Below are 72089 nucleotides of genomic sequence, written 5' to 3' on the forward strand. Positions count from 1 at the left end.
CAGACCCCTAGAGTTCAAATCATCCATTACCTATTGTTATTATTGAATTACCCCAAAAAATAAAAGGTAATTTTTAGTTGTTAAACCAAAGTTTGAACAGTGTTTGACTTACAACTTAAAACAGCTAATAGTCTAACTACCCTTATTTTATTTGGGAACGGCTTATGTCTAATGGCCAGTTTTACTGGACATGTTGGAATATCGATACATGTCCAAGATTGGACACATGTCCATATCTCAACGTGTCCATTAGAACTGGCCACTAGACACAAGTGCCACCCACTTTATTTAGATGGCTTAATGAGTCATTTTCACTCTATATGACTAATTTCCTAACCATGAAATTTTTAAATAAAGAAGACATTAATGTTGTTGTTTTTAGAAGTATATGTGGAATTCTTTTTAGGAAATTATCTAACTTTTGAAAACTTAAAAAACTCAAGAAGAGTTAAAAGGGTGAAACTTGGAAAAGATGAATTAATTGTTAAATTGAATAAAACCAATAAATTGAATGAAAATATTAAAAACTAATAGGCCTCTCAAGTGGATATAATTAAAAGCTTGGGTAAGTATCATTTAGAAATTAGGATAAAGGTAAATAAGACACTAATCTTTTCATTACCATTTATATATAATAGAAGATGGAAAATCTTTTTACTTAAGATGTGCATGGATCGGGTTAGATAATTAGGTCTGATTTAAGGTATTTTCAATCCAACCCAAATTCATCATATTGAAAATTTTGAAAATCAGTGGTTGCTCTAAAAAGAAAACCAAATCTACTCTAGCTAGTTGTGACAACAAAATGGACAAATACTTGCAAAATATTTATATACTAAAATTACTTATTTTGGCCACTATAAATAAAGTATTGAAACATCCTAACTTGATAACCATAAGAATTTGGGTTACAAAAAATATAAGATTAATGTTATATCCACAACATTTTTAAAATAATTTCATAATAAATCTTAGATGGTAAGCTGTTACTTATTCTAATTTAAATTTAATACTAATATATTTTTTTATCTACCAATAACAGTTTGTCACATAAGATATATTATGAAAACATTGTAAACATAACATTACTTCAAAAATATAATTATGGCTCTCTAAACATAATCCTTAACCTCAAAAAAAAAAAAAAAAAAAAAAAAGCTCAAATAACGACAATAAAAACAACAAAAATGACTTAAACAAAAACAAAACCAGGTCAAACAACAACAAAAAAACAAAACCAAACCGAAAGCTGGCACATATGCAAATTAAATTTTTGGCAAAGCAGAAATTCGTCAATCGCCATTGATGACGTTATCTTATCAAAACCCAAAAAAAGAAAAAAAGTGACTAATTAAAGCTTAATTTGTTATAAAAAGACTAGACCCGACTCAACCACCTTTTTTTTTTTTTTTTTTGATTGGCTTAACCACTTTTCACTAGTTGATTGATACGTTTTTACAAGAACGATTATAAGCATATATAATATGTTCCTCACGTGCATCACGTGTTTTTGTCTTCTTTAGTATGACATTGACAAGCACCATTCATAAAGTAGGGCTCCTTTGTCAAAATTAAGGGCATGTTTGGGTAAGGATTTTTCATCACTCAATTTTCGTCACTCAATTTTCATCGCTCATCACTCATAATTCATCACTCATCACTCATCACTCATTTTTTCACACTCATTTGGCAACATCACTTTTATTTTCATCACTCAATTTTTTCACACTATTCATGGGTCCCACACCTGTCAGCTAGTACAATTTTTTTTTTTAGTACCCAACTCACCGAAGCTAAAAAAAAAAAAAAAAAAAAAACCGAACAGCCACCCAGGAAAAAGAAAAAGAAAAAGAAAAAAACAAAAAAGAACAATGCCAACCCAAAAAAAAAAAAAAACGAACAGCCAACCCAAGAAAGAAAAGAAAAAAAAAAAAAAAGAAACAACGCCAACCCAAAAAAAAAAAAAAAAAAAAACAGCCAACGTTGGGTTTCAGATTTTTTTAACGAAAAGTGCATCAAATACACGGAGGTGGTCTCAGTCTTTGGCAATCAAAAAAGGTGGGAAAAAAAACAAAGAAACAAACAAGAGGTGGGAAAGTGTGACATATCTGGTATCAGTGAAAGACCTTTTATGGAAATTTTAGCTAGTCATGATTGTTATAAATTCACCAGCACTTGCTATCAAGTATAGATGGGATATTCAACAAAATCAGTAGTTTTCAGTTGTCAAACCAACGCCTAAATGGAACAACGTTTGGTTGGTTACAAGTAACAAACATGCAGTTGATAGTCTCAACTATTCATGTGAAATGACTAATTGTTTTATGAATAAAGATTTCGACCAGATCCAGTTGAAATAAGAATTTTAATTTTATTATCTGGCATTTCAAATTACCATCTACCTTATTTTATTCAAATGACTTAATGAGTCATTTATGCAAATTATGTGACTTTAATATAGGTTATCTTACTAAAAATATGTTAGGTCTAACGGATTAGGTGTTGGCAATCAATAACATTTTTTATTTTCTATTTTTTTTGTTGTTGAAGAAAACTGACAATTTTTTTTTTTAAGGAACCAAAACTAAGTCGGCTTGAATTATAACATAAAGAAGAACCGGTGGAACATTATCTATCCAAACCAAAAAACTTATGACATGTAAAGCATGTCTGGTAAGGTTATGAGTTACAGAATTACCTTCACGCCTAACATGAGAAAAAAAAAATATATATATATATATATATATATATTGCCAAATGTCTCTATATGACACTTAGCATCTTGAAGTAGGTGACCAAAAGAGGACATAGAATTAGCTTCGTCCCGTAAGGATTGGAGTTGATGACTATCACCAAATCACCCTCAATGAACAAAAGCTACAACAAACCATAACCAAAAGCTATAGCGTTTTATGAAAAAAAAGAAAAGGGCAGAAACAAATCGTGTTACACTGAGTAGGATTTGGTAGAGCTGTTATCTAAGGCTAACAAGCAAAAACTGCTGGTCTGGACGATTCTTATCAAATTGCTTAATTACAAAAGAAAACATAACAAGCACATAGTAAGACGGGAAGGATTTTATGTATGTACCCGTTTGTTTTGTCACATTAGTTTGGTTTATTGTGGTATTGGCATTAGTACAAATCATCTTCAAAATTCTGTAGTGGATGAGTTTGCATTCCAATGATCATGGAGCTCTAGTTTAGTCGTTTACGGCCCCTAGGCTACAAAATGCGTGAAATTCACAGTTTCTTTTGAACAAACTTAAGGGTACCAGCTTAACAATTATTAAAAGGTCTTCCAGGACCTGGCCCAAATGTGGGGCTACACCAAACCGTTAGAAAACTTTCATGGGCTTCTTAGAGACCAGTCTCGGTATTGCTGAGGCTACAAAACGTAAGTGGGTTTGTAAGGAATAGTTTCCAAGAGTCATTTGGCATAATATTGTTCTCAGACAAGTTTATCAACCAACTTTTCAAAGTTTCATTTAATTTAAAATTGTACTCTTTTTCTCAAATAAATAAATTAAATTGTACTCAACAAAATTCTACTACCAAAAATAGTAATAATAGTTTACTCTTTATAAAGCTTGATTTACGATTATAAGCATATATAATATGTTCCTCACGTGCATCACGTGTTTTTGTCTTCTTTAGTATGACATTGACAAGCACCATTCATAAAGTAGGGCTCCTTTGTCAAAATTAAGGGCATGTTTGGGTAAGGATTTTTCATCACTCAATTTTCGTCACTCAATTTTCATCGCTCATCACTCATAATTCATCACTCATCACTCATCACTCATTTTTTCACACTCATTTGGCAACATCACTTTTATTTTCATCACTCAATTTTTTCACACTATTCATGGGTCCCACACCTGTCAGCTAGTACAATTTTTTTTTTTAGTACCCAACTCACCGAAGCTAAAAAAAAAAAAAAAAAAAAAACCCGAACAGCCAACCCAGGAAAAGAAAAAGAAAAAGAAAAAAAAAAAAAAAGAACAATGCCAACCCAAAAAAAAAAAAAAATCGAACAGCCAACCCAAGAAAAGAAAGAAAAAGAAAAAAAAAAAGAACAACGCCAACCCAAAAAAAAAAAAAAAAAAAAACAGCCAACGTTGGGTTTCAGATTTTTTTAACGAAAAGTGCATCAAATACACGGAGGTGGTCTCAGTCTTTGGCAATCAAAAAAGGTGGGAAAAAAAACAAAGAAACAAACAAGAGGTGGGAAAGTGTGACATATCTGGTATCAGTGAAAGACCTTTTATGGAAATTTTAGCTAGTCATGATTGTTATAAATTCACCAGCACTTGCTATCAAGTATAGATGGGATATTCAACAAAATCAGTAGTTTTCAGTTGTCAAACCAACGCCTAAATGGAACAACGTTTGGTTGGTTACAAGTAACAAACATGCAGTTGATAGTCTCAACTATTCATGTGAAATGACTAATTGTTTTATGAATAAAGATTTCGACCAGATCCAGTTGAAATAAGAATTTTAATTTTATTATCTGGCATTTCAAATTACCATCTACCTTATTTTATTCAAATGACTTAATGAGTCATTTATGCAAATTATGTGACTTTAATATAGGTTATCTTACTAAAAATATGTTAGGTCTAACGGATTAGGTGTTGGCAATCAATAACATTTTTTATTTTCTATTTTTTTTGTTGTTGAAGAAAACTGACAATTTTTTTTTTTAAGGAACCAAAACTAAGTCGGCTTGAATTATAACATAAAGAAGAACCGGTGGAACATTATCTATCCAAACCAAAAAACTTATGACATGTAAAGCATGTCTGGTAAGGTTATGAGTTACAGAATTACCTTCACGCCTAACATGAGAAAAAAAAAATATATATATATATATATATATATATTGCCAAATGTCTCTATATGACACTTAGCATCTTGAAGTAGGTGACCAAAAGAGGACATAGAATTAGCTTCGTCCCGTAAGGATTGGAGTTGATGACTATCACCAAATCACCCTCAATGAACAAAAGCTACAACAAACCATAACCAAAAGCTATAGCGTTTTATGAAAAAAAAGAAAAGGGCAGAAACAAATCGTGTTACACTGAGTAGGATTTGGTAGAGCTGTTATCTAAGGCTAACAAGCAAAAACTGCTGGTCTGGACGATTCTTATCAAATTGCTTAATTACAAAAGAAAACATAACAAGCACATAGTAAGACGGGAAGGATTTTATGTATGTACCCGTTTGTTTTGTCACATTAGTTTGGTTTATTGTGGTATTGGCATTAGTACAAATCATCTTCAAAATTCTGTAGTGGATGAGTTTGCATTCCAATGATCATGGAGCTCTAGTTTAGTCGTTTACGGCCCCTAGGCTACAAAATGCGTGAAATTCACAGTTTCTTTTGAACAAACTTAAGGGTACCAGCTTAACAATTATTAAAAGGTCTTCCAGGACCTGGCCCAAATGTGGGGCTACACCAAACCGTTAGAAAACTTTCATGGGCTTCTTAGAGACCAGTCTCGGTATTGCTGAGGCTACAAAACGTAAGTGGGTTTGTAAGGAATAGTTTCCAAGAGTCATTTGGCATAATATTGTTCTCAGACAAGTTTATCAACCAACTTTTCAAAGTTTCATTTAATTTAAAATTGTACTCTTTTTCTCAAATAAATAAATTAAATTGTACTCAACAAAATTCTACTACCAAAAATAGTAATAATAGTTTACTCTTTATAAAGCTTGATTTCTTAAATTTTAAGAAATTTAAAATTTTATTTACTAAAATTCTTTTTACGAAAAGTTTCAAATCATATTTAAAAATTTAATATTTATTTTAATCATTATATATATATTACTAACTGTAAAATTAATTTTTTTAGATCAAAAATTTACTTTAGAAAAAACTTTTTTACAATTTAAAGTAACTCACTAATTATTAATATAGTCTCAATTTAATTGTATAATTTAAAATTAAAACGTCCATCGCATACGTACTTTTTTGTGTGTGTGTGTGTGTTGACATCAGTGAAAAAAAATTGGGCCACCTCATATGTTACTCACGCCTAGGAAAAAAAATAACAAAACATGAAAGAAAGACTAAAATAGCTCACTTTTTGAAATTTTAGAGACTAAAATTGATAATTTTAAACATTAAGAACTAATAAGCAATATACACTACCAAAAAAGAAAAACCTAATCTATATCAATGATTTATAAATCGCCGCAATAGGTTCTATAGGTTTGTTATGTCAACGATTTCATAGCAGTGGTTATAGGTGCTGTTGCTGTTTGTTTACTATTGTGGTGGCTTGAAAACCGTTGCTATTGGTTTTTCCTTAAAAATAAAAAATAAAAAACCAATTTTATTTATATTTCTAAACCTCTCTGCTATAGATTATTTATTTTAAATAAAAAAGTCATTTTCTAAAAAAAATATATATTTAGCTTTTGCACCGGTGGTAAATTTATTGTAGTTATTTTTAAAAAATATATAAATATGACTTTATTTTTTGATATATATATATATATATATATTATTTTGTAAAATATTAAATACAATTTAACTATTGCCCTTAAGCTATTCGTTAACAAAATGATTTTTAAAGGAATATCATATTACCTTATTGAGCAGTCCATGAATTTATTAAATAATTGTAATTAAGTTAGAAGCTTACTTTGCAGAAAACAACAAGGCTGGCCTTGGCATTATAATCCGTAACGATGTCGGATTGGTTATGGCTGCTTTGACACAGCAGATTCCACTACCTGCTTCAGTGGAGATGGTGGAAGTGTTAGCAGCGCGCCGAGCTCTTTGGTTTGCTATGGAGTTGGGATTTCATAGATTGGTAGTTGAAGGTGATTCCGAAGTGATTATTAATTCAATCAAGGATGGCAATTTGTCTCATTCAACGTTTGGGCATATCTTGCAAGACATTACTTCTCTTTGTTCTTTATTTAGTTATGTATCTTTTCAGTATATTAAGAGGCAAGGTAATTGTGTAGCTCATAAACTTGCTAGACGAGCTATTACAAATCCCTTGGACGTTTGGATGGAGTCTGTTCCTCTAGACACGAATGATGTTTACAATTTTGATCTCTATTTTATTAATCAATAACAATCCCCATTGATAGGGGCTTCTCAAAAAAAAAAAGTTAGAAGCTTATTGAAAGAGGACGATATAGTTGTTAATTTTGAAATCGTGTAGCAAAAAGAGTCTAGTGGTTGTTCGACTTTGCTTGTGCCCACGAGAAACCCAAACAAAAGAAAAACTATTTCCAAGCCAAATGAAAAGTCTAAAAAATGCAAGCAAAGTGTCATGCACGCATGATAATCTATATATATATATATATATATATATATACATATATATAAAACCGAAGTTTTTGAAACTCTCACAAATTTCCACATCAACACATTATTAAAATATATATATATATATATATGAAAAAAATGTAATAACAATTTTCTAAAACTCGATGCTCTGCCCTTTCCCTTTCACGATGCTCTGCCTCCCAATGCCCTGCCATCTCTTCCCAAAAAAACCCTTTCTCTTCTGATCTCCCTCTATATCACAAGCCCAACACAAACCAAAACAACACATATGAGCACAAACCTAAATCAAAACCAAAATAACTCCCCATCTCCCTCTTTGTCATCTTCCTCATCCCATAATTTTCTTCAAACACAATACACACCCAATACAAACCAAACTCATAAATCACCAAAACCAAAATAATCTCATCTCTCTCTTCGTCATCTTCTTCATTCCATAAATTTCTTATTTGTAAAGGGGAAAAAAAAAAAAAAAAAAAGACAACGTGCAGGGCTGCGCCAAGTTGAAGTAGTAGGATGCCAACACAGGTCGCTAGTCATGGTGTCCACCTTCATCTTCTACTATTGTTTCTTCTTCTTTTTTCTTCTTTTCCTCCTTCTCTTTCTTTTGTCCGTCTCCGGTCACTGTTGTAGTTTCTCTCTTTTTGTTTTTGTACTCTTTTTTATGTTTATAAAGCCTCCACAGGCCTTACATTGGAAAAGTAGAAAGTTTTTAATTTTTGAATAAAAGATGGGCAAAATGTTTTAGCCATTAGTTTTTTTTAGCTTTGAGCCCAACCTGGACTCTTTATTATGTTTACAAAGCCTCCACATGACTTGCATTGGGAAAGTAGAAAGCTTTTAATTTTTGAATAAAAGATGGGCAAAATATTTTAGCCATTACTTTTTTTTTTTTTTTTTTTTTTTTTTATTTATAGCTTTGAGCCCAACGTGATGTGAGATGTGTAATGATGATACTAATTGATTGGCGTGCAACAAATATCAATTATTATAATATAATTACCTATGTTTAAATATTTATATAAATAAATAAGTAATTTTTGGTTAATTAATATTTTCCATTTAGTAATTGAATGTTTAGTATTGCCTATAGGATAAGGAATTTTGAGATTGTAATCCTAACGTGCAACGTTCATTTTTTACGATGAGAGTTAGATACCTATTAGTATTACGTTAGATATTTATTTGCTTCTTAAATATACCAAATATGACTCTCACTCTCACTTTCACAAAACGTAAGGTATCATATTCACAAAACTTCACGTAAGACTTTCTTTATTTGTGAAAAAAATTTCAAATCCATTCCATGAGTATGTCTTAAGGCTGTTTAGCATTGTCATAAGTGTTAGCTTAATAGATTTCTCGTGCATCGCACAAGTTAGCGACTAGTATATAATAAAGACTCCCTCCAATTACAATATAAGCATTAAAAGATTTCATGCAAGGATTACATTAGATTACCAATGTAATCAACGTGCCCTTTATTGTAGCATTACGCATGGTTAGTATATAGCTTAGTTTGGTCTAGCCCATCGGGATTAGCCTAGTATACTCTACTTGTAGTATATTTATATTACTTGTACTTCACACATACTTAGCTTATATAAGGCTCTCTATTGTATAGTGTTATTCACACAATATATATTAATATACAGACTATTCACTCTCTCTCTCTCTCTCTCTCTCTCTCTCTCTCTCTATATATATATATATATATATTCTTAACATGGTATTAGAGCCAATACTTTGACTTTTTGACACCTGTGGTTTTCTCTAGTGTCTTTCTACTACCTTTGCCTACGTCCAGTACCTACTATCAAAAGCAAGTTACCATCGTTAGACCCACAACATCAAAAACTCTCAGATCCAGTCCTTTTGTTCATCACCCTACCAACTTGAATGCATAGATTGATAGATCGCACAATTCCCAAAAAAACTCAACCAGAATAAACTCCATCCGGCATCACATACACTCCCATGTGCCACCTGAAGGTCCAGTCTCACAGTAACACATGCCCATTCGCCTCCAAACACCACCACCCTTCTTTATGCCCTCTCATGCACTAGATACGCCATCACAAACCCCACGTGCATTCATTACCATGCTGCCTCGATAGCCTTAGTGACATCAGCATCCATTGACCGTTGACTTTAATCGCCGCTGTTGACCGAGGTCAAATTTTTTCAACAGGGCCTATCTTGCTTAGTTTTTCGCATAGATTTCAATTTTGGGTTCTGTTTCTTCGTTTAAGGTCCCTAAATCCCTCTTTTTGGTCATTTTCTTCATTATGGCTTAAGAAAACGAATGAGACATTAGATGGTCCTACTACCTATTATGCATGGTCTTAGAATATGATTGTCTTTCTCAAGGGTTGCAAACTTTGACAGTACGTAATTGGTTCAATTCCCAAGCCAATTCCAAAACCTAAGTCCAAAGCTACAACTAATGTCGATGCCTCTAAGACTACTATTGTAGAGGATGATTATGAAGCACGCCTAGAGGAATGGGAAAGTATTCAGAGTAAGATATTGTCTTGGTTTATCAATACCTCTGTACCTTCCATCCATAGTCTTCTTCCTTGTCTTTGTACTACTACGGTTGCTTGGATATTTCTGTCCAATCACTATGATTGCACTAATGACTCAAGTTTAGAGTTCCACATTGAACCAAAGTTTTATCAAATGGGCTAAGAGACAGGTCAGTCTAATTCTGATTATTATTCTCAGACTTCTTCTATGTAGGAACAACTCTTTGCTGTAGATCCTCCATTAGAATATCCTGAGAACATTGCGCTCTTTGCTAAATATCAGGACCGTTGTTGATTTATGCATTTCATGATGGGTCTACATAAGGATTTTGAGCCTACTAGGGCTTCTTTGCTTAGTCAGTCTCCTACTCCTTCTCTTGATGTTGTAGTTAAGGAGCTCATTTCCAAGGAAAATCATTGGCCTACTTATCACATGTCATCCTCTGACCATGTGTTGTCTACACCCTCTTCCGCCCCTCCCCCTGCCCCAACCTCCCATTGCTACAATCATTGCCCTTCCATGATTAACCTCTGGGCATCCCTCCTCTTAGTCTTTAAAAGGTACTTTCTGCTAGTTTTGCTGTGCTAATGGCCATGATATCTCTGTTTGTCGTAAACTACAAAAATTCATGCATGAGTAGAATAAGGCTCATCCTCCTCGGACAACTGGTGGTGTGTGTCCCTTAGATCTCCTATAGGTCCATCTTTGGCTTTCTCACGTACTATAGTTGTTATCAAGGAAGTTGTTCAATAGGTTTTATCCTGAACTTCCATTGCCCTTGCTATCACCTTAGGTAACCATTCTTGGTTTTTTGATATTGCATGTTCTAACTATATAACCCCTGATGAATCACAATTCTCTAATAAGGCACCCTTAGCACATCCTATCTCTATTTATAATTCTGATGGAACTCCAATGCTTGTTAGTCAAAAAGGAACAATATCTACTCCTTGTTTATCCCTTAGTGACACTTTTCATATTCCAAAGTTGTCCTTCAATTTGGTTTCTATTGGTCAACTTTGTGAATTAGGAGTAGATATTCTTTTTACTAATCATGGTGTGGACATGCAAGATCCCCAGATGGGTTAAGTTCTTAGGACAGGCCGTAAGGTTGGACATATGTTTGAGGTTCACGACTTGAAGATTCATTCATAAGTTGTGTTGCTGATGCTACTACCACCCTCTCACCTGATTTATGGCATGCTTGTTTTGGTTATACATATTTATCTTGTCTTTAGTTGTTAGCTTCTCATGGTCGTTTAGGTTCAATTTAGTTTCCAAAATTTGATTGTACTTCTTGTCATTTTGGCAAACAAACAAAGTTTCCCTTTAATAATAATGACTCTTTTTCTTCTGTACCTTTTGATCTTATACATTCTGATATTTGGGGTCTGGCACTAGTTCTCACTAAGGGGGGGATCTCGATATTTTGTCATATTTGTGGATGATTTTTCTTGATATACTTGGATTTATCTACTTTACCATAGGTTTGAACTTCTGTCCATTTACCAAACATTTCATAAAATGATTGAAAAATAGTTCAATTGCACTTTAAGGTCTTTCGATCAGATAGTACTCAAGAATATAATGATAAATCTTTCTTGTCCTTTTTAGATAGCAAAAGTACCCTCCCTCACCGGTCTTGTCATTACACCTTTCAACAAAATGGTCGTGCAGTATGAAAATACCGTCACATTCTTGATGTTGTCTACACCCTTCTCATTTTTGCCTCTATTCCTGAGCCCTTTTAGGTTGAGGTAGCACTCACTGCTGTTTATACCATTACTTGTGTTCCTTCACCGACCACATACAACAGATCACCTTTTAAGCTTCTTTATGGTCAAACCCTTAACTAATCATCTCTTCAGGTTTTTGGTTCTACTTGTTTTGTTTTTCTTCCTCCTCATGAATGAACAAAGCTCCAACCTTGTGTTCACCTTTGTTGCTTCCTTGGCTATGGTGTATCCCCAAAGAATTTTCACTGCTATGACCCCATCACTCATTGCCATTGTGTCTCCCATCATGTTGAGTTTTGGAGATATCGCCCTTTCACGAGTCTTTAGTAGTTTCCTATGTCCTCTTCCTTAGAGTCTCCTATTTTTATTAATCTTTTTCTCCCTCTTTATCTTGAATTTGTGTAGGATTCTTCAACATTGGTTGTCTCTCCAGAGGACTCATTTACGGCTTTGTCCTCAGCACATGACCTGCCTATCTTGGATTCTGTGGCACCACCATCTCCTAAGTCTCTTGTTGGTCCTGACCTTCGTCACTTTACTCAGTTAAGCATTCCTCCTCCTTATCTCATTGATTATCACTACTCTTTTGTTCTTGCCATCCTTTATGAGCCTCACACCTATCGTGAGGCCCATACTGACCCTCTTTGGCAGCAGGCTATGTCCGAAGAACTAGATGCGTTTCATAAAAATCACACTTGGGATATGATTGATTTGCCTCTTGGTTAGTTTGTAAATGGTTGTAGGTGGTTTTACAAGATTAAGACCAAGGATGATGGATCTGTTGAGCGATACAAGGCTTTCCTCATTGCCAAAGACTTTACTTCAGAATATGGTATTGACTATGAGAAAACATTTGCTCCTATTGCTCGTCTTACATTTGCCAGACGTCTCATTGTTGTGGTTGCTATTCGCCATTGGTTTTTTTATCAAATGGATGTGAAGAATGCTTTCCTCAATGGAGACCTCTACGAGAAAGTGTACATGCAACCACCCACCGGCTGTACTCACTCGGGCTGTCAAGTTTGTCGCATTTACCGTGCTCTTTATGGCCTTAAGTAGACTCCTTGGGTTTGGTTTGAAAAGTTTAGCTCAATTATTGCTTAGCAGGGTTTCACTTTGAGTTTTCATGACATTGCTCTCTTTGTTCGAAGAACCGTTGCTAGTAAAACTCATATTCTTCTTTATGTTGATGACATGATTATTACTAGAGATGATTTTGCAAGTATCCATTCTTTTCAGCACTTCCTTAGTCAGCATTTTGAGATGAAAGATTTGGGCACTCTCAGCTATTTTCTTGGACATGAGGTTACCCCATCCTTTGATGGATACTATCTTTCCCAAGCTAAATATGCTTCTAACATTCTCTCTAAAGTTGGTATTATAGACTACAAAACTATTTCCACTACCTTGGAATACAATGCCAAGCTCACACCCTTAGATGGTGAACCTATATCAGATGCTGCTCATTATCATTAGCTGGTTGGCAATTTAATCTATCTCACTGTCACTCGCCCAGATATTTCATATGCCATGGTATGGTTAGTAAGTTCATGGATGCCCTTTATTCTATCCACTATGCTACTATTCTTCGGATTCTCTGATACGTCAAGGGCACACTTTATCGTGGTTTTCAGTACTCCTTTCAGTCTTCTCTCGAGCTCCATGCTTATTCAGATGTGGATTAGGTAGGTGATCCAACTAATTGATGCTTCATTACTGGTTTTTTTTTCCTATTAGGTATTTCTCTTGTCTCATGGTGTAGCAAGAAGCAGGATGTTGTTTCTCGTTCCAGTACCGATGCTGAGTATCGTGCTCTTGCTGACACCACTTGTGAGCTTGTCTAGTTTCGATGGTTCTTGGCTGACATGGATGCTCCATAGCCCATTGCCACTCATTTTTATTGTGATAATTGTAGTGCTATCTATATTGCACATAATGATGTCTTCCATGAATGCACCAAGTACATTGAGATCGATTGCTACATCACTCGCTAGCATCTCAAGAAAGGAAATCTTCAATTATTCTCCATCTCCTCTGCCGACTAACCTGCTGATATCTTCACCAAACTCACCTGCTTAGTAGTCTTCGAGATCTGATATTCAAACTCCAGTTGGCTTATTCCTTCCCACTTCGAGTTTGAGGGGAAATGTTAGTATATAGCTTAGTTTGGTCTATCTCATCAGGTTTAGTCCAGTTTATTGTACTTGTAGTATATTCATATTACTTGTACTTTACATATACTTAACCTATATAAGGTTTTCTATTGTATAATGTTAATCACACAATTAAACTTCTTCATACTAGTAACACTGGTAACAAACTTGGACACACAGATTTATTTGGTAGAAAACTAGAAGCAGGAGAGAGAGAGAGAGAGAGAGAGACAGATTTATTTGGTAGAAAACTAGAAGCAGGAGAGAGAGAGAGAGAGAGAGAGAGAGAGAGAGAGAGAGAGAGAGAGAGAGAGAGAGAGAGAGAGAGAGAGAGAGAGTAGCTAGCACAGATATCTAGTGATGTGCGTTCATAGCTCGATAACCAATGTGGCAGCAGTAAAATCTGCTACACATCTTCATGCGGCCATGACAAACAGGGCATATTACAGGTTCTTTGATCTTTCTTGCATCCTCCAGGATGTCAATGTGGCAGCAAACATTAACAATCTGGCTAAAAAGAATCTCGCTATGGTACTCCAAGAAAGAACTTTCAAATTCAGACAGCAGAGATGATGGATTCCATTGCTCAAACTTCTGCAAGACATTCAAAATTATTGTCCCATGACCTCTGTTCACCAATTTAGACCCACTGTATAGCACAACCCTACTTGCAGTCTTGCAGGAAAGTAACTTAAGGATTGTTGACATCACAGTGGAAGATCCGGTTTTCATATCAGCCTCAGATAGTAAAAAGCTCTTTTATGTTGTTCCAGCTGAGGAAAAAGCTCTCAATGCGGTTCCAGGATTTCCATAGGTTATCCTCCCCTTCACTTCCATTTTTTATGCGAAACAACTCTATGGAATTGATTACTTTCTTTAAGGCAGATGCTTTCTCTTCAAATTGTTTAATCCACTGGGTATCATCTCCTTCGTAGAAGAAAATGTACATCTCCTCATCCATCTGATTGAGCAAGAAATGTCAATGAACGTATTTTATTTGAATGAACGCAATAAAATTCGCTTTTGGCTGCATGCATGAATACGTGTAGGTATATTTTCCCTCTATAACCCAAGAGACCGATCATCCTATCTGCTCTATTTTATCTTGGTATTGTGGTATTGTACATACAGATCATCTTCAAAATTTTGTAGTGGATGAGTTTGCATTCCAATAATTAAGGAGCTCTAGTTCAGTCATGTATGGGTCCTATAGACTACAAAATTTGTGAAATTCATAGTTCCTTTTGATAACTCTAAGACACGGCCAACCTTAGATATTTTGGGGCTTAAGGCGAGAATTAAAATTGGGCCTTTTTATATTTATGTATTAATTAAATTAATATTTATTTAATATTTTTATATTATAATATATTTCATTTAAAATTTATTTTTCTTCCCTTTTGAGATGCAAATTGACTAATTAAAATTTTGTATTCAAGTTTTTCTAACATCTTCTTTTGAAGTTCATTATCAAGATTTGTTGTATTACAAAATTGAACATTATTGTTATCTTGCAATTGTATCATTTCATTATTTTCTAACTCTTTTTGGTGAATTTTTTATTCATTTGTGATATTTTTATCTAAATTTTGTGTTATATTTTGTTTATTCTAATAACAAATTTATCTATTGATCCTTTTTAAGACTCAATTAATTTTTCTTATTTTTTTTTCCTTTTTTTAAGTTTTTCATATTCAGATGCATATTTTTTAGTAGACATTTCTAATCAAACAATATATTTATAAAGACTAAAATAAAAAATAACTTTCAAGTGTAGAGGAAATGAGAAATATAACATGATTTATATAAAAAGTATTGTTGTAGTTTCACCGAATAATAACAAGTTTTTAACAATCTCAACCTGCATAAATAAAGATTTATTCATTATATTACCAATAACTACAATATATATATATATATATATATATAAACACAAGATTAAAATTTATATATATATATATTAAAAAAAAAAAAAAACACAGCCATAACAAAAACAAGCCCAACCTAGCCAAGAAGATGCCTGCTAAAACACACCCACAAAAATAAATCAAATCCAATTACACCTATAACCCCACCCCCCCCCCCCCACAAAAAAAAATCCTGCCAAGACCCACCCACAAAAAACATAAAACAAATCCTATTGCTGTATCTATATTACATCACTTATAACTAAAAAAAAAAAAAAAAAAAAAATGAAGGCCTAGACGCGAAACACCGAAACGTCCTGGCACAGAGCCTAGCCCTCTTTACAAATCTAAAGTAGAAAGACAAGCCTTATTATAAGTTATACCTCAAGCACCCATTTGCAGAATGCCAGAATCAAAACAGCTGCAGCGAAAAAAAAAAAAAAAAAAAGGGCAGTTGGCTTGACAATATTGGACACTCCTCAGAGTTTTCAAATCGCAGATGATTTAGATCGGAGGAATGAAAGCTTGACTACTTGAGCCAAGCAGCCAAACCCAACAATAGTGGAGAGAAAGAATGAGAGAGGCGGAGAGCAAGAGTGGAGAGAAAAAGCAGAGCAAGAATGAGAAAGAGACCCTAAAAATGTTAGGGATTTGAGGTTTTTTCTTTTTTATTTGTTTTGATTATTGATTGTTTTGTGGTTAATTTTTTAGACCGGATATGTAGTTTATCTTGTTGAATTTTGGTTTGTCTAGAGGATATTGATGTTATTTTTGGGACAATTGGTATTATTTAGACCAAAAAATTTTTTGTGCTACCAATGGAGAGAAAGAATGAGAGAGGCGGAGAGCAAGAGTGGAGAGAAAAAGTAAAGCAAGAATGAGAAAGAGACCCTAAAAATGTTAGGGATTTGAGGTTTTTTTTTAAAAATTTTTTTTATTTGTTTTGATTATTGATTGTTTTGTAGTTAATTTCTTAGACCGGATTTGTAGTTTATCTTGTTGAATTTTGGTTTGTCTAGAGGATATTGATGTTATTTTTGGGACAATTGATGTTATTTAGACCAAAAAAATTTTTTCTGCTACCAAAGTTTAACTAATAGAAATTTTGTTTTTTGGTCAAAAGAATGTGCGGAATTTTTCTAGATTCATCTGAAACCAAATTTTTTTTATTCCCAACTACCCCTTCGTTTTTTAAAATTTGGGGGTCTCCCTTCCACTTGGGGACCTTAGGCAATTGCCTAATTGACCTAGTGGAAGGGTTGGCCCTTATTGAAGGCCGAAGGGAATTGGCCTAAGGCCCAAAGTTTATTCATAAAAAAGAAAAAAAAAAAAAATCCCGGTTTGTTTTTTCTTTTTTAAAACGTGGGCTCATAAAGTTTACTCATTAAGCTTACTCATCCCCTCCCACGAAATACAAAGTTTAGTTTCTAAAATTTCAAGAATAAGCTCTTTTGTTCTTCCCTTCATATTTTGTCAATTTGCTTGTATACGTGAATAATGAAAATAAAGTTGGGGAATTGGTTTTGGCTTCAATGACCAAAAGCAGTGTATTTGCATTAATATTTATATAGCTATACATGTAAATCTGTTACACCTGAAAAGATATAGCAACAATTCAAATACAAGAAGATTAAATTTCAGTTGTATCTATTTCTATCTCAATATTCTGCATCAATTCTAGATATTTGGTCTTATCTTGATCTTGAGATGAGGAGATTTGAACTTGGTGCTTATCTTTATCTTTCTCAAAACTAGCATCAATAGGATTAACTTGATCCTATTGATCTGTTATCTAAACAAATAATGGAGCAATGAGATATCATGCTTTTTATTATCATAACATTTCTCTATTATAATAAAACAAAATAGTCACATTTTCCCCAATATCATGCCCAAACTTTATTTCTTTGAAAAACCTTCTACACAAATCAGCATTTTTTTGATAAATCAGAGGACACAAGAGTACCATTTTTCTTTCTTTCGATTTTTAAGGCAAAAAAAAAAAAAAAAAAAGGTTGGTGTGTTTGGGCGTGTGTGAGATGTATGGCAACATCAGTAAAAATCAAGCCACCTCATTGTCATATTAGCTATGTGTCCAAGAAAATTAACGGAACAAAATAAAAGGATAAAAAGAGCCCATTTTGAAATTTAAGGAGAAATTATAAGGTTTTTATAGTGGATCACATCACTTATTTACTATTTAACTAAAAAACTCTTACTTGTTTAAAATTGTTAAGTAAGATATTTTTTTAAACAAAAACTAATTATTGACTCAACAATTTTAAACAAGTGGAAGTTTTTTAATAAAACAGTGGACAAGTGACATAGTCCACTATGAGAGCAGTATAATTTCTCAAATTAAAGATTAAACTCAATCATTTTGAACATAAGAAATTAGGAAAATTATTTAATATTCCGAGAGTATCATAAATGCGTACTCCCTCCTCTCATATAAGTTGTAGGTCCTACCATAAATTTAATTAGTGAGACCCATAATTATGAGAGAAAAGGGAGTACATATTAATGATATTTCGAGAGAACACAATAATAAAATAAAAGATATAAAATAAAATCCTTCTTCTTCTCCTCCTCAAAGAAAACATAAAAGATAAAAAATAGATTCAATATAAATTTCATTGCAACATCAAATTTGTAATTTTCAAAGTGGTAGATTATTGCGAAGAGCAGAAGAACACTTTAATTGGTGTGTCTATTCAAGTTCAAATGGTATAACTCATGTAATAATACTGTAGTGATTTTCTTCTATTATTCCGTTTAACAACTGTCTAGAATTAAGTCATCTTCACCTATAATCATAAACCATATGTTCATATGTTCAATTGTAATGCAAAACATTCAATATTCTCGAGTAAAGATTGGGTCTAGTATTCCTATGTATTATGACTAGACCCATCAAGATTATGACATGTGTGCACTTTTGATCACATGTCATGATCTTAATCTTGATAGACTAGTGCATTGAAGTATTGGACCCAAGTCAAGTCTCATGCTCTCTAGGAACAGTTATCATAATTTTTTGGGTTTAAGGAACTGCATCATCAATGGTATGATAACCAGATTTAGTTAATGGCTACTAATAAAGGTCCATCCAAACCCTTCTTGTTTCTCAACTTATAATTACAACACAAGAAGTTGATTCATTGTAATGGGCCTAATGGGGCTCACAAGACACAGCCAGTAACAAGATTGGATTCATTGAATGGCTCATCATGTAATATTACCAGGATTTTTCAAAGCTCTTTTCAATTATATTTCCAAGGATATTGCACGCAGTATCATCTATTCAAATCCGTTGAACAAAGTTTCGGAAGATTTCAAAGAAAGTTTTTTCCCAACGAATTCACATAGGCTTTTTCAGAACTATAATATTGAAATTTAAAATCTTTACCAAGGGTAGCAACTAATTGCTACCTATTACTAAAATAACTTCGCAATTGCTTAAGTGTTTGTTTGGGAACAACTTATTTAGTTGAAATTAAATATTTTTTGCTGAAAGCATGGTTGATAAAACTGAAAGATAGTTGAAATAGTACAGTGAGATTTATGAATAGTATAAAAAAAATGTATTGAGACTCATAACTAGTAGCAAAAATAAACTGAAAAGTAAAAAAAAAAAAAAAAAACTAACTTTTTAAGTCAATACCAAATGCACTCTAATTATGGTCAACTTTTAATACCTAGATGAACTTGTGGTGATGTTGCATAGTGCATGTGTGTTTGGTTCCAAATTAAAAAAGCCAGCTTATTTTACTATTCAGCTTATTTTTGTTACTATTCATGAGCTTCACTGCACTTTTTGTTATTATTGATAAGTCTCATTATACTATTTCAGCTAACTTTTACATTTTTCTACAACAAGGTTTTCAGAACCAGATCAGATCGGGAGGTTGGACCGTGAAAACCTATTTTTTAAGTCTAAAGAACTGAATTTTTTGTTAATTCCATGAACCCCTAAAACCAGGGTTGGACCGCATGAACAAGTGAGAACCGTGCGGTCCAACCCCTTAGCAATTTATTTATTTATTTTTAAATAAAACAACTTAATACAATTTTATTCTACTTAATTAAATTATCCATCTCTTAGAAGGAATAAAAAAAAAATTATAATTAAAATCCTTCAAAGATATTCAACTTTACTTCAAAAATTAATCATAAATTTTAATGTTTTCATGGTTATTATTTTATTTTATTAACTTTCTTATTTAATTTTTAAATACATGCTTGAAAATCATTAAATTTCCCTCACATATATAGATATATTGTCAATTTTGCTAGTTTTATAAATTTAATATATATATATATTTAGGGTTTAATTATTATTAAATTAATTATGACATTATCATGGTTTAACCGTGGTTCGACCTCAAAAATCTTGAACATTTTCCTTTTACGGTTCAATGAACGGTCCGGGTTTGAAAACCTTGATATACAGTACTTTCAGCAAAAAATATTTAGTTTCAATAAAATAAGCAGATCTCTAGTAGACCCACATAGATACCGCAAGATTGGATCATGAAATTCTTGATGAGATTCAATCACACATATTCTACGATAGGGACAGTAAGGACTCCATTGATAGTTATTTTATAATACTGACAGCAATTTTTATTTCGAAGAAAGACAGCACCTCCAAATTTCATTTGTAACAATAATCCTAGTTGACTCATTCTTTATTACCGAGTTAACACATATTTCATTGCATCGTGTCTACTCAGTGCTCATGCATGAATGCGCATAGGGACGGCCAAACCGCCAAATCCAATGAGTACCAGACCCTACATGAAACATTCGGATATTACCTGAATTGTCTGGGTAAAGAGAATGGGCCGGGTTTCGGTAAAAATCCAAATTTTCAGGTTGGATATGGGTATTACCCGAACCTGTTCCATAAAGATTAAATTTTAAATAAATAAATAAATAAATATATATATATATATATATATATATAAATTTCTGCTAAATTTTTGTTGAAAATGCTATGTATGTTATTTAAAAATACAGCGTTTGGTTGCCATAAATTTTGGCAATGATAGAGTATAGCAGGGAAGGGGAAGTGCTGTTCAGGTTTATAAAAGTGTTCTACCAAGTCCAATTCATTTTATTTAAAAAATAATATATTTGAATATTAAAAATAAAGAAAAAAGAACAATTATACCTTTTATTTAGCCTATCTTAGCCCCTTTAGTCTTTTTACTAGACCGGTTTTTGTGCCTCCTTGTGATCATATCTAAAGAATAAAGCAAAAAGGAAAGAGAAATAGTAGATAAAAACAATCACAGAACAAATATTTGGAATGAATTCTCCACAGTACTAGGAGTGATTGGTTTTACATTCATATTTGTACAAGAAAGTTTACAATAGGAAGGTTTTTGAATACAAGAGTCAATTACAAGTTTAAATCTGTCAGTTTACAACTTTGTGCTTGGTTTTGGGCTGGACTTGAGCTCCTTCAGTGATTTGTAGTGCATTTCTTTTGGCTAGAATAAAGGTAATAAATTCTCATGGTTGGTCGTTGCTTCTTTAGCAGAGACAATCGCCAATTTATTAGTTGCAAATATAATTGTAAGGACTCGATTCGTAACGACCCGTAACAGTGTTGGGTTCGCACGTAAAAAGGCCCAAACAATATCATTTGTAGAGCGTGGGTTTGAAAGGCTAGGCCTTGGTCATCGGATGGAAGGTCTTTTCTTGGTGTTCATACATGGTTAAGTCGTTTTTACCCTAGGAGTCTTTCTCCGGGAGGTGGGCTGGGAGACTCTAGTTTTTGGCCATTTTTCCCAGCCCCTCATATGGATTGCTTACTTTCCCTTTTATACTAGCCTGTGTTCCTTATCCTTCGTCCACGTGTAGGATCGACATTCCAAGACTGATACTTGTCCCATCAGCCCATATCCAGAGTAGTTGGGAGTGGTTGTAAAAGTTAGAGAGTATGGCTCTGTCAGGTGCAGAGTATTGAATGGCAATAAGGGCAGTTTTCCCTAGTCGTTATACTTTCCAGCGTACCCTTTTCTACTGATACAGATATTTTATATTTTTTCCCAAACTGTTTTCTATACTATTTTTGCCCTTTGCCCTTCCTTCCTGTGAGATCTCGGATATGCCGAGGACTGAATCGTTCTCATTTGTGCCCCAAGGCTATTTCATACTTGTATTACCGATCCTGAGCCATTACCCTTCTCGGCTCGGGCCTTAGACCCCAAGGAATAAATGGGCCTGGACTGCAAACTATTGGGCCCCACAATAGCCTCTCAAAATCCTGCGGTCCGACCTCTTGGTTGGAGAGGAGGATTTTGGTAACGCCAACCTTTTTATTATGGCTCGTTTAACTCTGTCTTTCATTAATGCTGGTATCTCTTCGTCTACCCAGGAAACATACCGGACTACGAGACATTCTTATGAATTTATTCACAATGCGTTCCTGCCGTTTGATTACCCGAAACGCGCCTTTAATGACCTCCATTTACGAGACTATTTAAATTCGACGGTTTGTTGACGATGTGGGGAAGTGGAACGAGTACATCCTCGTTTACAGATTTTCTTGGAAATCCAGACAGATTAAATGTCCTCCGTTTTGCCCTTCATATAAGAAGAAAAGCAAGGGGCTATTTCTCTGGTACAGAGACCCTTTTCATCCTTCTGAAATCTGAAACCCTTAGCCTCCTTCAGAGTTTATTTTACTCGCTAGTTACACCTTAAATTGTGATACATTCAAAATAGGGGTAAGTAATGAAAGAACCATACCCCTCCCAGAAACACCACATTCTCACGAAGCTCAAAATGGCTCGGTCGGGGTAAGGATGGCGGAGACTCAAGATCCTTCTTACCCTCCTTTCAGCCAAAATCCGAAGCAGGGGCTCGTCACGTCAAACTTTCGGTATGACTGAGCTGGGGTCACCCATTATCAGTACTAGCCGCTCTCTCATGAGCATAGCTAACATGACACCAGCGTGTTAGAAGTCAGGACTGATGCAGGGACTAAGTGCCCTTGCTTCTTCCTCTCTTCGTTCACTGGTGTCTCCTTTTGCCTCTCTTTCTTCTTCTTTCCACTACTAGATCCATCCTGGTGTTTTTCCTTCTTCCTCTTCTTCTCCTCCCTCTTCTTCTGAAGAAGGTCCTCCTCTCAATATGGGCGTTACTGGTGCAGAGTTTGGAAGGACTTCGGAGACGAGTTTAAAAAGGCATCTGACTGTTTATTCGTCTATATTATTGTGGTTTTTTTTTTTATTGTTTTTGTAATCCACCTTCTGTATAGGCTTGTTTAAGCCCTTCTTTGTACGTTGTACTACCTCTTTATATTAATAAAAGTCGTTATTGCTTTATTTCACATGTTCTATTTCTTTATTTCCGAAATGGTTACGCCGTGAATAGACGTACTGTCCTGTAATTTTAATTTTATTTATTTATTTATTTATTTTTTTTTTTTTTTACTTTTATACTATGAACGATGCTTGGGGCCAAGATCCCAGTTAATAACAAGATCTTGCTCTGTGCTTATTGGAACTATCCGACATAATAATGCCGACCTGAATAAATGGTACTTAGGGCAGAAACCTTTACTGAGACAATAATGTTTATAATGAACTTAATAAAATTGTTCGATACAGTAATGCCAACCTGGAAAAGCGATACTTAGGACCAAAATCCCTTACCAAGATAAAAGATACTATTATGAACTTATGAGAGACGTTCGGCACAATAATGCCAACTTGAACAAATGACACTTAGGGTCGAAACCCTTGCTAAGGAAAACATATTGTTATGAACTTAATAGAGTTGTTTGGCACAATAATGCCGACCTGAGAGAACAATACTTACCCCAAAAATGGCCGAGATGACAGCTGGATGCTCGGGGAGATGTAGGATGCAGTCATCCGAGGACATATAACCCACAAATGAACAACCTTTATAGTCCGCCGAGTGGGAAGGCGTTTCACCATCTTCCTAATAACTTTCATAGCCTTAACCTTTTTCAGGTACTTGAGCCGAGGATTTGAGCAACTTAAAAAATTTTATTAAGTAGCCGACCTTTCCATAGGTTTGAGTTCGAGAACCATGCAACACCTTGGTTTTGTCCAAACTCAGTTTTTCTCATCTAAGTAGTTGGTTTCCCCATAGGTTTGAGTCCGAGGACCATACAATACTTTGGTTCTGTCCAAAACTCAGTTTTCTCCTCTAAGTAGTTGGTTTCCCCATAGGTTTGAGTCCGAGGACCATACAATACCTTGGTTCTGTCCAAAACTCAGTTTTCTCATCTAAGTAGTTGGTTTCTCCATAGGTTTGAGTCCGAGGACCATACAATACCTTGGTTTTGTCCAAAACTCAGTTTTTCTCATCTAAGTAGTTGGTTTCCCCATTGGTTTGAGTCCGAGGACCATACAATACCTTGGTTCTGTCCAAAACTCAGTTTTCTCATCTAAGTAGTTGGTTTCCCCATAGGTTTGAGTCCGAGGACCATACAATACTTTGGTTCTATCCAAAACTCAGTTTTCTCATCTAAGTAGTTGGTTTCCCCATAGGTTTGAGTCCGAGGACCATACAATACCTTGGTTCTGTCCAAAACTCAGCTTTTGATAAGTTGGGGGGAATTAACCCCTCGGCTATGGCATGAGACCTTGGTTTTGAGGGAATTAGCTATTGGCCAAGCCTCTAGAACCATCTGTGCAGCTGACGCTACAAAGCATAGCCCCTAGTAAAGAAACATAGCCCCTAGTGGAACTTTACGCTAGAACACAACAACCGGCCGCTAGAAAGGACAAGGGAACTGTCTCGACCTACCGCCTATGCCAACACACAAGTCTTTCCCACAGATGGCGCCAATTGTAAGGACTCGATTCGTAACGACCTGTAACAGTGTTGGGTTCGCACGTAAAAAGGCCCAAACAATATCATTTGTAGAGCGTGGGTTTGAAAGGCTAGGCCTTGGTCATCAGACGGAGGGTCTTTTCTTGGTGTTCATACATGGTTAAGTCATTTTCACCCTAGGAGTCTTTCTCCGGGAGGCGGGCTGGGAGGCTCTGGTTTTTGGCTATTTTTCCCAGCCCCTCATATGGATTGCTTACTTTCCCTTTTATACTAGCCTGTGTTCCTTATCCTTCGTCCACGTGTAGGATTGACATTCCAAGACTGATACTTATCCCATCAGCCCATATCCAGAGTGGTTGGGAGTGGTTGTAAAAGCTGAAGAGTATGGCTCTGTCAGGTGCAGAGTATTGAATGACAGTAAGGGCAGCTTTCCTTGGTCGTTATACTTTCAAGCGTACCCTTTTCTACTGACACAGATATTTTAGATTTTTTCCCAAGCTGTTTTCTATACCATTTTTGCCCTTTGCCCTTCCTTCCTGTGAGATCTCGGATATGCCGAGGACTGAATCGTCCTCGACTGTGCCCCAAGGCTATTTCATACTTGTATTACCGATCCTGGGCCATTACCCTTCTCAGCTCGGGCCTTAGACCCCAAAGAATAAATGGGCCTGGGCCGCAAACTATTGGGCCCCACAATAATATTTTGGATAAATATTATGTTGCTTTTATTTGAACGGTTTGGCTTACCTCTAATACTTTTTTAATTGGAGGTGTCATTTTGTTTTAAATACACAATAGCAAGTGATTGTGAGTTTAATCTTCACATTTTATTTAGTTAATGGATGATGTGACAGTTTCTCATTAAAACAAAAAGATATTTCAATTAGTGGATGATGTGCCAATTTTGGATAAATATTAAGCACAATTATATGAACTACTTCCCTAATAATACTTAGTGACTAACCAAACTTAACTGTGGACTCCTAAAATTACTCCCTCAACACAAACCTAACAAATACCATTTTTTTTTCTCCATTAAACTTTTGTAGCAAGATTAGACATTTATCAAAAGACCAAACACGATTAAGAAGCACAACACCACTCTGCAAAAATTCTCATGGCTTTCGTTTAATGGGAAAAGAAATAGATAGCTTTAGTCACAACCCTGTAATTTAGCATTAGCATTAGCATTAGGATATAATCATTAAAAAAAAATGCCAATAGAAAAGTATTTTTCTTTCCCTTTTTGTCAATTTAAAATTCCATCATTGCAAATAATAATAATAATAATTAAAGGCCCTAAAAATTGGGTTTGGTTTGGGTACGAATATCAATACGTAAAAAATCAGAGTAACAAATAGGTACAGATGCTAATCAGGTATTGGGATTGAGTATCCACGAGTAAAATTTTCAAGTTGGGTTTGGGTATACCTAACTTAAGCTTGGTCCATGGCCATCCCAAAATTGGTATGTTGGTTTACAATATGTACAGTGAGTTTTTTTTTTTTTTTTTTTTTGAGTAGCTGTCCCTTCCTAAGATGCACAATAGTATGTTGTGCAATATAGCATAGTGCATTGCCCAATTAAATTCAAACATATCACTCTATTAAACATAATTGTTGTAATAATAATTGCCCAGTCATGGTCAATATAATTATGGGTTTGAATTTAGGGCAAATCACAATTTTTCATCCCTAACTATCACCTCAATTACACTTATAACTCCTTGAACTTTCAAAATGCATGATCAAACATGCTATCTTTGTCATGAACTTCAAGGTCTATTTTATAGTCTTGTATATTTGAATGGCTCGCCTCATCATATGATTCCACTCTCAATCTACTACACAATGTTAACATTACAATATGATGATCCAGTTCAAAATTTTCTTTCATCCTTTAATTAGTAAATTGGTGCACAAGAATAATTGTTGTTTCACCTCAGTTTGTAAAGCAAAAGCCGTTTTGTGATTGGAAATAACAAACGAATAACATAACTACTTGTCTTATTTAGGGAAAGGTACAATTAGCACAATAAACCGAATAATTATACAAGAAGAATCATCAAATTACATTAGTCGCAAACAGATACATCTGTCCAGAGAGAACATATAATAACCCCACACCCAATAAAAGAATATACACTCAGACAGTAGCATTTCGTTTGCGACAAAGGGTAAAATATTATTCTTAGTCATTTGCATGGCAAGCATATGACTATTACTCTATTACATATTCATCAGATACCATAGAAACAACAGAGATAGTAGCACCTTTTTTTTTTAATTACACAGTAGCACTTTGTTTGTAACAGAGTGTACGATTTATTAGTCATTTGCATGTCAATCATGTGACTTTATTGATCAAAAATACCTTAGAAAAAACATAAGAAATAATAGTAAAGAGTACCTTATGGACGGTGACGCAAAGAGTTGATTAAGACATCATCTCAAAACAGTTCTGCTGGTTTTTGTCCAAAGCGCTCATAGTTTCTCACGGCCAGATGAGTTACGAAAGGAATGATAAATCTGTAGTTGCAAGTTGCAGTGTCAAGATCTTGATGATTCATTGATTAGTTTAAAGGACTAAAAAACCAAAAGGAAAAGTCGAACAGAGAAAGATTAAGAAAGACAACCTCAGGTCGATTAAAGCTTGAGTTCGATGAAGCATTGACTTGTGATTATCCACAATTAAAATGGGATGATTTCGTTAATACATTCTGTGAATTCCACTGGCATATCTTTTACCTTCAATTCACGAATAGTCTTTAGATGCTTCAACCCAGTGGAGACCTTCAAATTCTTGCAGGACCGAATCTCCAACTTCTTGAGTCTCCGCATTGCTTGTTCCTCCACAATCCATTCTTCCAGTTCATGAAGCATCCAGAATTTCAGAACTTCAAGCTGGGTAAAGCCTCCCATAGAGCAAACCATGGTTTTCCCAGTATAAGAACCTGAGTAGAAATAGAGGGATTTAAGCTTGGAAAGCTTCTCTAACTCTGGCATTGGATCATCTGAAATTCCAGAGGCTGATAAGGTAAGCTCAGTCAAGCTTTGAGGGAGTCCGGTAACGTTTATGATGATGGATGGATTCTTTAATTTACCAAATAAATAAATACTTGAGAGATTGACGAGTCCTGACAAGTGATTCACATGTAGATCTTGAGGTCGACCCATTTCATCAATTGATTTCAACATCAATGTTCGAAGGCCCTTCAGTTCCACAGCAAAACTATCTGTCAATTGTTTTTGCTGTGACAAGTCTAACTGGAACGCCAATTCCAATCTCCTAAGGTTTTTCAACCCGCTGAGGAAATGCTTCATAGGGCTGTCCTTATGAGGAGTGAGCATATGCCCGCCTGACCCGAAGGACTCCTTATCTACAAATGCACCCCGCAGTATTTGGAGATTTGGCGGAAATTTCTCATTTCTTCCACGCCCAATTTTGCCTCGACAAATCTCACTCATGTACAAATTTTGAAGCTTCTGCAATTTCCCTATTGTACTGGGGAGAGTGCGGATATAAGTATGATTGACATCCAAAGTTTCAAGGTTCACTAAGTTGCCAATTGATGATGGGATGTTCTCTAGGTAAGTCCACCTTAACCCTAGATACGTTAACTGAATTAATTTCCCTATAGTGTCAGGCAATTGAGGTCTACATACTTGTTCAAGATCAAGTACCTTTAATTGTAAGAAATGCCCACTTGCAATGCCGTTACGAAGGGTGGTATCTACATCTCCTCCAGTTCCTTCTTGAATATCAAAACAGAGGATGGACCTGGGATTTTTGTAGGCTTGCATTCTAGAATTCGTTGAATCAATTACATACACATCAAAGTCCGAAATTTTTTTCTCTCGCAACCAGAGTTCTCGTAGAGTATCAGGGAAGATACATGTCTTGACCTTTCCATTCTGCTTTCTTTCCCCCACTTGAACCAAGTTACGCCTTATCAACTCTTGCAAAAACTTCTTTGCAATGGCAACAGATTCAAGAGGCTCTTGCTTATCATCCTTCTGTTGTACCAACCCTTCTGCAACCCACAAAGCGACTAATCTCCTTGAAGCAATTTCAGAGTCTCTGGGGAACTGTGCAAAGTAAGAATAACATTTAGGTAGACGTGGATCCAGAAACAAGTCTTTTTCATGTCTTTCAAAGTTTTCCAACCATGGTGTTTGGTAAGGACTGACATGGTCCAGCACCCTTGTCAAGTCCTTAATTGTCACTTTTTGCCCGGACAATAGATACCCATAACTTAAGATGGTAAGTGGCAAGCCTCCACATCTTTTTACAACTTCATTTGCGAGTTTTTTCCATTTTGAAAAGATTTGATCAGGCTGAGAAGGTTCAGGCTGAAAGCGCACCATCTGGGTAAACAAATCCCAGCTCTCACCATTGGTTCGTAGTTGAAGTCGGTATGGGGTGCTGCTTCGGTCAGCATGTGAAGCTACACTATTGTCTCTTGTGATGAGCAAAATTCTACTCCCATTTTCACAGTCCTGGAATGCTTCTTTTAGAGTATCCCAAATTTCCTTGTTAGAGACTCTGTCTAGAACTAGAAGGTACCTTTTGGGCTTCAAGAAATCATTCACCTCCTTGAATGAGTACTCTTTTTCCTTCCCTTTTCTATGATTCGGCAGGATATTTTTTCCTAATCTTTTTAGGAGTAAATCCTTATTATAGTCCACCATATCAGGTAGAGCAACCCAATATCTGAAAGGAAAATGTTTCTGAATAGCTTTATGGTTATAAACGCAAGAGTTGTCTTACCTATGCCTTCCATCCCCACAATGGGAAGTGTGGAGAAAGGCTCAGTTTCAGTGGTTAGCCGCGAGACAATTTCTTGTACATCATCTTCCAAGCCGACCACTGAGATTGTGTCCTCCCTCAATTCAATGCGACATACCCTTATGCTTATGGAAAGAAGTCTGAGAGCTTCCACGAATAAATCATTTTCTGCAGAGAAGTTTTGCCAGAGATCTGTCTCCTTTTGAAAACTACGGTTTCTCCTTTGTGAGGCTGATAAAGAGATACAACTCATTGCATCTTTCACAATGATCTTCATTTGATTATTCCATTCTTTTATTGAATTGGACATGCCTTCTTGAACTGCTTTTGCATCTATGAGAAGTTGGTTCACATCATCAAAATAATCAGGTAGCTCTTCTAATTGAGAAGCTATCATGAGTTGTTCCTGATTGATCTGCTTGCGAAACTTGTCCAGAAGATTTAAAATTTCCTTGTCATCGGTTATGGCCTGAGTCTTCTGTTTTGGGGAGCGATGGACAGCTTTCGGTGCAACTCTTCTGATGAATGTGAAGTCAAATAGAACCTTTTTATAAAAGAGGTCCCAAAGCCGTTTCTTGATGTTGCTAAAGCTCTTCTTGAACTGACGCCTCGCCCACCAATTACCAATATACGGAAACCATCTCATTCGATCTGCAGTTTTCATTATGCTATCGATTGCATTGTGCAGGTCGCTGATGATATCGACGGCTTCATCCACCCAAGCCTTTGCCGTTTCACTTTCCGTTGGAATCCCTGCTAAATCTTGCAGGAAAGCATGCAGTAGCTGCTGTGGCAACTTGATGGAGTACTCTATTTCCTTTTGCTTGTCAGTCACTAAGTTTGGATTCTTAGCCATCAGAAATTTTAATTTCCTTGCAATAGAGACACCTGGTTTTGGCTCAGGAAGATAAAGAGAAGAGTTGTCTTCCTCTATTGGTCTGTCCTGCAAGCTTCGAACAATAAACCTTGACCGCTCTAATGATTTACAAATTCCGGGTCGTGTCTTACGAATTTGATCAGTTATTTCAGCGTTGCACGAACCCAACTCAGCCTGGTTGGCACAAGTTCTCATGAAATTCCTGACAACAGAGTAAATCGATTTCTGAGATTCTCTTGTTTCAGTCAGTGTTCGGTAGGATTCCTCGTAACCCTGTACCTTGTGAACCACGGCTTTGGTTTCATCCACCCAATCTCTATCAGCATCACTTAGTTGTACAATGGTTCCTGGTTTCAGTTGAGAATCCCGAAGTTGATTGGGTTTCTCATCTATTTTTCTCCCGGATTCCAAAACCTCTTCTACATCTTTTATGACAGCTTCCAAGAGCTTGATATTCTTTCTAAGACGCCGGTAACGATTCTTCACCCATGGAAGAAATAAACTACTAAGAAAAATGATGACAATGTACCCACACCCGATGATTATGAGGAATATGAACAAATCAAGAACATAGGCATTAGAAATTATGGATATTACAGGTGAAGTTTCCATGGGTGCTCTGTTCTTGTTTTTTACTTGGTACACCAAACAAAGCTTAATGAAATTACACACTTCCTTTAATGGAAAGAAAAGCCCCATCACATGGTCCAAAAGTGATCATAAATGACTTGGAATAATAGAATTCGTGAACCATAAACAATTCCAAAACTGGGAGGGAAGGCAGATATGGTTTGAGGAATTACCAAGCTTCCTAGATTCATAATAGAATACGTGAACCATGACCAATCCCAAAACTAGGAGGCAAGGCAAATTTGGCTTGAGGAACAACCACCCTTCACGGATGTCACTATATATATATTGTAAGGTTGAATTTATTCAACCATCTAATTGGCTTTATTCCGTGCCAAATTTGCTTGTAATTCAGCATTTAGTAACCCTGTATTTAGGTGGGTTTGTTGTAAGGGTAGTGAGTGAGATAGAGTGAAGTTTGCTCAAGAGTGTGCAAGAAAACAGAGTCTCGCGGCTGGGTCTCGCGGGTGACTCGCGGCTTCAAGCCGCCAGAAGCAACCTCACGTGCCAAGCATGCTGGAAGGTGAACAGTCTGCTAGCTGGAGCACTACAGGACAAAACAGGACAACTGGCCATACGGTTATCTCGCGACTGGATCTCGCGACTTAGTCAAGCCGCGAGGTCAAGCTGCGAGCCACCCCTGTTTTGTAAAATTCTGACGTTTCACATTCCTCTCCACTCCAGTATAAATACCCCTATTACCCACGATTGAAAGAGAGCTTCCAGAGAGAATTTTGAGAGAGAAACCCTAAAGAAAAACCAGATTGTTTCACCCACAATCTCTACCTTAGAATCTCTTCGAATTCCTCATCTCTCTTCCTCTCCATTGTTAAATCCTTGAGAGGCATTATACCAAACCTGGTTCTCACCATCATCATCACTGTGAGACAGTTGTTTGGATTTCTGGGAAGCAGTTAGGAAGGAGCCAATCTTCATTGGTTGATGCTACGGTCTAGTAGCGGAATCCGGGAAGCTAGAAAAAGAAAAAGGTTCGGCGCAACCTCGTTGGAGCAAGAAGCTTGGAGGGCTTAGGTGCACTGGGTAGATTAGGCTTGGAGGGTCTATTGCTGTCCTTGTATCCCAACTATATTTTCTAGTGGATTGATTACCGCTTGGAGGGCGGCGGAGAGGTTTTTCGCCGAGGACTTCGGTTTCCTCTTCGATAACACATCGCGTGTTGTCTTTGTGTTTGCATCTTCCTTCCTCTCTATCTTTGCCTTTTATTTATCTGCTGTGGATTTTATTCTGTTATGGCTTAGATAGTTTTTAATCAATTTCGTATGATAGCATATGTTAAGTTTCCGCACACTTGTTGTTTGACATATTGCTTGAATTGATTAAGTTTTAATTTGGGGGTCTAAACGTTCAAAGGTGTTTTTACACGTTTTTGAACTTTCAATTGGTATCAGAGCGGGTACACTTGTTGTGGTTCATTACCTAAGTGTGATCCTAGACCCCTGTGTTGTGGTTGATTGTGTTGGTTTATACCATGCTGAATTGTAGCTTAAGTGTTTGTGAAAATGACTCTATGCATATGTTTGAAAGGTGTCTTACTGATGATCTTGTAGAATTGTTAAAAACTAAGAAACATGCTAGAGTATTTGTTCACATGCTGGAATTTCTTGAAAGTCAGAATCATGCCTTACATAGTAGCATATCTGAATCTAAATCATTGATTAAGAAATATAAAAGAAAGAATAGAACATTGTGTGAGATGATTGAGAATCTGAAAATGAAAAATCAATCTGAAAGAAGCATAACTGATGATGAGTTTGTAGTTGAAGGTCAAGAATGTCTGTCACATGTGAACCTATTTGTGCATACCTCATTGAAGGTGTTTAATGCATGTTTGTGGTATCTTGACAGTGGGTGTTCTCGTCATATGACAAGGGATAAGTCTCTGTTTAAGACACTCAAAGAAAAGGTTGGTGATTATGTGACCTTCGGTGATGGAAGTCATGCTTAAGTCCTAGGCAAAGGAACCATTGAGATACCTGGTTTGTCGCTGCTAAAAGATGTGCTGTACATAAAAGGGCTGAAGGCGAATTTGCTGAGCATCACTCAAATTTGTGATGATGATTTTCTGGTACAATTCTCTAAGAAGGGATGTGTGATCATCAATGAAGAGGGGATTCAGGTATTGGAAGGAAATCGGACTACAGATAACTGTTATGGAATAGTTCCCACGGCACCCATATCATGTAGAAGTGCTCGTGTGGATATGTTGGAGCTGTGGCATCATAGATTTGGGCATGCCAACTTCAAACAAGTATCAAAAGTCTCCAAACTAGAAGTAGTCGAGGGACTTCCTAAGTTTGGAAAAGTGAAGAAGACCGTTTGTGGTGCGTGTCAAATGGGGAAGCAAACTAAGGCAAGTCATCACAAGGTGAATGTGATAGCCACCTCTCGGTGCTTGGAGTTACTTCATGTTGATCTAATGGGGCCTACCAAAACTGAAAGCCTAGGGGGAAAGAGATACATTATGGTTATTGTAGATGACTACTCAAGATACACTTGGGTTGAATTCCTTAGAGAAAAATCAGAAGCTTGTGAGAGGTTGGAGATTCTGTGCAAGAAACTACAAAATGAAAAAGGGATTCCGATAGCCAAAGTTAGAAGTGATCATGGGAGGGAATTTGAGAATGCAAGATTCGAGTCCTTCTGTGAAAAGAATGGAATTAAGAGAGAATTTTCAGCTCCCAAAACTCCACAACAAAATGGAGTGGTAGAAAGAAAAAATCGTGTGATTCAGGAGATGGCAAGAGTCATGTTGCTTAACAAGCAAATACCTCAAAAATTTTGGGGAGAAGCTGTCAACACCTCGTGTCACATTGGCAATAGGATTTTCTTTCGAGTTGGTTCAAAGAAGACTGCCTATGAGATATGGAATGGGAAGAAGCCAAAAGTGAAGTATTTCCGGGTGTTTGGAAGTAAATGCTATATCCTAAATGATCGAGAGAATCTTGGGAAGTTTGATGCGAGAAGTGATGAGGGTATCTTTCTTGGCTACTCTACTACAAGTCGAGCGTATAGAGTGTTTAATAAGAGAACAAAGACTGTGATGGAGTCCATAAATGTCAAAATTGATGATGCCTTACCTAAGGTGGAAATGATTGATGATGTAGAAGGGCCAAGCACCAAAGAGGCAGATGTTGAGGTAGAAGCTTTGGATATAGAAGGTGAAGAACCTATACCAGAAGTAGAATCGACTCCAATCAACCAAAGAATGGAAACGAGATCGATGTCTAGAACCTCAAGCCCTCTTACTCCTCCTGAAGTTCATCCTCCTATCTCTCGTAGTGAGGAAGTTTCCACTTCAAAAAGGCCATCTTCAAGAGTCATCAAGAATCATCCGGAAAGTAACATCATAGGATCTCTTGATGACGGTCTTCGCCTCAGGAAAGGAAACATTCTGCTAGCTAATCATGTAACATATCACTGCTATCTTGCACAGTTTGAACCAAAAAGGGTTGAAGAGGCTCTTCAAGATGAGAATTGGGTTGAGTCAATGCATGAAGAGCTGAATCAGTTTGTGAGGAATGATGTGTGGGAACTTGCTCCACGGCCTGAGAACATTCATGTTATAGGGACAAAATGGATTTTTAAGAACAAAACTGATGAAGATGGAGAGATAATCCGAAACAAATCTCGGTTAGTAGCTCAAGGATACACTCAAGTTGAAGGAGTGGATTTTGATGAATCTTTTGCTCCGGTGGCAAGACTCGAATCCATTCGCATCCTCATGTCCATTGCGTGCACCTTGAATTTCAAACTTTATCAAATGGATGTAAAGTGCGTGTTTCTGAATGGATATCTAAATGAAGAAGTATTTGTTGAGCAACCAAAAGGATTTGAAGATCCTCATTTTCCAGATCATGTACTAAGATTGAAGAAAGCCCTTTATGGCTTAAAACAAGCGCCTAGAGCCTGGTACGATCGTCTTACACAGTATCTTCTAGACAGAGGTTTCAAGAGAGGGTATGCAGATCGAACTCTGTTTGTCAAAAATGATGAAGGTTATCTCCTTGTGGCACAAGTCTATGTAGATGACATAGTGTTTGGGGCAACCATCGAAGATCGTGCTACTGAATTTTCTGAAGAGATGAAGAAGGAGTTCGAGATGAGTATGGTGGGGGAGCTCACATTCTTCTTGGGTCTTCAAGTCAAACAACAGAAGGAGGGTATTTTTGTATCTCAAGAAAAGTATGCCAGAAACATTGTCAAGAAGTTTGGTCTAGAATCCAAAAAACATGCCTCCACCCCCATGAGCTCTTCCACTAAACTGAATGTGGATTCGTCGGGAGTTGAAGTAAGTCCTACATTGTATAGGAGCATTATAGGGAGTTTGCTCTACCTTACAGCCAGCAGACCAGACATTGCTTTTAGTGTGGGCGTTTGTGCCAGGTACCAAGCTAATCCGAAGGAATCTCATCTGACTGCTGCTAAGCGAATCATTCGATATGTGAATGGTACTGCAAACTATGGTCTGTGGTATTCAAAAGACTCAAATGATTGTCTTGCTGGGTATTCAGATGCTGACTGGGCTGGCAGTGTAGATGATCGGAAAAGCACTTCAGGCGGCTGTTTTTATCTTGGTAACAATCTTGTCTCATGGATGAGCAAGAAGCAGAATTCAGTGTCTCTATCTACTGCAGAAGCAGAATACATCGCTGCTGGAAGTTGCTGCACTCAGCTTCTTTGGATGAAGAAATTACTTCATGACTATGGAATTCCTCAAGAAACGATGTGTGTCTTCTGTGACAACACCAGTGCCATCAATCTTTCCAAGAATCCTGTTCAGCACTCTAAGTCTAAACACATAGAGATACGCTACCATTTCATTCGGGATTTGGTAGAGGAAAGAGTTGTGTGTCTTGAGTTCATACACACCGACAATCAAAAGGCGGGCATCTTCACCAAGCCTCTCGATGGTCCACGGTTTGAATCACTCCGTAAGACCATTGGTGTCGGTACAATTCCTTGATTCTCTTGTGTGTTGTGTGCTTCACATATTTCTAATTTGATATATTTGCTTGTGATGTGGCACACACTTCCTTGTTAACCCTTTGTGCAATATGTTTATTGTTTGTTTGTCCTTCTGTTAATTTTGTTGGTTCTTTCTTTGATTGTTCAATCACTTTTCTTCTTTTATGTCAAAAACCCAAAAATCACATAAAAATAGAAAATCAAAAAGCTTGATTGACTTTGTTGAGTTTTTTGTCTCAAAACGTGTTTTGCCTTGTACCTTTGTGCTAATGGCTTTGTGCATTTTCGAGCATTGCTTGTTTTCATGCACTTATATCACTGTGGGAAAAATCTGGAAATCTTTGTGATTGTTGTAAATCGATCTTCAAACTTGTCATGAATGATTAGTGAATGGTTTTGTTGATCTTGAGACTTGCATAGACTTGTGTCTATATATCTTCCCACTTTTTATTTTTGTTTTGTTAAACAGAGCTCACCAAATGTAAATCTCCAAATGAAAAGAGATATTGAGCTGCAAAAGCCTGTCGCACATTCTAGTATTTGACTAGGAAAAAGGGTAAGCGACCTTATATTGAAGTGAATGTTTATTCAAAAAGCCAAAGGCTTATTCCTTAAAGTGAAATATCATATATCACTCTCACAATGAGAGGTGATTGACTCAAAAGATCAAAAAGATCAATTGTTATGATTGAAAGTGGAGTCAAATGTAAAGCTCCAAATCATGTTATCAAGTTTTGTGGGAGGTCATATATACATATTTCTATAATTGAGATGGGTCACATGATCTAGTGCTAATTGTGTATGCCTTGGTTGAATTGATCATTGAAGCTTCACATTAGACGAAGGACTATCTCATTGTTGATATCCACACACAACACACAAGTTTATGTTCAATAAATGCCATATTCATTTGTGTGATTGTACTTGATGAAATGTGTTTTCACATGCTCAATCTTTGTTAATTCAAGCACAAAAAGATTTTTGAATGTTTTAGGTGTTTTTGGAAAGTATTTTGTTTGAAAAATCTGAAAATTTCAAAAATCCAGTTTTTGCCCTGTTTTGGCGGCTCTGTCGCGGGTATGTCAAGTCGCGAGACTCGGTCGCACCTTCGCTGGTCATTTTTGGCGACTTGTTCGCGAGTGGAAGGTCCAGTCGCGAGGTTCACTCAGAGATTTTCGCGGCTCATCTCGCGACTCACTCGCGGGTAGACCTTCCAGTCGCGAAAAACACTTAGAAAATTTTTTCAAATTTTTGTTCTTGTGTTCTTTGGCGGCTTGAGCTGGCGACTGTGTGGCGACTTAATCCAGTCGCGAAAAACGCGTGTTTTGCAGAAATAAGGGCAGTTTTAAACTTTTTGTTTTTCCCTCGATCTTTTTGTGACTGTTCATTGTCTTTTTCATCTGCTCTTACCCATCCCACCGTGTCTCCATTTTCGATCTCCATTGTTTGCCTCCTTTCAGATCACAATCGTCGTCTCACAGGTATGATATTCTGTCTTGAACTCTATTTTACTTATTGTTATGGTTTTCCCTCTGGATTTTTCACATTTGTTTGTGATTTTGTGATGGGTTTCTAGCCCAACTATTTCTCTTTGTCCATGCTTAGCTTATGGAAACTTGTGTTTCCGTTTTTGAGCTAGTTTATTTTGGATGGTTTTTGTGTTCTTCATCATGTGCTTAGCTAGGGTTTGCTCATTTGTGTCTGATCTGCTGTTGATGTCGTGTTTCACTATGATCCTGTGTGGTTTCCTGTTGATGTGTTGTTGAATGTGGGTCCTTTTTCAGCTGATTCTGTGGTTCTTTTTAATCTTCATCTACGGTGTAGTTCAATTTGGGCCTTTTGTGTCCCTCATTGATTTTGTCTGACCATTATCATCCAGCTATTAGGGTTTCTTCATTGTCCCTATATTTCCACTAACCCTCTGCTAATAAAGCTTGTTGGATTGTGTTCTGTCATTTTCCTTGTATATATTGCAGGCTGGTCATGTCACCATTTAAGAAAGCTGCTGTAAAAGGAGGTAGTTCCAAAGGGAAGGAACCAGTCATAGATGTTGATGATTTCTCACCTCAACCAAGAGGGACTCGTTCTTCTTCGAAGAGATTCGATCCCGACAGGTTCAGATCATATGTAGCCTATCAGTCTTATGAGAATTTCTTTCTTCATGCCACACCATTACTAGAGAGAGCTTTGGATCAGTCATCACTTCATGACACTGACATTCCGAAATGGTTCGCTCACAAGGATTGGAATTACCTTCTCTCTGATCCGGATGACGCGTATGAAGAGTTGGTAAAAGAGTTTTATGCCAACGCAATTGTGGAAGGAGATGAACTTAAGTGCTGGGTTCGGAAAAAGAGCTTTTCTGTCTCTCCTGCATATCTGGCAGAAATTCTTCACATCAACAGACCCATTTTCCGACATTCGCCAGTTTACGATGATCTCTGCCCTGATGAGGAGCTTCTTAAAGAAAGTCTTGGTCCAGATTTGGAGTTCTCGCCAAATGGCAAGTCCATCAGTGTTTCCTCTCTCTCTCCAAAGCTTAGAGTGCTTACAATTGTAATGTTTCACAATTTGTACCCTTTGTCCAGCACTGGGTATATGAACCTTGGACGGGCTTTGTTTCTTCATGATCTAATCTCTGATGTGGAAATAGACATCTGTGCTCATATCTTTCATGTTCTGCGCAAAACGGTTCTTCGAAATGAGTCTTGGATATGCGCTCCTTTTTGCAGTCTAATTTCCCGGATCTTGAAGCTCAAGGGAGTTTATCCAATGGCTGATGAATCCCCTATGTCCAAACCAAGTCCAATCAACATGCGCACATTCAATGCGAGCATTGGACATAGTCGGAAGAGAGCCAAACCAGAAACTTCTGCATCTCCCAATGACTCTCAGTTTAGCACTCTCTCCCTGGATGAGAAACTTGTTCGCATTGCCTCCTCTGTCAACGAGTTGAGTACAAAGATGTCTGGCCTCACAGCTTCTCTACACCATCAAAACACTCGGTGGGATATGAAGTTTACTTCTCTTCAAACTCAACTGGATCAGATTCAGAGAAAACTGGAAGAGGATGACTAGCCTATTCCATGACAAAAAGGGGGAGAGATAGGCATAATCAAAGGGGGAGTGTCTTTACATTCTTCTTCTCTTTTAGTTGATATTGTGTTTTGTAAACTGTTATTCAGGATGTTTGTGTTTTGTACCCATATGCTTGTGTAAGCTTTTAGGGTTTATGTTTATTGCATAATTTGTAGGCTTTATGGTATGTACCTTGCTTAGTGCAGCCTTTATGCTTTGTTGAAATCAGTACTTTAATCTAAATGGTATGCATTTTGGTTCATGTACTGTCACTCTTGTGCCCTTGTAGGATTGTTCCTAGATGCATATGCCTTGTGTGTTATGCATTGGTTGAGTGTTGAGCATACAAGTGTCTTGCCTTGTGCTTGTTAACTTGTATGTCCTTGTGTTCATTCCAAGTGTGAATGAGCACTGTGATCACTACCTTGTGGTGTTCACTTGGTTGATCAATCCATGGTTTGTTTCATAACTCCATCTTTGCTTGATCACATATTGCCTGTTTCATATGCATTTTATAATTTTCTGCTTACAATGATCATGGTGTATTGTTGTGTTAGGAGTATTATGTTCATATGATTCAAGTGTTTCACAGCTCCTAGAGTTAGGTGTGAGTGAGTTTTGTTCAACTGTTCCCAACTCACATGTTAAGTCTAGAGTCTGTTTTAGGGTTTTGTCACGGAATAGCCAAAGGGGGAGATTGTAAGGTTGAATTTATTCAACCATCTAATTGGCTTTATTCCGTGCCAAATTTGCTTGTAATTCAGCACTTAGTAACCCTGTATTTAGGTGGGCTTGATGTAAGGGTAGTGAGTGAGATAGAGTGAAGTTTGCTTAAGAGTGTGCAAGAAAACAGAGACTCGCGGCTGGGACTCGCGGGTGATTCGCGGCTGCAAGCCGCCAGAAGTTGCACACGTGCCAAGCATGCTGGAAGATGAACAGTCATGCTAGCTGGAGCACTACAGGACAAAACAGGACAACTGGCCATACGGTTATCTCGTGACTGGATCTCGCGACTTAGTTAAGCCGCGAGGTCAAGCCGCGAGCCACCCCTGTTTTGTAAAAACCTGACGTTTCATATTCCTCTCCACTCCAGTATAAATACCCCTATTACCCACGATTGAAAGAGTGCTTCCAGAGAGAATTTTGAGAGAGAAACCCTAAAGAAAAACTAGATTGATTCACACACAATCTATACCTTAGAGACTCTTCAAATTCCTCAACTCTCTTCCTCTCCATTGTCAAATCCTTGAGAGGCATTATACCAAACCTGGTTCTCACCATCATCATCACTGTGAGACAGTTGTTTGGATTTCTGGGAAGCAGTTAGGAAGGAACCAATCTTCATTGGTTGATGCTACGGTCTAGCAGCGGAATTCGGGAAGCTAGAAAAGAAAAAGGTTCGGCGCAACCTCGTTGGAGCAAGAAGCTTGGAGGGCTTAGGTGCACTGGGTAGATTAGGCTTGGAGGGTCTATTGCTGTCCTTGTATCCCAACTATATTTTCTAGTGGATTGATTACCGCTTGGAGGGCGGCGGAGAGGTTTTTCGCCGAGGGCTTCGGTTTCCTCTTCGATAACACATTGCGTGTTGTCTTTGTGTTTGCATCTTCCTTCCTCTCTATCTTTGCCTTTTATTTATCTGCTGTGGATTTTATTCTGTTATGGCTTAGATAGTTTTTAATCAATTTCGTATGATAGCATATGTTAAGTTTCCGCACACTTGTTGTTTGACATATTGCTTGAATTGATTAAGTTTTAATTTGGGGGTCTAAACGTTCAAAGGTGTTTTTGCACGTTTTTGAACTTTCACCTAGCACATCATCTATGACATGTGCATCCAAAATGAATTCTTTACCTCTAACCCAGCAACTTAACTCATTCTCCTTTATCATAGCATTTGAATAAAATTCCCTAATCAGGGGTTCACACACTACAGGGAAATCACTCAGAAGCTTTTCCCATCCTCTTCCTTCAAAACAGCTGGGGATAAAAGATTGTCTTAAGTCCTCCAAATCTACAAATCTTTCTTGAATAATTCCTGCTTTCAAGAAGATATCCTTGTATCTCTCAAAGTGATGAACTGACCTAAACAGTTTAGAATCCATTTTCAATCTTTTGTCAGCCTTCTTTGCAGGAGTTTTCTTTTTCGGAGGTGAGGGAGCCATCTGTGAACAATCAGAAGAGGCCACAACAGCATAGAGTAATATATGTGCAGAACTAGTCAGTACCATGTAATTAACAAAGAGATTTCAGTCACACAAATGAACTTGAACACTTAAACAATAAGCTACTTAGATCAATCACATGGATAAACAAGCCTAAGATAGGAAACACATATAAAATCATCAGATATAGAAACTATCCTAAAGGCAGATATATGACAATGAGACAGATAATGGAAAATGATATGACTCATAATCAGCATTGTGAAACTAACACATGCTCCCAACAGATTTACAGAATAGAACATGCACATTCAGCACAGTAAAACTCACAACCTCAAATGGAACATTTTGAAACAGCTCAACACCTCAAGTTCAGATAAAATAAAAGAAACATTTAGCTAAGCACAGGATGAAGACCAAAAAGGAAACAACTAAGATCAAATCAAACTCTAACAACAGCATCCGCAAGTTAAGCATGAACAAAGAGCAATATCTGAAACACAAACCCATCTCTAAAACATAAATAGATGAGAAGAATCAAAGGGAAAAACAAAAAATCAAGTAGAAATGAGTTCAAAACTGAAAACCCATACCTGTGACTTGAAGAATTTGAGTAGAAAATATGCAACAATGGAGATTGGAAATGGGTGCACGGAGTGTTTGGGAAGGAGATAGTTTAGAGAGAAGATGAACAGTCACAAATATTCGAGGGAAAACTGAAAAAGATTTAAAAATTGCTCCTGTTTTTGCCAAACACACGTTTTTCGTAACTTGATTAAGTCGCCACACAGTCGCCAGTTCAAGCCGCTAAAACACTCAAGGACAAAGATTTGAAAAAATTTTCTAAGTGTTTTTCGCGACTGGAAGGTCTACCCACGAGTGAGTCGCGAGCTGAGCCGCGAAAATCTCTGAGTAACCCTCGCGACTGGACCTTCCACTTGCGAACAAGTCGCCAAGAATGACCCGCGAAAACGCGACTGAGGCTCGCGACTTGACATACCCGCGACTGAGCCGCCAAAACAGGGCAAAACTGGATTTTTGAAATTTTCAGATTTTTCAAACAAAATACTTTCCAAAAACACCTAAAACACTCAAAAATTTTTTTGTGCTTGAATTAACAAAGATTGAGCAAGTGAAAACACATTTCATCAAGTACAATCACACAAATGAATATGGCATTTTTGAACATAAACTTGTGTGTTGTGTGTGGATATCAACAACAAGATAGTCCTTAGTCTAATGTGAAGTTTCAATGATCAATTCAACCAAGACATACACAACTAGTACTAGATCATGTGACCTATCTCAATTATAGAAATATGTGTATATGACCTCCCACAAAACTTGATAACATAACTTGGAGTTTTACATTTGAATCCACTTTTAATCATAACATTTGATCTTTTTGATCTTTTGAGGCAATCACCTCTCATTGTGAGAGTGATATTTGACATTTCACTTTAATGAACAAGCCTTTGGCTTTTTGAATAAACATTTTCTTTAATATAAAGTCGCTTACCCTTTTTCCTAATCGAATACTAGAATGTGCGACAGGCTTTTGCAGCTCAATATCTCTTTTCATTTGGAGATTTACATTTGGTGAGCTCTTTTTAGCAAAAACATAAATAAATAGTGGGAAGATATATAGACACAAGTCTATGCATGTCTCAAGATCAACATAACCATTCACTAATCATTCATGACGAGTTTGAAGATTTATTTACAACAATCACATAGATTTCAAGATTTTTCCCACATTGATATGAGTGCATGAAAACAAGTAATGCTCGAAAATGCACAAAGCCATTAGCACAAAGGTACAAGGCAAAACAAGTTTTGAGACAAAAACTCAACAAAGTCAATCAAACTTTTTGATTTTCTAATTTTTATGTGATTTTTGGATTTTTGACACTAAAAACAAAAAGATTGATAAAACAAAAAAATGCACAAGTAGACAAGCAAACAACCAACAACAAAAACAGCAAGCAAATAAACAAATATCGTCACAAAGTATAGGAAGTATTAATGCATGGACATGTTGTAATGCTTATGCATGAGTACCCTTTTTCACCCACACGTCACTTGCGTTTGGGGTGATTTCCTTATAGGATTGGGTACGGGAGTTAGGGCTTTCAAACCTTCGTGAGAAGCTTTCCAAGCAGTTGGTGAATGCACCAATCATCTTCATCACGTTCATCATTCCGGGATCACCATTCTGATCTTTAGATTGATCACCTACCCAATTTCTTGTATCATTTCTAGGTCCTCCTGACCTTTGAGGAGTTGCACTATTCTTTGCTCTCAGCCTTTAGCAATTTGGTCGAGTATGCCCTTGAAGTCCGCAATAATGACACACATAAGTTACTCTAGGACCTCTTTGTGGTCATGGGTGTGACTTGGCACGAGATTCAGACCTGCCCACAGATTGATTACGGGGATTCAGCATCCGTTGATTCACCACATTCTTCTTCTCCTCCATCTTGAGCTTCTCATCAGTAAGATCAGCTACAACTGGATCTTTGGCCTTTACAAACTTCACTTCTTTTGTGACATTTCCAGATGAACTACTTCCTCCGGTATATCCCAATCCGGATTTGTCTGAAAAGCTCTTTTGAGATGAGATAACATCATCTAGCTTCTTGGTGGTGACCCTCTCTATTTTAGCATTTGCTTGCACAACCTCATTCTCAAGAAATCTTACTTTTGTGTAAGTTTCGGACAGCTCACCATTCAGTGTTTCTATCTCACATTTGGCCTCCCTATATCGGATTAGGAGACTTTTGTAGTCCTCCTCAGCCTTCTTCATTTTTCTCACAGCAGCCTTGGCCACCCTTGTGTACTCACCCGACTTCTCCAAGAGTGAGTTATAATTCTCTTGAAGATTTGCTGTGATTTCATCTTCTTCAGCATCTGATTCTTCAACAATTCCTAGTGATTCATCATCACTATGTTCTCCAAGGTCTCGTACAAGCAGATTCAACTCATTTGAAGACTCAACATGAGCAATAGTCATAAAAGCCGAATAGTTCCCCTCTCCATCACAGCTCTCTTCAGATTCTGAATTAGACGAATCCGAGTCACTCAAAGTCGTGGCATACACTTTACCTTTCGATTTCAAATAATTCGGACATTCCTTCTTAAAGTGTCCATGCCCATTACATTCAAAGCAAGTGACACATTGTGTAGGTTGAGATTCTTTTCCATCTTTCTTTTTGAATTCCCTTTTCTCCCTTCCAGAACTTTGGAATTTTCTTTTATCATCAAATTTGCCATTATTTTTGAATTTCAAGAATTTTCTGAAATTTTTGACAAGGTATGCAACATCTTTATCAACCACATCTTCTCCCGATGAGTCTTGATCTTCTACCTTCTTATTAATGGTCTTTAGAGCAAGAGATTTACTCTTCCGTTGACTGGGCAGCAACATCTCATAAGTCTGCAGAGAACCAACCAGCTCCTGTACTTTGATGTCATCAAGGTCCTTGCTCACTTCAATCGCTGTCACTTTAGCACGAAAACTTTCCGACAATGATCGAAGGATCTTCCTTACAATTTTTGAATCCTCCGTTTTCTCCCCCAAGTTGAACTTGCCGACAACCACCTCATTTAGCTTCCCATAGAAAGAATCAAAAGACTCATCCTCACTCATTTTGAGCTCCTCAAACCAATGGTTAGCATTTGCAACTTGGTGTCTTTCACTTTCTTCGTGCCTTCATAGGTGGTTTCCAAAATCTCCCATGCTTCTTTGGCAACGGTAATGTGAGAAATCCTGTGAAATTCATCTGGAGACACACCACAGAAAATAGCATTGAGTACTTTACTGTTAGCATTAGATGCAGCAAGTGCAGCCTTATCCCATGTGGATTTGGCTGCCTCAGGTCTGGTACAACCAACCTCAACAGCATCCCAAACAGATTCATCAATAGAACACAGAAAAGCTCTCATGCGAACCTTCCAAAAAGCATAATTACTACCATCAAAATATGGAGGTGCATTTAGGGATTGAGACCTATCCATCTCAAAAGGGAGTCAAGGATCACACAATGGTAATGAAACCAATAGCAGTGTACCCGCTCTGATACCAAATGAAAGTTCAAAAACGTGTATAAACACCTTTTGAACGTTTAGACCCCCAAATTACAACTTAACCAATTCAAGCAATATGTCAAACAACTAGTGTGCGGAAACTTAACATACGCTATAATATGAAATTGGTAAAAACTATCTAAGCCAAAACAAAACACAATCCTCAGCAGATAATAAAAAGGAAAAGATAGAGAGGAAGGAAGTTGCAAACACAAAGACAACACGCGATGTGTTATCGAAGAGAAAACCGAAACCCTCGGCGTAAAACCTCTCCGCCGCCCTCCAAGCGGTAAACAATCCACTAGAAAATACAATTGGGATACATGGACAGCAATAGACCCTCCAAGCCTAATCTACCCAGTGCACCTAAGCCCTCCAAGCTTCTTGCTCCAACGAGGTTGCGCCGAACCTTTTTCTTTTCTAGCTTCCCGGATTCCGCTACTAGACCATAGTATCAACCAATGAAGATTGGTTCCTTCCTAACAGCTTCCCAGAAATCCAAACAGCTGTCTCACAGTGATGATGATGATGAGAACCAGGTTTGGTATAATGCCTCTCAAGGATTTGACAATGGAGAGGAAGAGAGTTGAGGAATTTGAAGAGACTCTAATGTATAGATTATGGGTGAATCAATCTTGTTTTTCTTTAGGGTTTCTCTTTCAAAATTCTCTCTGGTAGCTCTCTAACAATCGTGGGTAAAAGGGGTATTTATACTGGAGTGGAAGAGGAATGTGAAACGTCAGGTTTTACAAAATAGGGGTGGCTCGCGGCTTGACCTAGCGGCTTGACCAAGTCGCGAGATAACCGTATGGCCAGTTGTCCTGTTTTGTCCTGTAGTGCTCCAGCTTGCATGACTGTTCACCTTCCAGCATGCTTGGCACGTGTGCTGCGTCTGGTGGCTTGAAGCCGCGAGTCACTCGCGAGGCCCAGCCGCGAGTCTCTGTTTACTTGCACACTCTTGAGCAATCTTCACTCTAACTCACTCACTACCCTTACATCAAACCCACCTAAATACAGGGTTACTAAATGCTGAATTACAAGCAAATTTGGCACGGAATAAAGCCAATTAGATGGTTGAATAAATTCAACCTTACAATGATATTGTCCAGAACTAGAAGGTACTTCCAAGCCTTCAAGAAATCTTTCACCTCCTTGAACAAGTAATCTTTTACCTTCCCATCCTCAGGAGGCGACAGGACATGTCCTAATCTTTTCAAGAGCAAATTCTTGTCGTCGTCCACTGAATCAGGTAGAGACACCAAGTATCTATAATGAAAACGGTTCTGAATATTTTTATTATTCAAAACCATCTTTGCCAGAGTTGTCTTACCGATACCTTTCATCCCCACAATGGCATGAGTTGAGAAACGGTCCCTCTTGGTGGTCAGTTGGGTGACTACTTCATGTATGTCTTCTTCTAAGCCGACCTCCAAGTTTGTCTCTTCCTTCAGTTCAATGCGACATAACTTTATCCTTGCCTCGAGAAGTTTGGGGGCTTTCTGGAATTCCCCGAGTTCTGCAGAGAACTTCTGCCAAGGATCTGTCTCGCTTTGAGTGTCGCTCCTTTTGGAGGTTGAGATTCGTATGTAGGCGAACAAGGAATTATTTACGTCTTTAATAATGGTTTTCATTTGATCCTTCCAAGCCGTTTTTGAATTCTTTAAATTCTCTATGCCTTCAACCACATTTGCTTCTTCGATAAATTGATGCACTTGATGGAAAAGTTTTTCTAGCTGTTTGAGCTGATAAGTTGCAACGGGTGGCGCCTGTTTGAGCTGGTTGCTAAAGTCGTCAAGAAGAACTATAATATCCTTTTTAAGGGTGGTGGCCTGAGTTTGCTTTTGTGGAGACAGGTGGACAGATTGTGATTGATATCTTTTGACAAAGGTGAAATCAAACTCTTGTTTTCTATGAAAGAGACGCAAGAGACGACTCCCCATGCCCAAAATACTCCTCTTGAGCTTACGCCTTGTTATCAAATTACCAAAATACGGAAGCCAGCTCATTAGAGTTGTGATTTTCTGTTTCCTCTCAATTTCATGTTGTATTTTGTCGATGGTGTCATGCGCTTCCTCCACCCAGGCCTCTTCGATTTTACCTTCCAAGATAAGCCCTTCTAAATCTTGCAGGAAAGCAATCAGTAGCTGCAGTGGAAAGTTGATAGTGTACGCTACGTTCTTTTGCTCTTCAGACAGTAAATCTGGAGTCTTACTGATCAGGACTTTTAATTTCTTTTCAATAGAGGCACTTTTTTCATGTTTTCGGTAAGGCTTCCTCTTGTCTTCCTCTATTGGTCTGTCCTGCAGGCTTCTAACAGTAGACCTTGACGACTCAACAAATTGACAGATTTGTTCTCTGTGTATCTTCCAAATTTGAACATTTATCTCAGAACTGCACAAATCCAATTCATTCTGGAGGCGATGAATTTTTTTGTAATCCGGGAAACCAAAGTAAATCCATTTCAGGGATTTTCCTCTTTCACTCAGTTCATCATAGGTTTTTCTCCAATCCTGTACACTGCGAACCACAGTTTTGGTTGCATCCACCCAGCCTCTCGTAGCATCATTTAGTCGTACAGTGGCTACTGATCTCAGTTGGGAATTCCCAAGTTGGTGGGCTTTCTCATCTATTTTTCTCCCTGATTCTGAAACAGCTTCTACATCTTTTAGGAGAGCATCCAAGAGCTTGAAGTCCCAGCTAACCTTCTTGAAACTCTTCTTCAACCGTTGAAATGATCTATAACTCAGCAAAATGATAATGATGTGGGCAGACAAGAGAACAATGAGGAGTATGAAGAAATCAAGAACATAAAAATTAAACGAATAGAAAACGCTGGTGAAATGGCCATGGGTGCTCTCTGGTATAGGAAACAGAGCTTGTAGAACTTACTGAATTTAAACCATTTCCTTCATATGAAGAAAATGGCCATTACTTGGTTCAAAAGTGAGAATACTGAATAAGAATGCAACGGCCATTACATGGTTAAAAATAAGATTACTGAATAAGACAATATATAATATGTGAATCAAGTGATATACAAGACAAACTTACGCAAGAATTTATTCCTTGATGAAAAGAAAAAGTCATTTCTTGGTTGAAAAGTGATCATTACTAAATCACGAAGAATAGAATTTGTGTGAAACAACTGGTATACCAACCAAAGCTACGTGAGAACTCACTTGAACTACACAGATGCTTTAATGAAATGAAAAGGACCTGCAAAGAAAGGAAGTAGACCAAGATTGAATTGGAAACTTCTAGTTTTATTTCTATATCAGAGAGTCCAAATGAATTAGCAATCTAATCTATATATATAACATAACAGAGTAACAGAAAAATGGCGCCAAAACAGGTAAATTAACTAACTCTCAACAGCTTAACAAACTCCCTAACTCAACTAATCAACTTGACAGCTGGACCTCCTAGCTGCTCTTCTTTCTTTCCTTTGCACGCGCATCTTGTGCTGAACTAATTGATGTTGTCTTCTTCTTAGTCTTGTCATTTCCTCCAGTCTGTTGTTTAGCCATCACTTCAATTTCAACAGTCCCTCAAGTCCTGAACTGCAAGTTCTATGACTTGAACAGAAGAAGCTACCTTCAACTGCCTTGGAACAAAACTATCCTCTAAGCCCAACTTTTTTGAAAGTCTTACAAAAGATGAAAATCCCAAGGCCTCGGTAAATATTAGCTACTTGAGAATTGGCTGCAATGTGAAAGGTCATGATCATGCCTTCCATAATCTTGTCTCTTACTAGGTGCCAGTCCACCTCAATATACTTAGTCCTCTCATGAAAGGCTGGATTAGCAGCTATGTATAATGCTGCTTGATTATCATAAAACAACATAGCTGCTTTAGGATGCTCAATTTTCAAATCCTTGAGCAATTGCAGCACCCAAGTGATTTCACAAGCTAAACTGGTCATTGCTCTATACTCAACTTCAATTGAGGACCTTGAAACCACTCCATACTTCTTTGACCTCTAAGATATTAAGGAATCTCGAAAGTAAAGTACACAACTTGTTAAAGACCTCCAAGTATTAGGGCATCAACCCCAATCCACATCACAAAAGGACTTGATATGCAGACTATAGAAAAAGATTCATTTCTTTGGTGAACCTTTAATATATTGAAGCAATCTGTGAGTTGCAAGTAAATGAGGTTCTTTTGGCTGTGATAGAGATTGGCTTAATCTATGCACAACATAGGCAATGTCTTGTCTAGGTCAAGTAGAGAAGTCTTCCAATTAATCTTCTGAATTGTGCAAGGTCTACTAGGGGCTTGCCTTCATACTTAGACAACCTCAGATTATGCTCCATAGGAAACTTAATTGGTTTAGAACCAATGAAACCTATATCTTTCAAGATCTCCATAGCATATTTTCTCTAGTTCAAGCTAATTTGTTCATCAGTTTTGGCTACCTCAAGTCCCAAGAAATATCTTAGTGATCCAAGGTCTTTTATACCAAACTTATCATCAAGTAACTTCTTCAAACTGTTAACACAAGCAAGATTATTCCTAGTGAGCAATATGTCATTCACATAAACTAAAAGCACTGTAAAAGAGGAACCTTGTGTATGAGTAAACAATGAGTAATTAGATTTTGATTGAATGAACCCCATTCGTAGAATTGACGTAGAATAGACAGTACATGCCTTCCTGGAGTAGCAGGGATGCTGGAAGTCACAGTGCAAGATCAAAGGAGGCGCTAGTAGTGGCCATCAAGGCGACAATGTCGGAATTGTATGAAATTTGGCAAGTTAAAGGGAAATTGCATTCTAATCCAGACTAATAAACCATAAGCATAGCATAAATTTAGGAAAATTTCATCGTTAAAGCCTTGAAAATAGTGTTTTTGCTATTTATAGTAATTTTTTTTCCTTTTAATAACTTTTAGTTTAAAAGTTAGAATAAAGTTCATCTATTTTGGGACAACCTTTAAGGTTAGTAGTTTATAATTTTGCATTTTAACTCAATTTTGTCATTTTTTGTAAATTTTAAAATTTTGTTACCTTATCGCGTAATTAGTGAGAATTAGGGTTTTGGATGTTTCCTAGTCATCCTAGGGTTTTACTTTTCAGTATTTACATGTTTTGTAGCTGTCAGAGGGAAATCAAACTATTATCAATAAGTAAAGACTTTTTGTCAAATTATTTCTCTGGTGGATTCCTACTTTCATCTCCTTGTGGATTTAGGGAAACCCACGTGGATACGAGGCTTACTACTAAAAGCTAATAGTTTAATTTCTGTTCCATTAAAAGAGCATCATATGTATTTTCTTTAGGCTTCTACAACATCAGTTGGTATTAGAGATGTGACTTATCCTGGTCTGATGGCTAACTGGTGCCACCACAACAATGACAACAGTGACGACGTCAATAACCCAGTCCTCACTAGGGTTGAGTTCCTTGATTTTTGTGATGAAAATCAACAGTTTTGTGATTCAACACAACAGACTCCAGACCAAATTTGAGAAATGGTTGCCACCCTACTTAATCGAAACCTTAATCGTGATGACAAAGAGCGATGTAATAACTGAGCACGTGGCCCTCCCCATCGCGGTCCAAATCAGAACATGCAGCAAGACAACTATGAAGAGAACAGCAAGGATGAATAGTATGTAGAGAGAGTCCTTGGGAATCATCATGGTCCAATGAGGGATAATGGCCAAGATTATCAGGAGTAGAGGGACTATAGGATGTAAGTAGTGTTACCATCCTTTAATGGTAATGTCTCCATTAAAAAGTATTTGAATTGGGTCAGTGAGGCGGAGAAGTTTTCCGATTATATGGTTACCACAGATGACAAACAATTGTGTTTGGTGGCTTAAAAATTGATGGGAGGAACATTTACCTAGAGGGATCGTGTTCAATTAAACCATACCTGTGAATGAAAGCTTCCCATATGATCATGGAAAAGGACGAAGAGATTAATGGCAGATCAATTCATACCATCAGCTTACCAGTAGGAGTTGTTCAAATAGTACTAGGATTACACGCAGGGTACTCAGACAATTAATAAGTACATGGAAGAGTTTGACAAGTTAGCAAATTGCAATGATTTGGAGGAAACTAAAGATCAATGGATACCCAAATTTTAACATAGGCTACGAGTTTCCATCCGAGACCAATTATCCTTACAAACCCTATATACATTAAAGGAGGTTGTAATCCTATCCAAGAAAATAGAATATCAGCATCTCAGGGTAGGTTTGAAGTTTTCCAACCATAGTTCGGAGTCATCTAGTTCCACTGCCAATAAAGGTAAATAGCCCATGTTTAAACTATGATTATAACCTGTGGTTAGGGAGAATAGTGGTGTAAACCAGTCCATAGTGGCAGTAGCAGATTCTGTAGCTTAACTGATAGCGAACACCAACCCCTATGCTAGGCCAACTAGGAATAAGTGCTACAAGTGCAGAGAACTAGGACATCGATCTAGTACTTGTCCTAAGCAAGCCACAGTGAATCTGGTGGTAGTAGAAGAGGGCAAGGCAGATTGTGAATAGGAGGGTGAAGAGGTGCATAATAATGTTGATCCATATGCCTATAATCCTAATGAGGATCAGGGAGATGAGGAAGGCATGCCATTAGGGAGATCTTTAGTGATTCAGAGGTTGTTGCCCACACCAAGGGTGGATCACAGTGATCAGTGGCATGAGATCTTCTAAGCACTTTGCACCATCAATAAAAGGGTCTGTGACTTGATCGTTGATCGTGGCAGTGAAGAGAACATCGCATCAAACAGTTTGGTTACCAAGTTGGGGTTAAATATAGAAAAGCATCTCTCTCCATACAAAATAAGTTGGATTAAGAAAGGTACCTGATGCAATATAACCATTGGAGCTGAAACAGGTTTATGTAGAAGTGGTGATGGATGGAATGCCGAAGAAGGTTGTTAAGATACCTGATGCAATTCAACCATTGGTTAAGGAGTTTGAAGAGTTGTTTCTAGAGGAGTTGCTTGCAGGTTCACCACCAATGCGCTACATCTAGCATTGCATTGATTTAGCTCTTGGAGCTAGTCTACCAAATTTGCCATATTACAGGATGAATCCCCAAGAGGGTTAGATTCTATAGGGACAGGTGGATGAGCTTTTGAGTAAGGGGCAGACTAGGGAGAGTAAAAGTCCATATGTAGTACTAGCATTATTAACACTGAAGAAGGATGGGAGCTAGCATATGTGTGTGGATAGTTGAGCCATCAACATGATCACCGTCAAGTATCGATTTCCTATTCCTCAACTAGATAACATGTTTGATATGCTGAGTGGGTCCAAGTGTTAAACCACAAGAGTGGGTATCATGAGATTTGAATATAACCTAGGGAGGAATGGAAGATGGCTTTCAAGACAAAGGAAGGGTTGTATAAATGGATGGTGATGCCTTTCGAATTGTCCAATGCTCCAGCACTTTCATGAGGCTTAGGAATTAGGTATTGAAAAAATTTATTGGGAAGTTTATGGTAGTTTATATTGATGATATCCTAATTTACAATAACACAGAAGCAACCCACTATAATCATATGCGAGAAGTAATAACAGTGTTGCAGACCAATGAGTTGTATATCAACTTGAAGAAGAGTAGCTTCTTAACTGATAAGTTGTTGTTCTTAGGGTATATGGTTAGTGTGGATGGGATTCATGTTGATAAGGATAAGGTCCGTGCAATCAGAGAGAAGCTAACCCCAAAGACAGTGAGTGTTGTGCAAAGCATCCATGGGATAGTAACCTTCTATCAAAGGTTTATTTGAGATTTCAATCGCTAAGTGTCTAAAGAAGGGGAGGTTCTTATGAGGAAAGGAGGTAGAACAGAGCTTTGCCTTGATCAAGGAAAAGTTGAGCACCACTCCCATTTTGGTAATGCCTAACTTTGATAAGGTGTTTTAGGTGGAGCGTGATGCATCTGTGGTTGGGATAGGCCTTGTTCTTTAACAAGACAACAGACCAGTAGCATTCTTCAGTGAGAAAATTTATGAAGCTCCGAGTAAATGGTTAGCCTATGAACTAGAGTTCTTTGTTGTCGTACGAACTCTTAAGCATTGGGAGCACTACCTAATTCCGAGGGAGTTTGTAGTATATACAGATTATTAGGCATTGAAGCACATCAATAGTCAAGCTAGCATTAACCAGATGCATGGCTAGTGGGTAGCTTATATATAGCACTTCCATTTCACATTAAAGCACAAGTCTGGTGTCACTAATAAGGTGGCAGATGCGCTTAGCACGCAAGCATCTTTGTTGACTACACTACATACTAAAGTTGTAGGGTTTGATTGCCTTAAAGAGCTTGTCAAGAATGATGAGGATTTTGGTGATATTTATGGCAAGTGTCAACAAACTCATATAGTTGTCAATAGTATGTACATCCAGGATGGTTTCCTCTTTCAAGGTAATCAATTATGCATCTTTGAAATTTCATTAAGGAAGCAGATTATTAGGGAGTTGCATGGTGGAGGTTTGGGTGGATACATGGGCAGAGACAAGACTATAACACTAGTGGAGGAGAGGTATTATTGGCCATAGCTTAAGAGGGATGTTGGCAATCATGTGAGGAAGTGTCCAATCTACCAAATTGCCAAGGGCCAATCTCAGCATACTAGTTAATACATGCCTTTACTAGTTCCACAAGCACCATAAGAGGATTTGTCTATGGATTTTATACTAGGTCTTCCTTGAACCCAACGAGGTATGGATTCTTTTTTTGTTTTGGTTAATAGGTACTCAAAGATGTCTCATTTCATAGCATACAATAAGACTTCAAATGCTACTCAAGTGGCCAATCTGTTCTTTAAAGAAGTTGTGCGTTTGTATGCAGTGCCAAAATCCATCACCTTTGACCATGATACCAAGTTTGTCAGTTACTTTTGGTGGACCTTATGGAAGCGTTTTGACACTTGAATTATAGCAGCACTAGTCATCCTTAGATTGATGGCCAGATAGAAGTAGTTAACCATACTCTAGGGAATCTGGTCCAATGTAACTTAGGAGCGAAGCCCAAGCAGTGGGATCTCACACTATCCCAAGTAGAGTTTGCCCACAATAGCTTAGTCAGTAAAAGCACTAGTAAATCTCCATTTGCCATCATCTATTGCATACCTCCAAAACATGCTTTGGACTTAGAACTTCTACCAGAGCTTCTAGGAGTGTGTCAAGCTGTAGAGAATATGGTTAACCATATTCACGCCATGTAAGAGGAGGTGAGGCAAAAACTTGAAGCTACAAATGCCAAGTACAAGGAAACTGCTGATAAGAAAAGATGTGAGAAGATCTTTAATGTTGGGGATTTAGTACTGGTTTACCTTCGAAAGGAGAGGTTATCCATTGGTACCTACAATAAGTAAAAGGACAAAAAATATAGGTCATTCCAGATTACAAAGAAGATCAACAATAATGCTTATGTGGTTGCTCTTCCACCAGACATGAATATTTATTCCACCTTTAATGTTGCTGACTTGTATGAGTAACATCTTCCTGATGAGTTGGATAGTGGGAACTTAGGTCGAATTCTTTTCCAGTGAGGGGGGACTAATGTAAAATAAACAGCACATGACTTCCTAAAGCAATAAGGGTGCCGAAAGTCATAATGCAAGATCAAGGGGTCAATAATAGTGGCCATCAGGGTGAGAGTGTTGGAATAGCATGAAATTTGGTAGGTTGAAGGGAAACGACATTCTGATCCAGACTCATAATATATGAGCATCACCTAAATTTAGGATAGTTCCTTCGTTAAGGCCCCGAAAATAGTGTTTTTGCTATTTATAGTAATATTTGTTTTTCCTTAATAACTTTTAGTTAAAAAGTCAGAATAAGGTCCCTTCTATTTTAGGACGACCTTTAAGGTCAGTAGTTTATGATTTTACATTTAACTCAGTTTTATCATTTTTGGTAAATTTTATAATTTTGTTACCTAATCACGTAATTTATGCGAATTAGAGTTTTGGATGTTTCTTAGTCGTCCTAGGTTTTACCTTTTTAGTATTTATGTGTTTTGTAGGCGTTAGAGGGAAATAAAACTATTATCAATAAGCACAGGCTTCTTATCAAATTATTTCTCTTGTGGATTCTAGTTTTCTTCTCCTTGTGGATTCAGAGAAACCACTAGTGGATTTAAGGGTTACTACTAGAAGCTAATAGTTTAGTTTCTGTTCCATCAAGAGAGTGTCGTGTGTTCTTTCTTCAGGCTTCTATGGCATCAAGAATTGTGGTAGAGAATTTCTCAAACCATTGCCTAAAAGCTTGTTTAAGGCCATAAAGACTTTTTTTCAATTTGCAAACTAGATTCTCCCCCTTGCTGTGAAATATTGGTGGTAGACACATATAAACATCTTCTACTAGATCACCATGCAAGAATGCATTGTTAACATCTATTTGATGCAGGAACCACTCTTTCACAATAGCCAAAGAAAGCATAATTTTGACTGAGACTGACTTGGCAACAGCTGAAAATATTTCTAAATAATCTAAGCCTTGTTTATGTGTAAACCCATTGGCAACTAAATGAGCTTTATACCTCTCAATTGTGCCATCAGGATGGTATTTTATTTTGTACACCCATTTGCATCCAATGGGGAATTTTTCTGGTAGTTACTGAGTCAAAGTCCAAGTATTATTAAGTTCAAAGTAGCAATTTCCTTGTCTATGGCATCCCCTCATTTAGAAAATTAAACTGCTTGATGAAAAGAAGCAGGTTCTGATAGAGTTGTAGTGATTGCCATAACAAAGTAATGAAATGTATTGCCAAGACGAGAGTAACTTAAGTTCTCTGAAATATCATATGGCAAACCAGAGGCAAGCTTGGTACTGACAAACTTACAAGAGTAATTTGAAAGATAGGCAGGAGGATGGTGAGGCTTAACGGACCTTCTTACGACAAGTGGCTCAGGAATGGGATTTGCAAGTAAAGAGGTAGTAAATTCAGATGAGCTAATGAAGGGAGTAGGATCTACAGAAGTGGTGGAATCTAAAATAGGTTCTGCAGGATCATTAGTAGGTTCAATAGCAGTGGTTTGGGAAATAATTTGGTCAAAATTACTAAGAGAGGTAAGGGAAGATGAAGTGTGGATAGGAACGGTGACAGTTCAAGGAACAAAACTTGGACTAGGAGAAGATGGAAATCAGGAGTAGTATTTGATACATAATAAGGAAAAACAAAGTCATTTAGATAAGAATTTGAGGGTTGAATAGAACTAGCATAAGGAAGTATGTGCTTATAGAAGACAATATCTCTTGAGATGTAAATAGTATTATATTCAACATCTAAAACCTTGTAACCTTTTATGCCATAAGGATAGCCTACGAACACACTTTTTGGCTCTAGGGGCAAATTTGTGACTATTATATGATGGTGTAGAAATAACGCATAAGCAACCAAGGCACTTTAAATGATTATAAGAAGGTGAAGAATTGAAAAGAAGTTCATAAGGACTTTTGTTTCCAAATGATTTTGAAGGAATTTTGATAGTCAAGTGCACTACTGTCAAGATACAGTCACCCCATAAACAGAAAGGCACTTTGGATTGGAATTTCAAGGCTTTTACAACACTAAGGATGTGTTTGTGCTTTCTCTCAACAATAGCATTTTGTTGAGGAGTATCTATCATGCTCCGAACCCAAAATGGTCCAAAGCATGAGAATCAAGAGAGAGATTGTAGGAGATTTTTCTTTTCTTTTCTTTTCTTTTCTTTTCTTTTTCCACAGGATGAGAATATATAATCATACTAAAATCTCCACATTACAAGTTAGAGCTCTATAATACATTTACAAAAAATAACTAAAAATCATGTGACTCCATGTAATAAAGGAATATATTACAAAACTCCAATTAGATTACACAAAGTCACAATCTTATCAAGAATAAGGAACCTCAACATTGAGTCTAGGCCTACCATGTCAAAGGCTAACAAACCTCATGTGCCTAACCTCCGATAGAATTAATCAAGACCTCGTTGAACATAGCAAGATCGAGTCACCAACCATTTACAGCACAAGTTTCCAAATTTAACATAGCACTTCAATTATCACCAATGAAGTAAGCTCCATACCCGAGGTATAGCTAGTTGATCTAAAAAAAATTTAGAGGGTGGGATGAGCTAAAGCCCAATAAGTAGCATAATTAATGAGGGTGGGGGAAATGCAAGTTTCATGATGGTGAAAAATTTACAAAGCATGTCCTAATTTGGGAAATTTCTAACTGAATACCACAAGATCATTTTCAATAATAACATGACAAGAATCGTTAAATAATGAAACATAAAGTTTCTCAAAGTAATAACCTTGAAACTATATACTATAATTTGTGAGCACTAACAATATAATTCCAAAGCCATAAAATCTAATACATGTAATTTATCACAAATATACCACACTACCACATCGACTGGTCAAGGGATCCACCCATTCACAATTGGTATCATATTATCGTCTCTAGTATTTAGTTTCTTGGCCCCATGAACAATAGCTTCACCCATACCCTCAAGGTTTTGTCTCTCCCCACATGGGCAGTAAGGAAAACGTGTCAAATAGAACCTTTTTTGCATATGGTCTTTTGGCACCATGGGCAACAGCCTCACCCACACATAATCAAGGGACCTTTTCCCCCCATGGGCAGCAGGGAAGAACACCTCATCCAAAGTGAAAGGGAATTGACCTAGATCTGACACCGTTGTCATAAAGACTATATAAATCAAATCGGGTGATCATTGGGAAATCACACATGGCATAGACTTAAAACGACATAACGCTCATAGGTATACATGTAGTTTCAAATACATAGTTTAAATCTAAATGTTCAAATAGTGTGTAAAACACTTATGAACGTTTAGACCCCCAAATTACAAATTAACAATTCAAGCTTATTATCAAACAATGTATGTGTAGAATATGAAAATAAGCTAAAAACAGAATTGATAAACCAATCTCAACCAAAAATAATTAGAACTATAGCAGTAATTAAATGGCAAAGATTAAGGGAAAAGAGATGCAAAGGCAAAGATTAAGGGAAGAGAGATGCAACACAGCGATGTGTTATCGAAGAGGAAATCGTAGTCCTCAGTGTAAAATCTCTCCGCCACCCTCCAAGCGGTTAATAATCCACTAGAGAATAAAGTTGAGATACATGAATAGCAGAAGACCCTCTAAGCCTAATCTACCCAATGTGCCTAAGCCTTCCAAGCTTCTTGCTCCAACAAGGTTATGCTGAACCTTTGTCTTCTCTAACTTACCGGATCCCGTAATTAGCCCATTGCATCGACCAATATCAATCGGTTCTTTGCTAACTACCTCCGAAGCACCAAATAACCTTTTTACAAATATGGGTACAGTGAGATAAGGATTGGCTAATGTACCTCTCAAGGATATAACAATGGAGAGGGTGAAAGTAGAGGAATTTGGAGAATCAAAGAATGAAGATTGTGGATGAGTTAATCTTGTTTTTCTCTAGGGTTTCTTCCTCAAAATTCTTACTGAAAGCTCTCTACAATAGGTGGGTATAAGGGTATTTATACTGGTGTATTTGAAATGCAAAAGGTTAGGCTTGTAACAAACAAAGCTGTTTGGCGACTCAGGCTCGCGACTGGAATGAGTCGTGAGTTTGAGTCACGAGCTAACTAGCTGGCCAAACTAGGAGTTTTGTCCTGTAGTGCCCCAAATGGCATGACTCTTTAGCTCCCCTGCATGCTTCACACGTGTGCCTCTTTTGGTGACTCGCCAGTCGTGAACCATTCATGAGATCCGGTTGCGAGGCCTTGCTTGAGTGCACACTCTTGAGCTTTTCTTCACACTCTCTCACACACTACCATTACATAATTCCCACCTAAATATACAGTTTCTAAATGCTGAATTACAAGTAAATTTGGCATGGAATAAAGCCAACAAAATTGTTGATTAAATTCAACCTTACAATCTCCCCCTTTGGCTATTTCATGAGAAAACCCAAAATCAAACTCTAGGCCTAACATGTGAGTTGGGAACAGTTGAACAAAACTTACTCACACCTAATTCTAGAATCTATGTAGCTCTTGAGCCATGCATACAAGTATTTCTTGAAAACAACAACACAATATGATCACTGTATGCAAAAATCTTGAAATGCATATGGAGCAAGCACAATGCGATCAAGTAAAAGAGGAATGAAGTAATAAAGCATGGCTTGGCCAAAAACGAACAATTGCTATAAAATAGTGACCACAATGATCATTCACAAAAGGAATGAACATCCGAACATGTAAGCTAATAAGCTCAATGCAAAGTATCATTTGTATGCCCAACACTTAACCAATACAACAACCAAAGTAATTGCATCAAGGATATAAAATCCAACAAGGGCACAAGAGTGATGTACTAAGCTACAAAGCACAAGTACAAATAAAGTATTGAATAGAAACTTAAATAATTAAACCAAAGTACCAAAAGCTTTAAAATAATGCATAGTAAAAACAACCATGAGTTTAAACCAATATAGAAACTATAAACAAATACTTGTAAACTAGACAAGCCAAACATAGGTTAGTCTATCCAAAATTATGTATGTGTAAAAGTATTAGCTTCCTCCACTTGAGCAAACAACTCCCCCTGTTACTATGCACACTTCTAGTTCTTATGTTACTCTCCCCCTTACTTTATGCTATCTCTCCCCCTTTTTGGCACGAATAGCTAAAGGCTGTCCTCTAGCTTTCGTTGAATAGCATCTAACTGTGTCTCAATGGTTGTGAGACACATTTGAACTTGGTTGTTGGTGGAGTAGAGAACCCATTCAAATCTAGAAAATATGCTGAGACAAGCCCTCAATCAAAGTGATTAACCTGTTAGCTTAAGAGCTAGGTTGTATAGGCTGAGTGCTAGTCGTCTGCAACTTAGGATTAATGGGAGAAATAATCTCGGTATGCATAGGTTTTAGCTGAACCATGACCAGATGAAGTGGCATGAAGAGGAGATTCACTCTTAGGTGCTTTAGAAGAGTGACTCTTACTTGCTTGAAGAGATATCATGGATAATGGTCGAAGACGTGCAAGTATTTGTCCATCTGTTGGAGGACGAACACCTTCAAGAACCATGATCTTCATGAGAAGACTACAAAAAGGTAAACATGTTTGTGCCGCTGTTTAAGTTGCTATTTTCCTAATGATCTGAAAAATGTGGGCATAAATTTCGATTGGAACTCTTGTGATGAGATCACATAGGAATTGTGCTCGTCCAAGGTTGATGAAGCCGGTGTTAGACAGTGGGTAGTGGTTGAAAAACATGATCAAAGTTAGAGTCTTCAATTCAGGTGCAAACTTTGTAGTGCCTATGGATGTGCCTTTGCTTGAAATCTCAAGATTAGGCCCAAGAATTTGAAGGATGTCTTGTACCTGAGGTTGTCTATCATCATGTGGAGTGAGGTCCACATTTACCAGTCTATTAATCTGAAGAACCTTTGTAATGTAGTTTGGATTGATGCTAAACTCCTTTCCTCGTACCTAACACTTCAACTCAACCTCGGTGTCTCTAGCATTTGAATAAAACTCCTTAACTAATTCATTAATCTGGTCCTCGAAGTTCCCGAATAGATCAGCCCAACCTTTGGCTTTAAAGATCCTAGGACTAAATTTTGTTCTCAAGGTATCAAATTTTACAACCTTTCCACCACAGTAGGAGCCTTTATAAAAATGCTTGAGAAAGTTTGTGAATTGAGAGGAGTCCTGAATCTCTCATTGTTTGAATCTTGAGACGAACTTTGAGTTCGTTTTGAAACAAGGGATTATGGAACATCAATCACAGGCTCTTTTCCTCGAGAGGAACGGCAAGACATCTCTAAAAGAACATACACACAGCAGAGAACCAAGTGCAAAATCACAAGACACAAACATAAACTTGATTAGATCACAGCTAGTCCATGAAATAAGCACACATTGTTATTTAGAAAGACATATCACTCAATCATGGTAAATGAAAAATGCATGCAATATTTAAGCATGAGTCACACTGGTGCATGTGGGGTGCAAATGTGATGAATGTGCAGGGCACAGTTAAGCACAATGTAATCTATGAAATCTACAAAATCACAAGTAATTGTCTATAAGACATTTTATTATGAGCATGATATGCACAACACAACTCAGATCAAGTATCATACTAAAAAATGAGAAGCAATCATGAGAGCATGTATATCAAGCAATATATTATCACAATCTACCAAAACCCATTCATCAAACTCAACAAAAATTACCCAAACCATATTCGAACGCCACATTTTCAAATCTCAACAAAAACTCAAAAACCAGAAATCAAGGCTATAAACATGAAATACTTAGAGAAAAATAGAAAACCCACACCTTTTCTTGAAGTATGAAGAAAAGAGGATGAAGAAAAATGGTGGATTTTTTGAGTGTAATACCCGGAAAAAAAAAAAAAAAAAGGAGTGTTATTTAAGTGAATTTGTTATGGGGTCAACTTTTATAATTAATATTACTAAGGGGTTTTTAGAAAATAAGGTTAAAACCCTAGTTTATATAGTCTAATTTTAAGTCAGCGTATACTAACAGATGTTTGAGAAAGGAGACTATCCAAAATACTGAAGTAGAGAAGATTTGACTGCACAATAGAGGTAAGAGCTTAAGAATTTCTTCTTATCGAATCTAAGTTTTATTTAGAATTAGAGTATTTTTTTTTTTTATGTGGGTATTTTGGCTAATAGTGAGACTATATAATAAAATAAAATAAAAAATCCAATGAAATATGATGATGTAGACGAAGAAGGAATTAGATCTATTTTTCCCTGCTGGTGTTGCGGTAACTGTAAGTGTTGCACAGGTGTATTGAATTGAATTTTGGTGAATAGCAAAGAGTTTTTGTGTTGGTCGGTAGTGTGATGAATTACGGAGGTAACATATGTGTCTAATATTATTTTTTTCCTGTAAAAGCATGTCAGGAGCTTGACTCTGGATTGATATAGTGCTTTTCTTAGTTTTGTCCTCATGCCAAAAGAGAAACATGGTCAGCGGCACTAGCAGGAAAGAAAAAAAAAAAAAAAAACATTTATATATGTATATATGTTAAACGGAATTACCACATTGAGAAAGCAAAGCCAGCTCCTTTTCTTTATTGTTGTTATTATTATTATTATTATCATTATATTTGTTTATTTGGCTAGTTGAGGTGTAAAGGGGAAGCAGTAGGTTTGACTAAGTGATTATATATATATATATATATATATATCAACTCATGAATATAATAATGGGTGATCTACTTTTGGCCCTTTTAGGCCTATAGGTATGGTGTAACTATAGACTTGATTCCTAGGAACTATTAGTGGCAGAAAATAAAGAGAGCAAAAAATATTGTAAAGTTATGTGGGATATTGGTGTGAGTGGATAGTGGGAAATTATTGGTTATTTTGAATAGTCTCTCTTCTGGCTGAATACTGTTATAAGTTTTCTTGAATTATTTGATTATTGAGTATAGTGTTTGAAAATTGTTCTAGGTGATATCTAAAGATTTTAGGGGAATTGTTAAGGAAAAGTTTCTTTTGGAATATCATTTGGAGGTAAGTAACCTTATCCTAATGGGTTTTATTTTGCGTATTTTAACTACTGAAAATTGTTTACAGTTGTTACTATTGATTTCTATTGTATTACTGATTTCAAGTAAAGAATAGAGAAATTTCACAAATAAATATGAGCATTGAATATATGATTTATTTATTTAATTGTTCCTTTAACTATATTGATTTAAAGTACAGAATATAGAAATATCACAAATATATTTGAATATTGAAAATATGATTATATATGATTATGGACAAATTGACTATGAATTGATTTTGATACCAAAACCAATGGGGGTTATTCATTGGTATTCTGATACCCAACCAATGGGGGTCATTCATTGGTATTCTGATACCCAAATCAATGGGGGTCATTCATTGGTATTCTGATACCCAGCCAATGGGGGTTATTCATTGGTATTCTGATACCCAAACCAATGGGGGTTATTCATTGGTACTCTGATGCCCAGTCACGGGGATATAGCGTGACTATAGTCATAAGATTGTTAAGAATATGAATTACGTTTGAGTATTTGAACTAATTTGAGTCTTCAATTGCTTATGTATTTTTAGAACCTATTGTAAGTTATAGCTTTTGATATATGAAAAACTGACTACTTTCTAAACCATCTATGATATATTTGTAAGATTAAAGTATGTGATCTATTTGCAACTTATTATTTTAAGACTATGAAATTTCTTTAGTTATTTTTGAAAACCCATAGCATAGTATAACTTTTGAAGATTCATATTACATCTTATTACTTCATAGATCTATTGTTGGATAGAACTTAATTGGATTTTGGTTTCTTATTGAGTTGTCAACTCACCCCCCTCCTCTTTCTCCTTTCAGATTTTGATAAGGAAGAGTAGCATATGTTTGGGCTACTGCTGGGATGTGCGCATGAGTGAAGTTTAGGAAATCAATGGAATAAGTTTTGAACTTTTATGTTTTAAGATTACCATTTGTGTAATCCTTCAGAATTAAAGGATTTAGTTTATTTTTATTTGATGTTGGAAGATTATTAATTGGAGATCTTTTGAGAATTTCTTTATTGAGGATATTCTTAAATTTATTGATGAAATTTTCTTAAGGATAATTATTTAATTGTTTAAGAGGGCCTTACACACTTGTAAAGTGTAAACTTTATAAGTGCGTGGCTGTTGTCACGTGCCTAGCTCTTTTTGGGTTCGGGGCGTGACAATATTTATGGTATCAGAGCTCCAGGTTGGATCCTTAGGCATTGATTTATGAAACTAAATGGTGAGAGGGGTAGAAAATTAGGCATTTGGGGATACGTTGTATGATATATATACTAGATGAGTTTTTGATCTCTTTTTTTTTAGTTTGATAACATGTTAGTTTGTTATGTGCTTAATGAACAGAGAGGTTAGGATGCCACCTCGCAGTAAAAACACTGGGAACACTCCCAACAACTCTGGCAATGGTAGGAATCAGCAAGATGGGAACCGAGACTGTAGGTACAACCAAGGCCAGCCACCAGAGATGATCCAGATGATGCAGACCTTGGTTGGAGTGGTCCAACAACAGGTCACTACTGGAGATAACTTGGCTAGGATGATGGAGCAATGCCGAGGTAATCATGGTGGGATGATTGAATTCAAGAGGTTGTCTCCTCCAACTTTTGAGGGGACTATTGAGCCTATGGAAGCAGAAAAATGGATCATTGAGATGGAGAAAGTATTTAGAGTTCTTGAATGCTCTGAGGGTGAGAAAGTGGCTTATGCAGCTTATATGTTGCGTGGAGATGCTTATGACTGGTGGCGGCTGGAAGAAGAAAAACGTGGCCAAGAGACTGAGCCTTGGACTTGGGAGCTATTTAAGTCTGTATTCTATGAGAAATATTTTCCTAAGAGCATCCGCTTTCAGAAGGAAAAAGAGTTCATCAAGCTGACATAAGGTAACATGACAGTTGCTCAGTATGAAGCAGAATTTTCCAGGTTAGCCAAATTTGCTCCAACAATGGTGGTGGATGAAGGTTTGAAGATGGATTAAGGTTTCGAATTAAGCAAGGAGTTGTGCCCTTTGAGTTGACTACCTTTAGGGCGGTGGTGAGTAAGGCTTTACTAGTGGAGATGGGGCTTAATGAGGCTCAAGCAGATAGAGATAATAACCAGAAGAAGAGGCCTAGGCAAGGAGAGCAAAGCTCCAGCTTTCAAGCCAAGAAACAAGGAACACAACGTGCTGATACCAAGGCACTGCCAAAGTGCTCTCGATGTGGTAGGCCTCATGCAGATAAGGATTGCCACTGGAATACTGGAGCATGTTTCTCATGTGGACAAAGGGGTCACAGGATTGCTGAGTGTCCCCAACGGAAGGAGGTTCAGACCACCCCAAGACCAACAACAGGACAGAATCAGGGAGCAAGCCAAAAGCCCAAGATCCAAGGAAGAGTTTATGCACTCACTCAACAAGATGCTAATATTTCTAATGCTGTGGTAACAGGTATTATTCCGGTTTCCACAACTTATGCTTATGCATTGTTTGATCCTGGTGCCACTCACTCCTTTATATCTTCTAATTTTGCAAAGAAACATAATTTTAAATTTGAGCCTATGGAGTCTGAATTATGTGTGGATACCCCAGTTGGGGGTGTAGTAGTCACTGATAGTGTTTGCAAGTCTTGTGTTGTCAAAATAGCAGATAGAGAATTACTAGCAGATCTAACACTGCTGGAGATGCGGGATTTTGACATAATCTTTGGGATGGATTGGTTGGCTGCACATTATGCCATGGTTGATTGTCATAGGAAGAAGGTAATTTTCCAAGTACCTGGCGAGATTGAGTTCTGTTTTGTGGGAAGTGGGGCATATACTTCTCCACGAGTGATTTCAGCTTTACAAGCTAGACGTATGATGAAGAAAGGGTGTAAAGGATATCTGGCCACTGTGAGAGACACACAACAAGGTGAATTGAAGCTGGAGGACATTCCTATAGTGAGAGAGTTCCCAGATGTGTTTCCAGAAGACTTGTCAGAGTTACCACCAGATAGGGAGATAGAGTTTTCTATTGACCTATTACCAGGTTCTAGCCCAATTTCTAAAGCCCCATACCGGATGGCACCTGCTGAGTTAAGGGAATTAAAAGCACAGTTGCAAGAGTTGCTTGACAAAGGCTTCATCAGGCCTAGTGTATCCCCTTGGGGTGCACCTGTGTTGTTTGTAAAGAAAAAGGATGGGAGCATGAGGCTCTGCATTGATTATAGGGAGCTGAATAGGGTGACAGTGCGAAATAAGTACCCTTTACCAAGGATAGAGGATTTGTTTGATCAACTCCAAGGAGCACAGGTTTTCTCTAAGATTGACCTTCGTTCCGGTTACCATCAATTGAAGATTAAGACTGTTGATGTGCCCAAGACAGCCTTCCGTACAAGATATGGTCATTATGAATTTTTGGTGATGCCTTTTGGCTTAACCAATGCACCGGCAGCCTTTATGGACTTGATGAATAGGGTGTTCAAACCCTTCTTAGATAAATTTGTTGTAGTATTTATTGATGATATCTTGATATATTCCAAGAGTGTGGAGGAGCATGAGAATCACTTGAGGCTTGTACTGCAACTATTGCAGGAGAGGAAGTTGTATGCAAAGCTTAAAAAATGTGAATTTTGGCTAGACAGTGTTGCATTCCTTGGGCATGTTGTATCTAAAGATGGGATTGCTGTTGACCCTAAGAAAGTGGAAGCAGTAGTTGAATGGAATAGACCGAACAGTGTGACAGAGATTCGTAGCTTTTTGGGACTGGCTGGTTATTACAGGAGGTTTGTTGAAGGATTTTCTCACTTAGCCATGCCTTTGACTCGCTTGACCCAAAAGGGAGCTAAGTTTGAGTGGACCAAAAGTGTGAAGAAAGCTTCCAGGAATTGAAGAGAAGGTTGGTGTCAGCACCCATTCTCACCATACCCTCAGGTAGTGGAGGTTTCACCATTTATAGTGATGCCTCTAGGAAAGGCTTGGGGTGTGTTCTTATGCAGCATGGAAAGGTAGTGGCTTATGCCTCTAGACAGTTGAAGCCTTATGAGCAAAATTATCCCACACATGACTTGGAGTTAGCTGCGGTGGTTTTTGCTCTAAAAATTTGGAGGCACTATTTGTATGGAGAACAATGTGAGATATTCACTGATCACAAGAGCCTCAAGTACCTCTTTACTCAAAAGGAGTTGAATATGAGACAAAGAAGATGGTTGGAGCTATTAAAGGACTATGATCTGACTATTAGTTACCATCCTGGAAAAGCCAATGTGGTAGCTGATGCCTTAAGTAGGAAGTCTGCAGGAAATTTGGCAGCATTGTTGACTACACAAAAACACATCTTGGAAGATTTGAGGAAAATAAGGATAGAAGTACGGTTTCATGAAGCAGAGGCACATCTGGCAAACCTTAGAGTTCAGCCTACCTTGATTGAAAGAATAAAGATTGCACAAAGTAATGACCCACAGTTGCAGAAGATAAGAGATTTGATAAATCTAGGCTCTCCATCTGAGTTTTGCATTCATGAGGATGGATCCTTGAGGTTTGGTAATCGGCTTTGTGTACCAAATGATCCAGACCTTAAGGCAGAAATTCTAAAGGAGGCTCATAACACGAGTTACACGATACACCCTGGAGGCACTAAGATGTATAGGGATTTAAGGGAGACTTTTTGGTGGAACAACATGAAGAGGGAGATTGCTCAATATGTTGCTCAATGTCTAGTGTGTCAACAAGTCAAGATGGAGCATCAAAGACCCGCTGGATTTTTGCAACCTCTTCCCATTCCAGAACGAAAGTGGGAGGACATTACTATGGACTTTGTGACGGGGCTGCCTAGAACCCCTACTGGTAAAGATGCAATTTGGGTGATTGTGGATCGATTGACAAGATCTGCACACTTTTTGGCCATTAGGGTGGATTTCTCACTCGAAAGGTTAGCTAGATTGCATATTAATGAAATAGTGAGATTGCATGGTGCACCTGCATCCATTGTGTCTGATAGAGACCGAAGATTTGTGTCTCAATTTTGGGAGAGCGTGCATAAGGCAATGGGTACTAACTTGAAGTTTAGCACAACCTTTCACCCTCAAATAGATGGACTTTCAGAAAGAACTATACAAACATTGGAAGATATGCTGAGAGCTTGTGTAATTGATTTCAAAGGTTCATGGGATGAACATCTACCTTTGGTGGAGTTTGCATATAATAATAGCTACCAAGCAAGTATTAAAGCAGCACCATATAAGGCTTTGTATGGTAGGAAGTGTAGGTCCCCTATATGTTGGGATGATGTTGGAGAAAGAAGATTGTTGGGTCCTGAGATTGTACAGCAAACGATAGATAAAATTCAAGTGATTAAAAAGCGGCTCCAAACAGCTCAAAGTAGGCAGAAGAGTTATGTAGATGTTACAAGAAGGAAATTAGAGTTCCAAGTGGGTGATCATGTGTTCTTGAGGATTTCACCTACTAAAGGAGTTATGAGATTTGGTTTTCGAGGTAAGTTGAGCCCTCGTTTTGTAGGACCTTTTGAAGTCTTGGAGAGGATGGGTAAAGTTGCTTATAGGCTTGCCTTACCACCTTCCTTATCAGGGGTACATAATGTGTTCCATGTCTCAATGTTGAGGAAATATATTCCAGACCCCAGTCATGTAGTAGAATATGAGCCTCTAAAGTTAAGAGATGATTTAACTTATGAAGAGCAACCGGTTAAAATTGTGGACAAGAAGGAGCAAGAGTTGAAGCGTCGTACCATACATTATATCAAGGTTCAATGGAGGAACCTGTCTGTGAGAGAGGCTACATGGGAGTTAGAAGATGAAATGAAGGAGAAATACCCATATCTTTTTGAGGACTCAGGTTTGTCAAGTTTAGAGGACTAAACTTCTTTTAAGTGGGGGAGAATGTAATACCCGGAAAAAAAATAAAATAAAATAAAAGGAGGGGTATTTAAGTGAATTTGTTATGGGGTCAACTTTTATAATTAATATTACTAAGGGGTTTTTAGAAAATAAGGTTGAAACCCTAGTTTATATAGTCTAATTTTAAGTCAGCGTATACTGACAGATGTTTGAGAAAGGAGACTACCCAAAATACTGAAGTAGAGAAGATTTGACTGCACAATAGAGGTAAGAGCTTAAGAATTTCTTCTTATCGAATCTAAGTTTTATTTAGAATTAGAGTATTTTTTTTTATGTGGGTATTTTGACTAATAGTGAGACTATATAATAAAATAAAATAAAAAATCCAATGAAATATGATGATGTAGACGAAGAAGGAATTAGATCTATTTTTCCCTGCTGGTGATGCGGTAACTGTAAGTGTTGCACAGGTTTATTGAATTGAATTTTGGTGAATAGCAAAGAGTTTTTGTGTTGGTCGGTAGTGTGATGAATTACGGAGGTAACATATGTGTCTAATATTATTTTTTTTCTGTAAAAGCATGTCAGGAGCTTGACTCTGGATTGATATAGTGCTTTTCTTAGTTTTGTCCTCATGCCAAAAGAGAAACATGGTCAGCGGCACAAGCAGGAAAGAAAAAAAAAAGAAAAACATTTATATGTATATATGTTAAACGGAATTACCACATTGAGAAAGCAAAGCCAGCTCCTTTTCTTTATTGTTGTTATTATTATTATTATTATTATATTTGTTTATTTGGCTAGTTGAGGTGTAAAGGGGAAGCAGTAGGTTTGACTAAGTGATTATATATATATATATATATATATATATATCAACTCATGAATATAATAATGGGTGATCTACTTTTGGCCCTTTAAGGCCTATAGGTATGGTGTAACTATAGACTTGATTCCTAGGAACTATTAGTGGCAGAAAATAAAGAGAGCAAAAAATATTGTAAAGTTATGTGGGATATTGGTGTGAGTGGATAGTGGGAAATTATTGGTTATTTTGAATAGTCTCTCTTCTGGCTGGATACCGTTATAAGTTTTCTTGAATTATTTGATTATTGAGTATAGTGTTTGAAAATTGTTCTAGGTGATATCTAAAGATTTTAGGGGAATTGTTAAGGAAAAGTTTCTTTTGGAATAGCATTTGGAGGTAAGTAACCTTATCCTAATGGGTTTTATTTTGCGTATTTTAACTACTGAAAATTGTTTACAGTTGTTACTATTGATTTGTATTGTATTACTGATTTCAAGTAAAGAATAGAGAAATTTCACAAATAAATATGAGCATTGAATATATGATTTATTTATTTAATTGTTCCTTTAACTATATTGATTTAAAGTACAGAATATAGAAATATCACAAATATATTTGAATATTGAAAATATGATTATATATGATTATGGACAAATTGACTATGAATTGATTTTGATACCCAAACCAATAGGGGTCATTCATTGGTATTCTGATACCCAAACCAATGGGGTTATTCATTGGTACTCTGATACTCAGCCAATGGGGGTTATTCATTGGTATTCTGATACCCAAACCAATGGGGGTCATTCATTAGTACTCTGATGCCCAGTCACGGGGATATAGCGTGACCATAGTCATAAGATTGTTAAGAATATGAATTACGTTTGAGTACTTGAACTAATTTGAGTCTTCAAAATTGCTTATGTATTTTTAGAACCTATTGTAAGTTAAAGCTTTTGATATATGAAAAACTGACTACTTTCTAAACCATCTATGATATATTTGTAAGATTAAAGTATGTGATCTATTTGCAACTTATTATTTTAAGACTATGAAATTTCTTTAGTTATTTTTGAAAACCCACAGCATAGTATAACTTTTAAAGATTCATATTACATCTTATTACTTCATAGATCTATTGTTGGATAGAACTTAATTGGATTTTGGTTACTTATTGAGTTGTCACCCCCCCTCCTCTTTCTCCGTTCAGATTTTGACCAGGAAGAGTAGCATATGTTTGGGCTTCCGCAGGGATGTGCGCATGAGTGAAGTTTAGGAAATCAACGGAAATAAGTTTTGAACTTTTATGTTTTAAGATTACCATTTGTGTAATCCTTCATACTTAAAGGATTTAGTTTATTTTTATTTGATGTAGGAAGATTATTAGTTGGAGATCTTCTAAGAATTTCTTATTGAGGATATTCTTAAATTTATTGATGAAATTTTCTTAAGGATAATTATTTAATTGTTTAAGAGGGCCTTACACACTTGTAAAGTGTAAACTTTATAAGTGCGTGGCAGTTGTCACGTGCCTAGTTCTTTTTGGGTTCGGGGCGTGACATTGAGAGTAACACGGTGAGTTTGTGAGAGAGATGAACGGACAAGAAAATGAACAGTAAAAAAATTTTCGAGGGAAAACTGAAATGTTTTAAAAACTGTCCTTAAAGCACAAAAAACATGTTTTTCGTGATTGAAACAAGTCGCTAGGACAAGTCGCCAAACACCCTGTGACAAAAATTTTTGAAAAATTTGTCTTAGTGTTTTTCGTGACTGGAAGTTCCACTCGTGAGAAAGTTGCAAAGGGATCCACAAAAGTTTTTTATGACCCTCGCGACTGGAGCTTCCACTCACAAACAAGTCGCCAAACCAAGTCATGAGAACTATAAAAACCCAGATTTTTGAAAAGTTTTCTAAGTCTTTTTTGTGACTGGGACTTTGACTCGCCAGAGAGTTGCAAAAACCTTCTGTGTTATCTCGCGACTAGCTTGATCCATGAGGCAAGTCGCAAAAACAGGGTTAAATAGTTTTTGAAATTTTGAAAATTTTCAAAATAAAATCACATTCCAAAAACAGATAAAACACTCAAAAATCTTTTTTTGTTTAATCAACATATAATTGAGCATGTGCAACACATTTCATTAAGTACAATCACGTAAATGAATAAGACATTCATTGAACATAGACATGTGTGATGTGTATGGGTATCAAAAATGAGATAGTCCTTGGTCTAATATAAAGCTTCAATGATCAATTCAACCAAGACATACACAATTAGCACTAGGATGAGTGACCCATCTCAATTATAGAAATATGCATATATGACCTCTCATAAAACTTGATAACATAACTTTGAAGCTTTTCATTTGGTTCCATATAGATCATATCATTTGATCTTTTTGAATCCTTACATCTCATTTTGAGATCGATGCCTAAAATTTTTGATATTTCAATTTGATGAGTAAGCCTTTGGCTTTTTGGGCATCATACATTTATATAAAGGTCGCTTTCCCTTTCCCCTAGTCAAATACTAGTATGTGCAACAACTTTTGCAGCTCATTGTCTCTTTTCATTTGAAGATTTACATTTGTTGAGCTCTTTAAGCACAAAAGATATAAAATAGTGGAAAGATATATAGGCATAAGTCTATGCAAGTTTCAAGATCATCAAAACCATTGACTGATCATTCATGACAAGTTTGAAGATCTGTTTACAACAGTCACATAGATTGCAGCTCATTGTCTCCTTTTATTTGGAGATTTACATTTGTTGAGCCCTTTAAGCATAAAAGATATAAAATAGTGGGAAGATATATAGGCACAAGTCTATGCAAGTTTCAAG

General features: G+C 36.9%; 2 protein-coding genes across 2 annotated transcripts; both read right to left on the reverse strand.

Annotated features, from left to right (window-relative positions):
- Positions 1–27158: 27158 nt before the first annotated feature.
- Positions 27159–30745, reverse strand: LOC115989861 (probable disease resistance RPP8-like protein 2). The gene is made up of 2 exons (XM_031113740.1): positions 29223–30745; positions 27159–29181 (listed from the first exon to the last, which is right to left on the reverse strand). Exons 1-2 carry the CDS (start codon positions 30743–30745, stop codon positions 27159–27161), a joined length of 3546 nt encoding a protein of 1181 aa, XP_030969600.1.
- Positions 30746–38768: 8023 nt separating this feature from the next.
- LOC115989862 lies at positions 38769–48997 on the reverse strand. Its single transcript, XM_031113741.1, has 3 exons — positions 48805–48997; positions 46170–47932; positions 38769–38828 (listed from the first exon to the last, which is right to left on the reverse strand). The coding sequence occupies exons 1-3, from the start codon at positions 48995–48997 to the stop codon at positions 38769–38771; spliced, it is 2016 nt and encodes a 671-aa protein (XP_030969601.1).
- Between the last annotated feature and the right edge of the window lie 23092 nt (positions 48998–72089).

This window comes from Quercus lobata, chromosome 5 (genome assembly GCF_001633185.2).
Source record: "Quercus lobata isolate SW786 chromosome 5, ValleyOak3.0 Primary Assembly, whole genome shotgun sequence".
NCBI lineage: Eukaryota > Viridiplantae > Streptophyta > Magnoliopsida > Fagales > Fagaceae > Quercus > Quercus lobata.

What these genes read in the sequence shown, in the direction of transcription:
- LOC115989861 (XM_031113740.1), bottom strand. Translation starts at nt 30,745, where the DNA reads ATGGAAACTTCACCTGTAATATCCATAATTTCTAATGCCTATGTTCTT. An exon ending in ATAGGTAAGACAACTCTTGC is followed by an intron (nt 29,182 to 29,222) that starts GTTTATAACCAT and finishes TTTTCCTTTCAG; the next exon opens with ATATTGGGTTGCTCTACCTG.
- LOC115989862 (XM_031113741.1), bottom strand. Translation starts at nt 48,997, where the DNA reads ATGACCAGTTTAGCTTGTGAAATCACTTGGGTGCTGCAATTGCTCAAG. An exon ending in AAGAGACAAGATTATGGAAG is followed by an intron (nt 47,933 to 48,804) that starts GCATGATCATGA and finishes TTCCTATACCAG; the next exon opens with AGAGCACCCATGGCCATTTC. An exon ending in TAGTTCTGGACAATATCATT is followed by an intron (nt 38,829 to 46,169) that starts GTAAGGTTGAAT and finishes GTCATGGAATAG; the next exon opens with GCTAGTCATCCTCTTCCAGT.